Genomic DNA, 72,089 nt, shown 5'->3' on the forward strand with positions numbered 1-72,089 from the left:
ATGCAATGTGATCTCTAAATCATGCATATTTCCAACTGGTCCTACTGGAGTCTTTAGTGAGATCAAACTGAAGTTTCTTAGATGCAATTCAAAAAAATTAATATTTGCACATAACAAAAAAATTGATATTGTTATAACAATAGTACCTCATAAGTTTTTATTTCTGCATAAAATTAAACATAACATAAAGTTTGTACCAAAACATAGAACATACAAAAATGAGAAAAAAAACTCCCACTAATCAAAGGTAATCTCAAAAACAAGATCCATGTGAACAACATGCCCATGAAAAGCCTTAGGTGTCAAACCTTTGGTTAGTGGGTCAGCTAGCATTAAGTTTGTCCCTATATGTTCTATCAAAATTTGCTTCTCCTGAATTCTTTCTTTCACAATAAGATACTGAAGGTGAGAAAAACAAGAAAGGGGGGGTTTGAATTGTTTTGAAAAATAAGCGCTTTTCAAAATGAAAATCACACAAGGATTTTATACTGGTTCGCTTATAACACAAAGCTACTCCAGTCCACCCCGCCAAGGTGATTTCGCCTTCAACAAGGACTTAATCCACTAATCTTGAAAGATTACAAACAACGTCTAAGATAAAAATCTCTTAGCCCTCTCAAGTATACAGACTACACAGAGTCACTTGAGGAAATCAACAAACAATAAATGAAGGATTTATGTAATCTAGAGTGCTTCTAAGAAAGCAAATATTACAGTGTTAAGAACAAGAGTTTTTCACGTTATAAGCAAAAACTTCGTGAATATCTTAGAGAGAAAGAATGTTTTTCTTGACTTGGTGTTTCAGTATAATTTTGGCTTGTTGGCTTACTGACTTGTTAGCTAGTATGTATTTTTGAAAGTTGATTCTCAATCCTTTATATAGATCAGTGAGGTAGTAGTTGAGACTGGTGGATATTGAGATGAAGTTACGCCATCACATAAATAGCTTCTGCAGGATGACTTTTTCTTCTTGAAATGACTACTTACCACAAGTAGTATTTTCTTTATTGAAGTTGGAGATTAACGTCTCTTTCTCAATTAGGAAATCCATTTGCAAATCTTTTCTTGACTTAAACGTTACTCTTTCATGATTAGCAATTCCATGCTCAGAGTATTTGTGTTTCTGGAGATCTTGGAAACTTTCTTCTGATGTTGATCTCTTGAGAGTTCAGATGGTTTCTTCAGATACCGCTGAGAACTTCTGGAGCTTTGTTCAGAGTCAGAACTTCTAGAGCTTACTTTTTGTTCAGATGCTTCTGATACTTTGCTGTTTTGCTCAGAGTTAGACTTTCTTGAACTTGTTTCCACTTCAGATGCTTCTGATCATTTGATATTTTGTATCTGATCTTGTTTTGTATCTGATGACATCATTAGATTCCTTCCTTCTTTCTTTAGAATCCTGCACACTTAGAAACTTTTCGTTAGGGTACCATTTTTGGTTTCATCCTTTGTTATCATCAAAATCAAGGAATCTGTTGTAGAACAATTTTTGTTCTTACAATCTCCCCCTTTTTGATGATGACAAAACAATCTTAATTAGCAGATGAAACATATAAAATATCAGATCAGATAGACAAGAGCTCCCCCTGAGATAGTGCTAGGGAGTTCTGAAGTTCTTACCAGAGTTTCTTAAGTAAAGAGGTTTCTGAAGTTCTATGCAATTTCTTAAGTCCAAGTTAGATAATTTTATTTATAGAAAAAAATATGTTGCAGAATGCTTAAGGTATTAGACAATATTTTCATCAGAGCTATTAATTACTTCTCCCCCTTTTTGTCAGAATCAAAAAGACATAGTAGAAAATAAGTAAAGAGAAAAACTTGAATTCATAGATAGAAGCACAAAGGCAACAAGAAAAAAAATCAGATTCAGAGAGATAGCAAAAACAAAGACAACAGGCAAGCCAAAAAATAAATCCTAAGTGCCTAAGGGTTTGGAGGCGGAGGCATTCTCTGAAGCAACATTGCAAGCATGCTCTGGATGTTTTCGTTGACAGTATCTTGCTTGTCCATTCTGGCCCGGAGTTCATTCTGATCTTGCTTGAGTTCTTTCAGAGTCTGAAGAACCGTAGGAATCACAGAAGAGGACTCCCCCAGAGTCAGAGCCTTCTGAGCTTCAGCTTCAGCAGCAGCTTGAGCTTCTGCATCTGCCAGAGCTTTTGCTTCAGCTTCCTTTTGCCTTAGGATTTCAGCTTCCTTAGCAAGTCTTTCTTCTTCTATCCTTCTTGCTTCTTCTGCTTCTCTGGCAATTCTCTCTTCCTCAAGCCTTCTGGCTTCAGCTTCTCTGGCAAGTCTCTCCTGGAGTCTTGCTTCAGCATCTCTGATGTAGCCATTTCTGACTTGTTCAGAGATACTCTTCAGCCTAAAGGCCTCAGATGTCATCTAGCCAATGACTCTATTCCAGTGTGTCCTTACAGATTCAGGATCATCACTGACTTCAGAGTTAGTGACCAGAGAATCGACCTTTTGAACTGAAGCCTCTGCAATCATCAAGATGGCTTCCTTAAGGGTAGGCTTAGAAAGTTCAGGTTCAGGTTCTGGTTCAGAGGTGTGAGGTGGAGAGTTGGGAGGGCTGAGATTTAAAGTGAGAGGTTCAGATTCTAATTCAGGTTGGGGTTCAGATTCTGCTTCTGGTTGAGGTTCAGATGTTTGGGGTGAAGCATAAAGAGGGTTTAAATCTAAAGGTTCAGATTCTGGTTCTGGTTCAGCGGAGATGTTTGGTGGGTTGATATCAGAAGTGGGATGGTCAGAGGGTTGGTTTTCAGAAGGTATGGTGGTTGTTTGTTGTGGTGGAGGTGAAGTTGCTTCAGATTGTGTTTGTGTTTGTTGTGAAGCAAGTCTATGAGCATAAATTGTGGCTATGGTTGGGGAATCAGGATTAGAAAATTCTGGGTCAGAAGAGAGGGAAACATATGGGGGTGATTCTGGTGCTGAGGATGATGAAGATGAAGTGCTTTGGTGGGTTTGTTTAGGTTCAGAGGGAGGTATGAATGTACGGGCTATATTTAGAACTGGTGTAGGTTGGGAGGTTCTGGTGATTGAGGGTGAAATATCAGAGGTGGTATAAATAGGTTGTGAAGAGAGAGAGTTAGAAGAAGCCATCAGAGGATTAGAGGTAACAGGAGGAACAGACTTACCAGTAGAGATATTCAGAGGAGCTGAAGATTTGCTTCCAGAAGTTTCTCCGAGTCTGGCCTTCTTTGCCTGAGATGCTACCTTCTTTTCAGAAAGACCTCTCTTGTATCTGACGAAGTCTTCTTCAGAGTCCAGACAGTCGTCGAGGCTGAATTCAGAGATGTCAACACCATCATCCAGCAGACGCTGAAGATAGATAGCAACAGCGTCTCTGGGTTCATTCTTGAAGAATCTGGCAAGGCCATGAGGCATCTTCCTCTGATCTTTCAAACTATCCCAGGATGTATCCAGAGTTGGCCTGACTTGAATTTTCTTGATTATCCCCATACTCTTGAGGTTTTTGGCATTCAGAGGCTTCCCCACATCTATTGCCAGATCATCCATCAATTTGGTCTTTTCCAGATGGTCTACCAGTCCATGCTCAATGAAGACGTCAGATAGCAATCTTCCCAGAGGAATGTAGGATCTGGGCTTCATGTTGTTTCTGGTTTCTCTGACCGAATCTCTCAGATATCTGAAAAGGAGAGCAGGGAGGCAGATCTTTATACCCTTCTGAATGCAGTACAGAATGCATTTCTGGTCTGCATTGATGTAGTCAGAGGAGTTAGAGGCAGGACGGTGGTGAATGGTTCTCAGAATAATCTTCAGCCACACTCTGAGGTTTTGGTGTAGCTCTTTGTTTTTAGAAGGGTTTCCTTCAACGTTGGGTTTGAAGATTGTTGGGTTGATAACATCAGTGATGCGCTTTGACCTAGGAGGGATGTTGTAAATCCTTTTTCCTCCACTTATCTCCATGTTCAACAGAGAGGCAATAGACCCTTCAGTAATAACAATCTTCACCCCCAGAACATATGAGACGATGAAGTTGTCATCTGCATCTGCAAATCTCCAGAACTCCTTGACGAGAAGTGGGTAAATGGGACCATAAAGTCTTTGGAAATAGTTTTCCCACCCTTGTTGACGAAGTTCTCCAGTTAGATCAACGCCATTTCTTCTTAGGTTGTCGAAATCAACAAGCGATTCGCACAACACATCCAAACCTTCAAAAGGGGTTGAAAGGTTGATATGGCGTTCACGGTCAAGAACGTGAGGTTCTTTGTAAACAGGGGTGATGGTGACGCCTGTAACCGTTGGAGTTTGAGTGTTTGAGGTTTGAGCAGTAGAACTAGATTCCATTTGTTGTGAAAAGTTAAACACTTCTTGTTGTTGAGCGTCCATGGTGAAGAAGAAGATGAAGATTGCAGAACTTTCAGAGAATGCTTTGAGAGAGGTTTAGGGTTTTAGAGTGAGTGAGAGTGATAAGTGTGAAATGTGAGAAAAGTGTTTATATACTCTAAGTAAAACACATGCAAAACGACACACATTCCAGCGTTAGCACAAAAATCAAAATAGCACGTTTGGGGGGAAAAATGATTACAGCTAATTAATGAATGTCTAATCCCAACAGTACGCACACTGCTCTAGGAGATTTCAAACGTTCTGACCTTTGATTTCTTTTGACAGCTGTCTAGAAGTTCTAGGGTTAGACGCTTAGAGCTCCACGTGTTGATGTATCTGATCTTCAGGAATACCAAAGGATTGGTTTTTGAAGATTTCTAACTCAGATATCTTCTTAACTTGGTAGAAGTATCAGAGTCAGAGGCAGAAGTACATTTGTTTACATCGGAGTCACATTTTACATTTTCAGAGCCATACTTCATTCAGGACAATTTTTAATGTTCAGATGTTCTAAGATAAAAAGAAATCTATCTTCAGCTAGAGGCTTAGTAAAGATATCTGCCCATTGATGTTCTGTATCAATGAACTTCAATGTTACTATCCCTTTCTGAACATAGTCTCTGATAAAATGATGTTTTATTTCTATGTGTTTGGCTCTGGAATGTAGAATAGGATTCTTACTTAAACAAATAGCAGCAGTATTATCACAAAAGATAGGAATGTTACTCTCAAAGATTTGTAGATCTTCTAACTGATGCTTCATCCAGAGCATCTGAGTTGTGCACAGTGATGCTGAGATGTATTCTGCTTCTGCAGTTGATAGAGCAATAGTTGACTGTCTTTTGCTAGCCCAGGAGATTAGATTGTTTCCCAGAAGCTGGCAATTCCCAGATGTGCTTTTTCGTTCTATTCTATCTCCTGCATAATCTGCATCACAATAACCCGAGAGTCTATACTCTGATGTTTTCTCATACATCAGGCCCAGGTTAGGAGTTCCTTTCAGATACTTAAGAATTCTCTTAACTGCTGTTAAATGAGATTCTCTAGGATCTGATTGGAATCTGGCACAAAGACAGACACTAAAGAGAATATCAGGACGAGTAGCAGTCAGATAGAGAAGAGAGCCTATCATACCTCGATAGAGCTTCTGACAAACCTTGTTGCTTACCTCTTCCTTTTCCAGAATGCAAGTTGGGTGCATGGGAGTTTTTGCAGAGTTGCATTCAGTCATGTCAAACTTCTTCAGAACGTCTTTAATATATTTACTTTGATGGACGTACGTGACTTCTGGAGTTTGATTAATTTGAATTCCCAGAAAGAACTTTAGTTCTTGCATTAAACTCATCTCAAATTCTGCCTGCATTAACTTAGAAAATTCTTGGCAAACAGAGATATTAGCAGAACCAAAAATAATATCATCAACATAAATCTGGCATATCATGAGATCATTATTAAGGTTTTTACAGAAGAGTGTAGAATCAACTTTCCCTCTGATAAAATTTTGTTCCAGAAGAAAATTGCTTAATCGTTCATACCAAGCTCTGGGAGCTTGTTTAAGTCCATATAAAGATTTCTTAAGTTTAAAAACATGTTCTGGAAAATTTGAGTTTTCAAAACCTGGAGGTTGGTTGACATACACTTCTTCTGATATATAACCATTAAGAAATGCACTCTTGACATCCATTTGATATAATTTAATAGAATGATTAATAGCAAAAGATACAAGAAGACGAATAGATTCTAACCTCGCGACTGGAGCAAAGGTTTCATTATAGTCAATACCTTCTTGTTGACTGTAACCTTGAGCTACCAGTCGAGCTTTGTTTCTGACAACTTCTCCTTTCTCGTTCAGCTTGTTTCTGAAAACCCATCTGGTTCCAATGACATGAGTGCCTCTGGGTTTAGGAACGAGATCCCAGACATCATTCTTTGAGAATTGATCCAATTCTTCTTGCATAGCTGCCACCCAGTCGTTATCCTGAAGTGCTTCATCACAAGACGTAGGCTCAATCAGAGACACTAGTCCCAGAGGAATATCGTCAGAAGTTCTGAAGGTAGATCTGGTTCTGACAGGTTCGTCCTTGTTTCCCAGAATCAAATCTTCAGATACATTGATACGACTTTTGACTTTCTTTGGGATTTCTAGAGATTTAATTTCTTCAGAGCTTTGAGTGACAGTTGCTTCTGGAGTTTTATCAGATTCTACAAGAGTGATTTCCAAATCTGCAAACTTTTCAACTAGCTTTGACTTTTCAGGGTCAAGCTTATCATCAAATCTGACATGAATTGATTCTTCCACAATTTTGGTTTCTGTGTTGTATACTCTGTAGCCTTTAGAGCGTTCTGAGTATCCTAACATAATACCTTTCTGTGCTTTGGAATCAAACTTGTTCAGATGTTCTTTAGTATTTAATATAAAACAAGAACATCCAAAAGGATGAAAATATGAAATGTTTGGTTTTCTTCCTTTACACAGTTCATAGGGAGTCTTTTCCAGAATAGGTCTTATAGAGATTCTATTCTGAATATAACACGTTGTATTTACAGCTTCTGCCCAAAAGTGCTTTGCTACATTTGTTTCATTGATCATGGTTCTGGCCATCTCTTGGAGTGTCCTATTCTTCCTCTCTATAACTCCATTTTGTTGTGGAGTTCTAGGGCAGGAGAAATCATGGGATATTCCATTAGAATAAAATAATTCTTCAAAATCTTTGTTTTCAAATTCTCCACCATGATCACTTCTGACTCTAATAATTTTAGAGTCAAATTCTTTTTGCACTTTGGAACAGAAACTTGTGAATACAGAGTGAGACTCACTCTTGTGCTTTAGGAATTTTACCCATGTCCAGCGACTGTAATCATCAACAATGACTAGTCCATACTTCTTTCCATTAACTGATGCTGTTTTCACAAGACCAAATAAGTCAATGTGAAGAAGTTCCAGAGGCTTAGAGGTAGAAACAACATTTTTCTTTTTAAAAGATGTTTTTGAAAATTTTCCTTTCTGACAAGCTTCACACAGAGCATCTGAAGAAAACTTCAGTTTAGGTAGGCCTCTGACTAACTCAAGTTTAGTTAGCTGAGAAAGTTTCCTCATGCTAATATGGCCCAAGCGTCTATGCCATACCCATTGCTCTTCGTGAACTGACATTAGACATTTAACATTTTGATCTTTTAAATCAGAAAGATTTATTTTGTAAATGTTGTTTTTCCTCTTGCCTGTGAAAAGGACAGAACCATCGTTCTGATTAATGGCTTTACATATTTTTTGATTGAAGATTACATCATAACCGTTATCACTTAATTGACTTATGGATAACAAGTTATGCATTAATCCTTCTACATAAAGAACATCAGATATAGAGGGAAGAGTACCATTACCAATAGTTCCGGAGCCTCTGATCCTTCCTTTCTGATCTCCTCCGAAACCTACGAATCCAGCATCTTTAAGTTCCAGGCTTTGGAACATAGACTTTCTTCCCGTCATGTGTCGCGAGCATCCAGAGTCCAGGTACCATGACTGGTGTCTGAACTTTGCTGCATAGGATATCTGCAACATAGATAATCTTATCTTTCGGTACCCAGAATCTCTTGGGTCCTTTTAGATTAGTTTTCCCAGAGTTTCTTATAACTTTGGGTCTTCTAGCATTTTTAAATTTGTGTTCTTGTGTGTGTGTGTAGTGATATGAAAAAGGAGATTTAATTTGATCACTGGTAGAAGTTTTATCTTCCTTAGGATCATAACCAATTCCCCTTTTATTGTTCTGACTTACTCCATAAATCATGGATGCCATAATACTCCTATCTATCCCATTCTTCAGAAATTCTTGAAAGGCTTCTTCATATTTATAAATAATTTTATTTGAAGTTTGTGGTGCTTGAGACAACGCTTCTTCTAATTCTAAGTTATTTCTCTTAGCTCCATCTCTTTCTAATGTTAAAGATCTAATCGTATCTTCTTGTGCTAGAATTGTCATCTCAAGTTCACTACACTCTTCAAATTTTGCTTTAAGACAGCCTTTAATGTTTTTAAACTTTTGTTTTAATTTCTGATAAGAGGTAAGAGTTTCTGACAAACATGATTCTAAGTCAGATCCAGAGAGTTCAGAAAATACCTCTTCAGATTCTTCATCTGAGCTGCTGGATGTGATAGCCATAAGTGCTACGTTGGCCTGTTCATCAGAGTCAGATTCTGATGATCCAGATTCACTATCATCCCAGGTGGCCATTAATCCTTTCTTTGTTCTGAAGGTATTCTTCTTGAAGCTTTCTTTTCTAGGGTTGTCTTTCTTTAGCTTGGGGCATTCATTTCTGTAATGACCTGTTTCTTTACATTCATAACAGGTAATATCTTTGTTAGATTTACCTTTTGAAGTTGATTCAGATCGATCCCCTCTGGGTCTTGGCCTTCTGAAGTTGTTGTTCCTCTTTTTCCAGAGTTGCTTAACTCTTCTGGTTAGTAGGGACAACTCTTCTTCATCATCAGAGTCTTCAGGTTCAGAGTCGTCAGTATCTTCAGTTTCTGCCTGGAGAGCTTTGGTTCTGTCAGGTTTCCGTCTTTCAGATCTGGACTTTAGCGCTACGGACTTGTTCCTTTTCTGAGGTTCATCCTCCTCTAGTTCTATCTCATGACTTCTGAGAGAACTAACAAGTTCTTCAAGGCTGATATTGTTCAGATCCTTTGACAGCTTCAGAGCAGTAACCATAGGTCTCCATTTCTTTGGCAGACTTCTGACTATCTTCTTAACATGATCTGCAGTTGTGTATGCTTTGTCTAGCACTTTAAGACCTGCAATAAGAGTTTGAAATCTGGAAAACATAGCCTCTATAGCTTCATCATCTTCCATTTTGAAGGCTTCATATTTCTGGATAAGCGCCAGAGCCTTCGTCTCCTTGACTTGGGAGTTTCCTTCATGGGTCATCTTCAGAGAGTCAAGTATATCTTTGGCTGTCTCTCTGTTGGTGATCTTTTCATATTCGTTGTATGATATAGCATTTAGAAGTATTGTTCTGGCCTTGTGATGATTTTTGAAGATACGTTTCTGATCTTCAGACATCTTGTTTCTGGGAACTTCAGCTCCATTTTCCAAGACTGGAGGTGTATATCCATCTGTGACAATGTCCCAGAGGTCAGCATCATAACCCAGAAAGAAACTTTCGATTCTATCTTTCCAGTAATCAAATTTCTCTCCATCAAAAACAGGAGGCTTAGCATTGTAAGAATCTCTTTCATTTGAGTGGGCCATTATTTTTCTCGTACTGGATCTCTCTACACGGTTAAGTGTTTGATTAAAAAATCAATAACAGAGCCGGAGCTCTGATACCAATTGAAGGTGAGAAAAACAAGAAAGGGGGGGTTTGAATTGTTTTGAAAAATAAGCGCTTTTCAAAATGAAAATCACACAAGGATTTTATACTGGTTCGCTTATAACACAAAGCTACTCCAGTCCACCCGGCCAAGGTGATTTCGCCTTCAACAAGGACTTAATCCACTAATCTTGAAAGATTACAAACAACGTCTAAGATAAAAATCTCTTAGCCCTCTCAAGTATATAGACTACACAGAGTCACTTGAGGAAATCAACAAACAATAAATGAAGGATTTATGTAATCTAGAGTGCTTCTAAGAAAGCAAATATTACAGTGTTAAGAACAAGAGTTTTTCACGTTATAAGCAAAAACTTCGTGAATATCTTAGAGAGAAAGAATGTTTTTCTTGACTTGGTGTTTCAGTATAATTTTGGCTTGTTGGCTTACTGACTTGTTAGCTAGTATGTATTTTTGAAAGTTGATTCTCAATCCTTTATATAGATCAGTGAGGTAGTAGTTGAGACTGGTGGATATTGAGATGAAGTTACGCCATCACATAAATAGCTTCTGCAGGATGACTTTTTCTTCTTGAAATGACTACTTACCACAAGTAGTATTTTCTTTATTGAAGTTGGAGATTAACGTCTCTTTCTCAATTAGGAAATCCATTTGCAAATCTTTTCTTGACTTAAACGTTACTCTTTCATGATTAGCAATTCCATGCTCAGAGTATTTGTGTTTCTGGAGATCTTGGAAACTTTCTTCTGATGTTGATCTCTTGAGAGTTCAGATGGTTTCTTCAGATACCGCTGAGAACTTCTGGAGCTTTGTTCAGAGTCAGAACTTCTAGAGCTTACTTTTTGTTCAGATGCTTCTGATACTTTGCTGTTTTGCTCAGAGTTAGACTTTCTTGAACTTGTTTCCACTTCAGATGCTTCTGATCATTTGATATTTTGTATCTGATCTTGTTTTGTATCTGATGACATCATTAGATTCCTTCCTTCTTTCTTTAGAATCCTGCACACTTAGAAACTTTTCGTTAGGGTACCATTTTTGGTTTCATCCTTTGTTATCATCAAAATCAAGGAATCTGTTGTAGAACAATTTTTGTTCTTACAGATACTTGATATCAATAAATTTTGATTTTGTAGAACTCATATTGTTGTTGAAGTAGAACACAGTTGCATTATTGTCACAATAAACCTTTAAGGGCCTTTCAATGCTCCTAACAATATGTAGGCTTGTGACAAAGTTCCACAACCAGATTGCATGATTTGATGCCTCAAAGCAAGCCACAAACTCCGCTTCCATGGTGGAGGGAGCCACTAAAGTTTGTTTGGAAGACTTCCAGGAGATGGCTCCTCCAGCCAAGAGAAAGATGTAACCAGATGTGGAACGTCTGCTATCCAGGCATCCTGCAAAGTCTGAGTTAGAATATCCAATGATCTCCAAGTCATCTGACTTTCGATAAGTGAGAACGAAGTCTCTTGTTCTCTTCAGGTAGCGCATTACATGTTTTACTGATATCCAGTGTTGCATACCAGGGTTGCTTAGATATCTGCCAAGTGTCATACCCCGATTTTGGCCCTGAAAATTTTTCCCCCCATCAATTACTCGTTTGCATTCTTTCTTCATTCACCTTCATATCCTTCACTCATGTTCATGTTTACTATTTCATATTTTTCAAATCTACATTCATATTTTCTTCATTCACATTGAAAAAAAATTCCATTCATATTCAAGAATTTCCACATACTCATTCATAGTTTGATTCCTTCGTTCATTCATTCAATCATAATCATCAATGTACATGGCATATGAATAACTTATAATAAAAAAAACATCTCATCACATGAATACATGAAGTTTCTAAGATGCAAAGAGAGATCCTTGTCTTGCTACAAGAAACACCAATTTTCATTCATTGCAAATCATAGGTTATCCAAAAAATACATAATTTACAAAGAGCAGCACGTAGCATTATCTGATCACGTGAAATTCACAACTGAGTCCTTTATCGGCCTTGATGTTGTGAACTATATTCAGCTTCTCGGTCCTGAATATGAACTCTTGAAGAAGAAGTATCTGGATGAATCACTACGCCAAATAAGGGAAAAGAGTGCGCTTTTTTTGGTCTATAACAGCGCTTTAAAGCGCCCTCTAATCTGGCACTGGCATAGGTAAAGACAGTGCTTTTTTTCCTGGTGAAAGCGCTCTCTAAAGTGGCTCTTTAAGCCCTTTAAGGGCCACTTTAGAGGGCGCTTTTTAAAGAAAGCGCCCTCTAAAGTGGAAACTTTTAAGGGTTTAGAGGGCGCTTTTACTGGAAAGTGCCCTCTAAAGTGGAAACCTTTAAGGGTTTAGAGGGTGCTTTTACTGGAAAGCGCCCTCTAAAGTGGAAATTTAAAGGGTTTATAGGGCGCTTATTTTGGAAAGCGCCCTCTAAAGTGGGTGGTTATTTAACATTTACATGCATCACATGTCTCTGTGACCATATTCTCATTTCAGGTTATGTTGCAGCCACAAGAGGTAACCAGAAGAAAATGACATACAGCTGCTTGTTATAATTCACAAGAGCAACTAAAGGTTCTTTTTATGCTTTTATAATATTAAAATACAAATACTGATATATGCTTATTGTTTATATGATCCTCTTGCTATTTGAAATGTCATGAACCGAAACCACTGCTACTCTAATTGAAATGTATAATAACCACTCTCTTTCATTTATTTGTTTATAATCAATCAATTACAACAAAAATGCAAGTATGCTGCTAGATTAGAAAATCACACTGTTTTGGTATTTTTCATATTTAACAAGACCAAAGAGCACAAAAATGAATTGAGTTGATTCAGAAAAAAAATATGAATGTGAATACATGAGTGAACACTAGCTGAAGTGCTACTCGAAAGGAAACTTCATCTGAAAAACTGTTGTATTTCTTCAAGAGTTTTTCCCTTTGTCTCGGGGACCCAAATGGCAACAAATCCTGCTGTGAAAACACACACTGCAGTATATATTGTGAAGGTTCCTGATAAAAACATAGGAAGCTTCTGGTTAGAAACAATAGATATTTATAGAAAATTAACATAGGCAATGCACACAAACCTCCCGAACTCCAATCCAAGAGCAAATTTGCTGTTAATGTAACCAACCAGGAAAAGAACCAATTGGCAAGTGTTGCAAAACTTCCAGCTAGGCCTTTGATGTTAATCGGAAGAATCTATTATGTAAAATATATTCAACACATCAACTATCACATTATATTACAACAAAGGTTTGTTCATATAGGGTTGTCATGCATATTATTATTGAAGAAAATTGTACCTCAGACATTATAATCCATGGCATTGCTCCTAATCCCAGAGAGAATGCAATAACCATGACCTGAAAGAAATTGAAAGTTTATAATAATGAAGTTAGGGAAACAAACAATAGAAACCATCATTTGTGTAATAAAGTTGTATTTACACACCACAACTCCAGCCACCGATACGAGGCTCAATGTCGCATATAAATTAGAATCTGGTGATATATATTCCTGAGAGCAAATTCAACATAAAATATATTATCCATATAAAAAACCAAAAATATAAAGAAGAATTTACTGATATATAATCCTGTGAATCTGTGTTACAAATTTTTGAACATTTATGCATGAATGCATGTGTAATATCTAGTTAATGTATTATGTATATATAAAAATAAACAAAAAAAAAAATGTTCAAAAAATATAACAAACAAAAAAATTATTATCACCTTCAAGTAGAATGATATTGAAACAACCAAAAGACTCAAAGCCATTGCAGATGAAGAAACCTGCAATAGGAGATTTTGATTAATCTCTTATTACCCTCCAAACAAATAGTAATGTGAATGCAAAAATTATCGAAAAAGCTCAGACTCACAATAAGTAAAAGTCGGCGACCAGATTTGTCTGCTAACCACAAAGTTAAAATCGTAGCAAGAACCTAAATGACATGTAAATATTATTCAGATTATGGTCTGGTAAATATTGTTCAGTTGATGAAATTTAACCCATAATGCCTAGTCTCCATTGCTAGCATTGCAACACAATAATTATTGTTGAGAATACTCAATAAATGTATGAACCACGAAAAATGAAACCAAAAATGAACAATAGCGAACGTCAGAAGAGAAACCAAGTAATATGAAGATTAGAAAAATACCTATGGTGTCAAAATCGAACAGCTAACAACGAATTAATAGAAGGAGGAAACGTCGTAGATCTAACAGAGGTGGAAGGAGAACGCCTTAGAAGTAGCGAAAATCGTAGCAGTGAGAACCCTAACGTGAAAAAGAACGAAAATAACAGAGAGTGAAATAACAAAACGCGCAGTATGTTATAATTTTAATGTTTACTAAAGGGGACCTTAGAGGGCGCTTGTGGAAAAAAAGCGTCCTCTAAAGGGGGCCTAAGAGGGCGCTTATGAAAACGCTCTCTAAGGCTTTCCAAAAGCGCTTTATAAACTGGAAATGCACATGGACTTATAGAGCGCTTTTTTAAAAGCGCCCTCTAAGGGTAACCTTAGAGGGCGCTTTCTAAAAAGCGCTCTGTATTGTTGTCCCTCTATCTCCTCCTTATTTTTTCGCTTCACCTTAGAGGGCGCTTTATTACAAAAGCGCCCTCTAAAGTGCGCTGTCTATTCCAGTTGTTCGCTACTTATTTTTTCGCTTCACTTTAGAGTGCGCTTTTGTAATAAAGCGCCCTCTAAGGTGCGTTGTCTATTCCAGTTTTTGGCGTAGTGAATCTTCTGAGCGAAAACGACTTCACAAGTGCAATACGATTGTCTTCACGATGTTTCATATCCACATGGCTACGTTCACGCTTCATCTTCTACTACCTGCTGATTCATCTGCTGCTGAAGGTCCATACAAGGTGCTTCGTTTACTAAATGAACAAACTGGAGAAGAGCGAGCTATAAACTTGTGGGATGAATGGTCTTACAGTGTAATTGCACCTGGAGATACCGTGAACGTAATTGGTCAATTTGATGAAGGGGGAAATTGTGATATTAATCATGATAATAATTTTTTGATTGTACACCCAGATATTCTTGTGTCTGGAACACGGGTTGCTGCCAGTTTTAGTTGCCCAAGAAGAACCGTCTTAGATGAGAGGCTAAAAAGCAGTGAGTACTCAACTGCAGCTTTATGTGGAACGTTGCTTCACCAAATATTTCAGGCTGGACTTACAAATGACAATCCTACAATAAACGTTTTGGGATGTTATACAGAAGTGGTTTTAAAAAAAATGTTGAAAGCTTGTTTGCATGTGGAGTAAATGAAAAGGATGTTCGCAAAACCATGATTGATGGTATCCCTAGAATATACAATTGGATCATGCTGTTCAGAAATATGGAGGCATTACTTGAACTTTTAGATCAAGTTGAAGATGCAATTGGTGTTGATAATGATACAGTTTGTGATAAAACCACTCATTCCTTTAAATCACAAGATGTCATTGCTAACGAGCTCCCTGTCAGAGTCAACCATCTAGTTGAAAGTACTAAATCACATATACCTAAAGAGGTTGTTGGTGATTTCTCCAATTCTAATTATTTGGTTTTGGAGGCATCTAAAAAATCGCAACCTGCTGATTCATCTGCTACTGTCCCTAATGCCAAGGAATTTGTTGATTGGGTGGCAAAGGTGCACCAACAGCCTTGTCATATTGTTTATACAGATTACCGACCAAACTAATGTCTTTATTTATATTGGGATATGCTCCATAATTGGATCATTGACTGTCATGATTGTAAAAGCGATTGGCATAGCCATTAAACTTACATTCGATGGTTCAAATCAAAATATTTACTTTCAAACATGGATTTTTACAATGGTCGGCATTTCCTGCATCATTACTAGTTTAAATCACCTTAATATGGCATTGGATACTTTGAACACAACAGTGGTTTCTCCAATCTATTATGCAATGTTCACTTTGTTTACAATATTAGCCGGTGCAATCATGTCTAAGGATTATTCAGGACAAAGTATGAGCAGTTGCATCAGAGCTATGTGGTTTCATCACTGATTTATCTGGGACAACTGTATTGCACTGCACTAGAATACCAGATCTTCCCGCCAGTACCGATGTGTACAGTCCCCTGTCACCAAAACTTTATCAGCATTACAAACATAATGAAGAATAGTTTTGGAGAATACAACAAAAACACAAAAATCAAATGCAAAACCTGTTTCATGAAGGCCTCTATTCCGTGTTTCTGTTGAAGGATTAAGAATGGAATCTTTGGTGTCGGATTGTCGTGTTCAGTTGGAACAGGTAACTCCGTGGCAGTGGTCGAGTTGCGACAGAGATGATGCGAGGCGATCAAGGCTGCTGGATAGTACACACAAGCATTCTCCCTGTGTCTACTGTATTCCTCCACACCGACTGGCTGAAATAAGAAGATTATGTGAAGACTACAAAAAGAAAGAGAACAACAACAAAATACAGTATCGCTTCAATTTCGTAGTTTCATAGTAATTCTCGCCGAAAAATCCAAACTTTCACCTCAAAACTTTTGCATACTCTTCTCAATTTCACACTTCCAGGAACGGCATGTGTCTCAGTTGCTTGGTACAGAATCTTTTGAATGCGTGTGCATCAATATTCCGAAGAGGCGAAGCACTTTCAATTTCTTCATCTCTTTATGGAACAACATCCATGACATCTGCAGCATCACTTGATAATTCTCTATTGGACATGTACCATTCTCCTCCAAGGCCCTTACCATATGATGCAGAGCCTCTGAACTCAGCAGATAAATGGAATGAATGTACCCGAGAAGATGAATTGAAGATATACCGTTCTAAGTCTGCATCAAGAACTTTCATCATCAAAATACACACTTGGAGTTGGGCTTATTTACACGTCATCATCAGAAGAAGAGGATATCTGTCCAACTTGCCTCGAAGAATACACTAAAGAGAATCCCAAGATAATGACAAAATGCTCTTATCATTTTCACCTTAGCTGCATCTATGAGTGGATGGAGAGAAGTGACAACTGTCCAGTTTGTGGAAAGGAGATGGAATTCGATGAGACAATATACTCTTGATAATCTGGAGGTGGATAAAGGCAACATCTAAAGATAGTAGTCAGGCTGCAGTGAAAAGAAAAATCACTAAGAATCAGAGAGAATTTGAATTTGAAGTCAGTATTCTAGGAATAATTCAACACACAAAAATACCCTGTATCCCGTGCTTGGGATGGATCTACTGATTTGGAAACTATTAACACGCAGCAAGTTCATTCAAGCACTTCTGAAAATGCCATGAATTTGTCTTCGGATGTTCATGGTTTACCCAAAGCTTCGGTATCGGATGCTGAGATCAAGCCAAATGATTTACCTTATCATAATGGTGTTGAACATGTCCACGCTTCATACCTCAAACCTGCGGGTTTTGTCTCCAAACAAGAAAAATAAAGTGCACATCAGTTCAATAATAATAATAATTAGATCATGCTACGAAACCGTTACTATCATGTCAAGTTTGGAACATAAGAAAGCAAGCTACTGATAGAAAATTCTTTGAATAAAACAAAGACAGAAGGAAAGGTTCTAAAACTTACAATCTCCTACACACACTTCAGTGTGTCTGCTGTTGGGAGGATGGTGACCAATTGTTCAAGGAAGTAGAAGGGATTATCAGAAGGCATATTAATATTTCGGTTCTCCCTAGTGTCCAGCCATTCCATGAAATAGCATATCCACTGTGGTTGACATCAGCTATCTGTGAGATTTGGTTCGCGTTATCCGGGATTTTGGATCAGTTTCCAAAGTGGTCGCCCATTAACCGTGAGATTTATCTTGACAGGCTTGCTATAAGATATGATCGTGACGGAGAACCATCACAGTTGGCCCTTATTGGCGTTTTCGTCAGTACAGAGAACCCTCTCAAGGAGCCGCCTCTTATCATTGCAAATACTGTTTTGTCTATACTCTCCATTGATTACCCTACCAACAAGGTTTTCTGCTATGTATCAGATGATGGTTCAGCTATGCTGACTTTTGAAGCCTTATCAGAAACAGTTTCCTGGAAACTTCAAGAAGCTATTGCTCCAAAATTTGAAGAAGAATGTTGCTTCTGGAAAGCTTGCTAAGGTTAAAGGTTCGTTCAAGCTTTCTGCAGCAGCTAAGAAGCCAGCAGTTGCCAAGCCAAAGTCAAAACCAGGTTAATGCTAACATGACACCAACAGAATGGGCGACATTGCAGAGATGCATTATCAGGCTCATGTTGTGAAGCGAACCGTCACGCTTATGGCAGCTCACCAAACTGCGCCATGACACAAGACCCTGCACAACATCAAACAACACGGTCATGAACTAATACAATCCCATTCCAATATTTCAAATAGCACATATCCCATTCTTGTTCAAGTGTGTCGAGTAAACTTGTAAGTAGTGGTTAATTTCTTACCAAGCAGTAAAAGGGTAAATGAAGAGTAGAGAAGGGGGGACCACCAACTGGGGATGAGGACAAAATTTCCCCAACATCCTTCGTACGAGAGCTTCTGCTGCGAATCAGAGGAAAGAGATTAGTGGCATATAAAAGAAGAACCACTATTCACAAAAACCCTAGAGAGGCGCGTCCACTATTCACAAAAAACCCTAGAGAGGAGAGCGGCCGCTGTGATAAAAAAGGCATGAAATAAAAGAAACCCTATTTTTGATCGGAGAAGAAAAGGCGAACCCTCACGAAGCCCAATTCGCGAACCATCCAGAAGAGGGAGAAAGGAGAACGAAGCATGGAGAAAAGAAACGAGTCAGACGAGGTGTTACCTTCTCAAATCACCGTTTCCATTTAGCGATAACAGGTAAGCTTTCTTAGCGAATCGTGTGTGTTGGTTCTCGTTTGCATGTGACCGGGAATGATCCATTCTTGACCTTGGGTCGAATGAGGAACGGTTATCGTTATGCTGGTTGTGTCTCTTTGTTGATTGAGAAGTTGCCCTTTTTACTTATTTTCTGTTCATTTCTAGGATGAAAGATTTGTTTTCTCTGTGAAAAGTGTGGATTTTGGAAGTAGGAGAAGATTACTTTTCGTTTTTTTTTCTGGTCCTGTGAGTTTGACCCTTTATTTTGATTGTTTTGAGGGACATCTAGGGCCCATTTAACCCTTTTTTTATTTATTTGGTCATTTATTTATTTTTTTGTTTATGTATTTGAGCGGCTGTTACAGTAACAGTTGGTTGTCTATGGCCAAGTGGAGGAAGGTTTACCTTGCCTTCCTTGAGGTAGTGGGTTCAATACCCATGTATAGTATTTTGTTTCTTTTAGCATTCAATTTTTTTTCATGTTTATGTTTTGTTATGATTTCTCCTACACTCATAGTTTCATTATCACTTGATAACACAAATTTGGTTTCCTTTAATTTCATCATCCATTCAAAACCGCTTTAAAAACGTAAATCACCTAATTCTCGATTCAACGTCGAGCCCATTTCCATACCCTTGTAATTTATTATTTGAGACATTTTCTAAATAAAACGTGAAGAAAAAGATTATCCTGGATGGAATATCCAGTTATAATCCCGAATATTAGGCTCAAGCTGTAAGAGCTTGTAAGCCATAAATATTCGTCTTCTCTCTAAAATAGTTATGAATATCTAAACCATTTTCTTAATAAAGTTGGAAGAAAAAGATTACCTGGATGGAATGTCCAGTCGTAATCCCGAATATTAGGCTCAAGCTGTAAGAGCTTGCAAGCCGTAAATATTCGTCTTCTCTTTAACACTCCAAATATTCAAATCTTTTTCTTAATAAAGTTGAAAGAAAAAGATTATCCTGGATGGAATATCCAGTTATAATCCCGAATATTAGGCTCAAGCTGTAAGAGCTTGCAAGCCATAAATATTCGTCTTCTCTTCCACACTCTAATATTCAAACAGTTTTCTAAATAAAACGTGAAGAAAAAGATTATCCTGGAGGGAATATCCAGTTATAATCCCGAATATTAGGCTCAAGCTGTAAGAGCTTGCAAGCCATAAATATTCGTCTTCCCTCCAAAACATTCGTAAAAATCCGAATCATTTTCTTAGCAATTTTGGAAAGAAACAGACTGCCTGGGTGGAATGTCCAGACGTAGTCCCGAGTACTAGACCCAAGCTGTAAGAGCTTGCAAGTCATAAGTGCTCGTCTTTCAAACTCCAAAACACCTAATCTTTATTAAACACTTTTTTCAAATAAGATGGAAATGGAACGTGGTGTATACCGCGCACTCCTGAGACTAGGATTCGAGATGTATATCTCGCTCATCCAAGTTCTCGCCATTATTTAAAACACCTCAAACCAATCAATTCTTTTTCTCGCCGTCGTGCGATTGACTCTTAAACCTTTTCTCAAAACGAAAGGTACTTTGTTTCAAAATAATGCAAGGCAATGTTTTTCCACCTGTTTTGGGTAGTCCAACAATGTTTTCGTCGATTTGACACAAAGCAGTTTTCGCTAAAATCGACCAACAAACAAACATTTTCTACCCAGAACTACGTAAGCCTTGACTTCTCTATTGAGATACGTAGGAGCAGGATTTGTAAATCTTGTCAGGCCCACTAATAAAAAACTTAGGTTTAGTCCTTCGTCAAAAATCCAAAAAGATTCTCTTCTCATCCTTTCTTTCTTTCCCACCTAATAATTCGAAAAGCCTAATATTTCAACTAAAACTAACGCACACAACTAACCTAATGGTTCCCGTTGAGTACAACGGACGTGAGGGGTGCTAATACCTTCCCCTTGCGTAATCGACTCCCGAACCCTAATATTGGTTGCGATGACCATATCTTATCCTTTCTTTTAGGGGTTTTATCGATATTTTCCCTTTCCCATTTTGGGAATAAATAAAGTTCGGTGGTGACTCTGTTCAGTCCATCATTGTGAGCGTGCGATTGCGCTTCGCTTTGAAGTCGTATCCCCATTTTTTCGAGGTGCAACAGATGGCGACTCTGCTGGGGACATGATAGTTTCCCTAAGTGAGTCAAGCCTAGTTAGGTCGTTTGTGTGCCTTTGTTTGTTTACCTATGTGGCTTTTCTTTATTTGTTTTTACTATCTCTATTGTCATATTGATATGAATCTGTTGTATTGGTTCGATTATGGTTTGGTACTTGGATACTCTGATTGCAAACCTTGTGTGAAAGACTTTTACCCGAGTCTCGAGTAAAAACATAAGATAGGACGAGGTTGAGTAGTGCGGGTCCGCGAGATGTATTTCTCGTTGGGTCGGTACGAGAACCTTACTTAGAGTAGATTCTTGAGAGGATGTTGTCGCTCGGCAAGTAAGTTGTCGTAAGCTTCAATATTTTCTTTAGGATCCATGACTCTGAGAACCATTTGTAGAACCTTAGTTCTTTGCCTAACTAGGAAAGATGGTTGCGTAGTGTGGGTCTGCAAGATGTATTTCTCGTTGGATCGATGCGAGAACCTCACTTAGAGCAGATTCTTTAGATAGAGTTGATGCCCGGCAAGTAAGTTGCCGCAGGTAGCAAACAGTCTAATGGATCCATGACTCTAGGAACTTTTTCAAAAAACCTTAAATCATACCTGGTGAGAACCATGTTCTATACAAAGCAATCAGACTTATCCATGCCTTAAGCCTATTGAACCTATACAAAAAAATGCATTACATTCATACATTGCATCAACATCATAAAAAAGGCAAGCTCTTAGTTGTCTCTTATTTGTTTCAGGAATTGAGAACTTGAAAATGACAACTTCAATGAGACACACTTTCACGCTTAAGTACAAGGAACCTAAGTTGGACAGTCTGAAGGGTTTGACCTCTGATTTGTCTCTCAGCAGACGTGATGAGTTCGGAAAAAACTATGGGAAAATTTTGAGCCTTCTAAATAAGAAAGTTGACTATGGAATTATCGGCTCTCTGGCACAATATTATGATCCACCTCTGCGTTGTTTCACATTCGCTGATTTCCAGCTAGCTCCTACTTTGGAAGAAGTTAAGAGAATCGTGGGTCTCAAATTGAAAGATTTTAATCCATTTCCAAAGCTCGAAGAAGATATGGGCCCAAAGAAGATAGCTTCAGCCTTAAGTATCAATGTCCCGACTGTTCGAGACAATTGGGTTGAAAAAGGGGGTTGCGAAGGTTTTGCCGCGAGGTTTTTGGAAGATTTAGCTCTAAAGTTCAAGAAAAGTGGAAATTGGAATGCATTCTATGATGTGTTGGCTTTATTGATCCATGGGATTGTGCTCTTCCCAAATGTTGAAAAATTTGTGGATCAAGTAGCCATAGAAGTCTTTCTCTCTGGCAATCCAGTACCATTTCTCTTAGCTGACATTTACTATGCCCTTCACACTCGACACGAAAAGAGGGGTGGAACTTTGTTGTGCTGTGCTCCTTTGCTTTACACTTGGTTCACGCAACACATGCCCGAAGAAGGTCCTTTTGTGGCAAAAGAACTTAAGTCTCCTCAAAAACTAGCTTCTCTCACCGCAAGTTCCATCAGATGGTATATCCGAGAGTGGGAAACCCCAGACATTATAGTCAGCTGTGGGGAATTTCCTAATGTACTGTTGTTGGGTACCAAGGGTTGCATCAACTATAACCCTATGTTATCTCGATTGCAACACGGTTACTCTATGGATGGTCCTCCTGACGCAAAGGATTTACAGCCATTTGTGCTCTCTGACATCCAAGCAAGCAATCCTGATGTAAGAGCAGTACGAAAGGCTTGGTTAAGGGTTGTAAGAAAAGGTAAAGAGTTTGGAAAAAGAAACATTCTCGCCAAAGAACCTTACACTCAATGGGTGAAAGAAAGAGTTGAGGAAATCCAGTTGCCATTTATCTTAAAGGTTCCAGCTTTTCCTAAAACTCATGAGCCCAAGCCCATACTCCCTGAGGACATGGAGAAACTCGCTACTAAGGTTAAGGAGCTCGAAATGGAGAATACTGAATTACGAATTCAGATGAACCGAGTTATCTTGGAAAATCAGAATTTGAAAGAGGAACGTAAGGGAAAGGCCCAAGAACTTGAGGACAGTAACAAGAGAGCCAGGCTATTGGAAGACCAGAAAGATGATCTTGATCATATCCTATTAGGTTCCACATCAGTGATCCGAACCAGGAAGGAAGAGCTCAAGAAAGCTGAGTATATGATCTGTGAGTTAGGGAGAATGTTGGATAAATCTCTTATGGATAAAAAAGAAATTAAGCTCGACTTTGAGGCACAGATCCGTGACTTGAGAGACGCTCTGAAGAAATGCGAGGAAAAGTTGTCTCGCGAGATACTCCAAAAGGAAGAAGCCGAAAGGAATTGTCACCATCTCAGGTACCAATTGGAAGAAGCTACTAGGAGGTTTGCAGTTTTGGAGAGCCAAGAAGGTGATGCAGCCTACTTACTTCTAAAAAATGATTGTGTGTACTGGAAGAGGTTGTATAGAGAGACTAGAGCAACCTTAGATGAAGATCAAATGGTCATCCAGAAACTCCAAGAGCTCTATGTTGAATGGAATGGCAAGTTCCGCAACTTAGCTAGGTTTGTTAACCTCAACATGTTGGAACTCCCGGAAAAACTCCAGGAAGCGGATTGGTGTATGTGTCCAGAAAACACGCCTCCTCAAGTTTTCAACTTCGTCAAGTTTATCAAGAAAATGATGAATGAGCTCACCACAGATCTGGCTACGATCATAAGAGCTGAGACAGAACTTAAGTTTACTTGTACTTGAATTTGAATTGTTGGTGTTTAAATCTTTTTGTATTCGAATCATGTGTACTTGAAGTTAAATCCTTTTGTATTCGAATTTGATTTTGATTAATGGAAGTTGTCATTTTGGGTCTCAATTATTACATGTTGTGCTTATATTCTAACATTGCTGGAATAAATAATAAAGATAACTAAGAGTTTTGCAAACAAATGCATCCATACATGCATTCATACATTTTCAAAAAAAAAGAGTCTCACTCCGCCCTTTCTTCCACCAGTTTCACGCTGAATTTTCAACACCAGTATAATACTCGCGCCAGAGCAAGACAGAGAATGGCTGAACAAGAACAAGAGAGCGCCCGAGTTAGAGCTGAACTAGACGAAATCAAATGAGGCATGTCCCAGATGCGAGAGATGTTGCAAGCTTTAACCTTCAGGTTTGAGGTTCCACAAGTGACCGTGATTTCAGAGACCACGGGCCCAGCAGTGGAAGTCCCACCTCAGAGGACGTTACCCTCAACCCTTCCTCCATATGGGCTACCCTATGATTTCGTCCCCCGAGCGGAGGTGGTGCACGAAATGGGGAAATCTGTCCAACAAGCTGTGCCATTACCAGTTTACACCGACGCACGTCCAGTCATCCATACTGTGGTTCCACCAGCCGCCTATGCTAGGCATGTTCCTCATTATAAAGATCAAAACCACATGTATCAGACTGTTGACTCAACTGTTGCTGGTGACGAAGTAAGGTTTGAGGACTTCAGGGAGGTAAAGGAGAACATGCAGCTCCTTGAGAAGAAATTCCGAGATCTAGAAGGAGACCACGTCTTTGGATCTGCTGCCAAAGAAATGTGCCTTGTATCCGGGTTGGTGATTCCAGCAAAATTCAAAACTCCAGACTTCGACAAATACAAGGGGCACACTTGTCCAAAAAGCCATCTCATCATGTATTACCGCAAAATGACTGCACACGTGGAGGACGACAAGCTAATGATCCATTGTTTTCAGGACAGCTTAAGTGGGGCTCCTTCCAAATGGTATCTAAGTCTGGATCAGAATAGGATCAGGTGTTTCCAGGACCTGTCAGACGCGTTCATAAAACATTACAAATATGGATATGGATATGGCGCCTGACAGAAGACAGCTGCAAAGCATGTTCCAACATGACAAGGAGTCCTTCAAGGAGTATGCTCAAAGATGGAGGGAACTGGCTTCTCAGGTTGAACCACCTCTTGCTGAGAAAGAATTGGCCGAACTGTTTATCGACACTGTCCAGCCTCAATTCTATGAGAAGATGGTTGGAAGTGCTTCTTTGGGATTCTTCGAGCTTGTTGCTATAGGAGCTCGCGTGGAATATGGTGTAAGGAATGGCAAACTGGCGGCTGTAGCTGGAACTTCAAGTGCTATTCCAAAGAAGTTCTCTGGAGGGTTTCCCAGGAAGAAAGAGGGGGAAACAAATGCCGTGACTGGTGGTCAAGGAAGAGTTCCTCCAAGAAAGAGACCACAACAATACTCACCACAACAATATATTCAACAACCAATTCCCTATCAACCACCCATGTATTCCATCTAGTATGCTCCGCAACCATACGTAGCTGCTGTGACGCCTGCGTTCAATCAACAACCTGCTCAGGCTTATCAAGCGCCTCCAGTCTATCGACCAGCTCCAGTTCAACAACGTGTTGCGGCTCCTCCAGCTTATCAACAAGCACCAGCAGCTCCTGTTTATCAACAACCGAGAGCTCAAGCGCCGAGACAAAATGCTCAGAACCAGAATAGAAGGCAAGGGGAGAGGGCGACCTTCAATCCAATCCTAATGTCGTACACTGAGCTTTATCCCTCCTTGTTGCAAAAGGGTTTGGTGGTTCCCAGACCTATGGGACCTCCACCTGATCGTCTGCCTCCGTGGTACAACCCTAATGCACACTGCCTTTTTCATGAAGTTGCCCCCGGGCATGACTTAGAGGGTTGTTACACTCTGAAGCATAGGGTTCAGGAATTGATTGAGAGCAAGATCTTGTCTTTTAAGGACATGGGACCGAATGTGAAGAACAATCCCCTTCCTCCCCATGAAAATCCTGGAGTCAACGCCATTGAAGACGCTTCTGTTGGTGTTACGGTTGATAAGGTGGAGGATGTTAAGACTCCTTTGGCAGCATTCCATGCCCGATTGGTGCAAGCTGGCCTGGTTAATGTTGATCATGACAACTGTGAAGAGTGTGCCACACACCCAAGAGGATGTCAGGTGGTACGAGACAATATCCAAAACTTGATGGATAAAGGAGTGCTTCAAATATCCAGTGCTGTGAAGAACGAGGATGTGTTGGTGATTGAACCTTGTTTCAATTTACCTGAACCAGTTGAAATCCCATATGATAGTGGTGGAGTAATCCCGGTGAACAGTAAGTTGTCGCCTGTCGAGATATGTATGCCCACGCCTTTTCCATACGAGAGCACTAAGGCTGTACCTTGGAAATATGAGATTACCGTTGTAGACAAGGTAGTTGATGGAAGTTCAGACGCTGAAGTGACAGAAGCTGTAAATGAAGACGTCACCAATATTGCAGGAATGAGCAGAATGACCCGTAGTGGTCGAATCTATACGCCTGAATTCAACGTGACTCCTCAAGGGCCGACCAAGGAATCAACAGTTGTAGCTCCCACTAAAGAACCCGAAGTGTTTCAATCCGAAGATATTGTCGAATTCTTGAAGTTTATCAAGAAAAGTGACTACAAGGTTGTGGACCAGTTGCATTAGACACCATCTAAAATCTCTATTCTATCTCTGTTATTGAACTCCCAAGCCCATAGGGAAGCTTTGTTGAAGGTGCTTGCTCAAGCTCATGTAACGCAAAGCATAACAATTGACCAATTCGATGGAGTAGTTGCAAACATCACAGCTTGTAATACTTTGAGCTTCAGTGGAGAGGAATTACCTGAGGATGGACAAAATCACAATCGTGCCCTCCATATCTCGGTAAAATGCAAAGATGATGCTTTGGCAAGAGTGTTGGTTGATACTGGATCTTCTTTGAATGTTATGCCAAAGAGAACACTCGCCAAATTATCTTATCAAGGACCAGCTATGAAGCCTAGTGCCTTGGTAGTGAAAGCTTTTGATGGTTCCAGGAGAACAGTGATTGGAGAGGTTGAATTGCCCATATTGATTGGCCCTCATGTATTCCCGATTAATTTCCAAGTTATGGATATTAATCCAGCATATAGTTGCTTATTGGGGCGTCCCTGGATTCATGCTGCAGGGGCAGTTACCTCCACCTTACATCAGAAAATGAAGTTTGTAGTGGACAATCAATTAATCATCATTTCTGGAGAGGAGGACTGTGTGGTCAGTCACCTTTCATCCTTCAGATACATTGAGGCTGATGAGGACGCTTTGGAAACTTCTTTCCAAGCTCTTGAAATAGCCAATGCCACTTTTGTGGAAATGAAGGACCCTGTTGGGAAAGCTTGTTCATCTTTCGCGTCTCTGAAAAGCGCAAAGTCTAGTATTGAAGGAGGAAACCCTGAAGGTTGGGGTCAACTTATTGATATTCGTGAGAAGCATGATCGCTTTGGTCTGGGATATGTGCCTTCCGCTGCGAAAGGAGCTCGAGTCCCTACAAAGGACAACACCCGAAGCATCCAGGAAGTATTCCTCAGCACAAGATTCATCCATGGAGATCAAGTCAATGCAATTGAAGATAGCACCGCGAATGAAGATGAGCCATGTTTGGTTTACCAGTGTGAGACAACTTTGAACAACTAGAAGGCGGTTGAGATCCCCGAAATTTTTCCTTTGTCAAAGTAATAATTGTTGTATTTTCCTTTCAAATCCTTAGCTCTGCCCAAGGCTAATGGGTCATGTTGTAGGGCCCCTTTTCATTTTCAAATAATCATTATCAATGAATGAAAGACATTTTGTTAAAATCTTTTTTCATTTACTGGATTTTCTCATAAGAAAATGGCAATCTTTTCAAAAACAAAAAAAATAATATTTCATTTATGCATTTTCTATTTTTACTTTTCTAAAAGAAATCAATCATTCAAACATGCAGAATAAACGATAACCCCGTTGAATCCAATGACTTTACTACCTCTCATAACTTTGACTCCCCTATCTACCAAGCGGAAGAGGAGGGTGAAGAAGATTGTTACATCCCCGACGAACTGGCAAGGCTACTCGAGCACGAGTCTAAAGCCCTTCAGCCACATGAAGAACCGGTGGAAACAATCAACCTTGGCACAGAGGAAGAGAAGAAAGAAGTCAAAATTGGCACCACGCTTGAAGCAAGCATCAGAGAGAGATTGGTCAAGCTGCTACAAGAATATGTGGATGTATTTGCATGGTCATACCAGGATATGCCAGGTCTAGACACCGACATCGTTGAGCACAAGCTCCCGCTTCAGCCAGAATGCCCGCCAGTAAAACAAAAGCTCCGAAGAACAAGACCAGATATGGCTCTTAAGATTCGTGAAGAAGTCAAACGATAATTTGACGCTGGTTTTCTCGCAGTGGCGAAGTACCCACAATGGGTAGCTAATATTGTACCTGTGCCCAAAAAGGATGGAAAGGTGAGAATGTGTGTTGACTATAGGGATCTGAACAGAGCTAGCCCAAAGGACGATTTCCCTCTACCACACATTGATACTCTAGTAGACAACACTGCAAGTTTTGTTGTATTCTCCTTTATGGATGGTTTTTCTGGATACAATCAAATCAAGATGGCTCCAGATGACATGGAGAAGACCACTTTTATTACCCCTTGGGGCACTTTTTGCTATAAGGTAATGCCTTTCGGTCTCAAAAATGCTGGGGCAACTTACCAAAGAGCTATGGTCACTCTTTTCCATGATATGATGCACAAGGAGATAGAGGTCTACGCTGACGACATGATCGCTAAATCTCAGAATGAAGAAGATCATATGAACCATCTTAAGAAGCTATTTGAACGCCTCAGAAAGTTTAGATTACGATTAAACCCTGCAAAATGCACATTTGGTGTCCGTTCAGGGAAGTTGCTTGGTTTCATCGTTAGTCAACGAGGAATTGAGGTGGACCCTGACAAAGTCCGAGCTATACAAGAAATGCCTGCTCCACGCACCGAGCGAGAAGTCAGAGGTTTCCTTGGACGTTTGAATTACATCTCAAGGTTTATCTCACACATGACGGCCACGTGTGAGCCTATCTTCAAGTTGCTTCGAAAAGATCAGGCTGTTGAATGGAATTCTGATTGTCAAAGTGCTTTTGAGAAGATTCGTCAATACTTGCAAGAGCCTCCTATTCTGATTCCACCTGTCCCAGGAAAGCCATTAATCATGTACATGGCTGTACTTGAAGGGTCAATGGGATGCGTGTTGGGGCAACACGACGAAACTGGTCGGAAAGAACATGTTATTTACTATCTGAGTAAAAAGTTTACCGATTGTGAAAGTCGATATTCGCTTTTGGAGAAAACTTGTTGCGCGCTAGCATGGGCCGCTCGTCGTTTGAGGCAGTACATGATTTGCCATACTACTTTGTTGATCTCAAAGATGGATCCAATAAAGTATATCTTTGAGAAACCTGCCTTGACTGGAAGACTTGCCCGTTGGCAGATGCTTTTGTCAGAGTACGACATCCAGTACGTAACCCAAAAAGCAATCAAGGGAAGTGTGTTAGCTGAGTATCTTGCTCATCAACCAGTTGAAGACTATCAGCCATTGAAGTTTGATTTCCCCGATGAGGATATAATGGTGATAAAAGATTATGAGACCCCCGACCCAGATGAAGGACCAGAACCAGGATCTCGATGGAAGCTCGCGTTCGATGGTTCTTCCAATTACAGTGGTCATGGTGTGGGGGCTGTTTTGATGAATCCAAATGGTGTCTTTACCCCATTCACAGCAAGGTTGTGCTTTGATTGTACGAATAATGTCGCTGAATATGAAGCTTGTATCCTTGGTCTTGAAGCCGCAATTGATCTCCGAATCAAGATCCTTGAGGTGTATGGAGATTCAGCCTTGGTGATCTATCAAGTCAAAGGTGAATGGGAGACCCGTGATGCGAAGCTGATCCCGTATCGTGCTCATGTTGTGAAGATGATAGAATACTTTGATGATATCACTTTCCATCACATCCCAAGAGTAGAGAATCAAGTGGCTGACGCTTTGGCAACATTAGCATCAATGTACCAAGTCAGATTCCATAATGAAGCTCCACTTATTCGAATCGAACGAAGAGATGAGCCTGCCTACTGTCAACTGATTGAAGAAGAAACTGATGGTAAACCATGGTTTCATGACATCAAGCGGTATCTTTTAAGTCAAGAGTATCCAGAAGATGCTACATTGTTGGATAAGAAAACTCTGAGGAGGTTATCGTCCAAATTCTTTTTGAGCAATGATGTGCTTTACAAGAGAAACCATGACATGGTTTTGCTCAGATGCGTGGATAGACACGAAGCAGACATGTTAATCAAGGAAATTCATGAAGGATCCTTTGGGACCCATGCCAATGGACATGCCATGGCCAAGAAGATTTTGAGAGTTGGCTATTACTGGTTGACCATGGAGTCCGATTGTTTCAGTTATGCAAGAAAATGTCATAAATGCCAAATTTATGTTGATAAGGTGCATGTGCCGCCAACACTATTGAATGTTTTGACATCACCTTGGCCTTTCTCAATGTGGGGCATCGACATGATTGGTGCTATAGAGCCTAAAGCTTCCAATGGTCACCGCTTCATCCTGGTCGCCATCGATTACTTTACTAAATGGGTAGAGGCTGCTTCCTACACCAATGTGACGAGACATGTGGTTGCTCGCTTTATCAAGAAGGAGATTATCTGTCGCTATGGAATCCCAAGCAAGATCATCATCGACAACAGTTCAAACTTGAACAATAAGACAATGACAGAATTATGTGAGAGTTTCAAGATTGACCACCATAATTCTTCTCCATACCGTCCAAAGATGAACGGTGTTGTTGAAGCTGCCAACAAAAATATCAAGAAGATCCTGCAAAAGATGGTGAAAACTTATAAGGATTGGCACGAGATGCTACCATTTGCTTTGCATGGATACCGGACCTCAGTCCGCACTTCAACAGGGGCAACCCCATTCTCCTTAGTATATGGGATGGACGCAGTCCTCCCAATCGAAGTAGAGATACCTTCCACGAGAATATTGATGGAAGCCAAGCTGGATGAAGCTGAATGGATCCAGAATAACTATGATCAACTTAATCTCATTGATGAGAAGCGGATGACCGCTCTGTGCCATGGACAATTGTACCAACAACGAATCAAGAAGGCATTTGACAAGAAGGTCCGTCCTCGAGAGTTCAAGGAAGGAGATCTCGTGCTCAAGAAGATCTTGCCAGTACACAAAGATTCACGTGGGAAGTGGACTCCCAACTATGAAGGCCCATACGTTGTAAAGAGAACATACTCTGGAGGTGCTCTATTTCTCACAACTATGGATGGCGAAGAGCTCATTCACCCTGTGAACTCTGATGCAGTCAAAAGATACTATGCCTGACAAATCCCGGTGGACTGAAAACCCGAAAGGGCGGTCCAGGCAAAAGTTAGGGATAAAAAAAATGGTAGCTCGCTAAGTTGAAAACCTGAAAGGGCGACTTAGGCAAAAAGGAGTGTCCCGGTGGATTGAAAACCCGAAAGGGCGATCCAGGCAAAAATTAGGGACAAAAGGCATAGACTGCATCGGTTCGTCACTAATCAATATAGAAGAGCTAAAAATGGAAGATCAATCTAGTTACTCCCTTCAGAAGCAAGGTCTCGTGGAGTCATTGTTATTAGGGATAGTAGTAGTCATTGTGATTCAATGTAAACCTTTCCCTATTGCCATTTTCAAATTTGTAACATTTCATGGAGCTACGCCATTTGTGTGCTACCATTCTTGAATAAATACAAGTTTGCCCATCAAATTCTATCATTTGCTGTTTTTCTCTGATTTTCTTTGTTATGCAAAATGTCATTTATTTGTTAATAATGAAATTTCGAACTCAAAAAAGAATTTTTCAACATATTGAGAAACACAATTTTACTTTGACATGTGGAAATATTAAAAGGAAATCTTTCGTCTTTCCCCGCAAGTCTCAAGTTGCAAGACTTCCCCTGGATGATCAACATCTATCTCCAGAGAGCACAAATTTATCATTCTCTGGAAGGATTATTGGGCCATTTGTAACTGTTCAGCTTGATAGATCCTCCTTTGATGCATTTACTCACTTCTTCGATTGAGTTATTGGTGTTGAGGATTCAGTACCTCCATAAAGCTTTCCCTAATTTCTAGTATGTATATTGTCAGCATTTGCATTTCATGATCATTCATACATCATGCATATAAGTAAAATCCAAACCATGCATAGCCCGAAGTGCTTCGCGCTCATTTGCATAATCTCAGGTCTCGTTGTTGATTGTATCCCTTGACCTCTGAGACCAGTTATTACTGGCCTAGTCTGTTAAGTTTGGTTGTCACCAGTGTCTTTGACCAAATCCAGTTGTAACTGGTATCCTTTAAGGTCTGGTTGTAACCAACACTTATTTTAAACCCAATTGTCGTTGGCATCACTGTCAGTCTGTTTGTAAATACATTTGTGATTGATATCTGAAGTTTGGTTGTCGCCAACATCATTTCAAAGTCCAATTGTTGTTGGAAAACTCCATTAAAAGTTGTTTGTAGTCCATTACTTACGGTTAAAAGTCCAATTGTTGTTGGCACGAACAGAGAGTTTAATTACCCTGTCTTTTCTGATGGTTCCGTGAAAGTCATGTATGACTTATCATCTTGAGGAATTTCCAGAAGCTTGGAGGTTCTTTGTGTTAGAAAACTCCAATGATGTTCCTTTGTATGTTTTCCAATATTCTCAGGTCATGTATGAACCTATTGATAAAACTCCCTTTGATTTTTTCCAAATTTTGTCAGGTCATGTATGAACCTGTTAATTGAAAATTCTTTGAATAGTCATGTGTTGTCAGGTCATGTATGAACCTGTTGTTGAAAATTCTCTGAATGTTCCTGTTTTGTCAGGTCATGTATGAACCTGTTGTTGAAAATTCTTGGTATGTTCCAGCATTGTCAGGTCATGTATGAACCCGTTGTTGTTGAGCTTTTATTCCAATATTCCCAGGTCATGTCTGAACCTGTTTTTGAAGAATCTTTCCAATGTTGTCAAGTCATGTATGAACTTGTGGAAATTTTCTCAAAGTATTCAAGTTTGTCATCAGGTCATGTATGAACCTGTTGCTGAACCTTTTGTTCCAATGTTGTCAAGTCATGTATGAACTTGTCGTGGAAATTTTCTCAAAGTATTTAAGTTTGTCATCAGGTCATGTATGAACCTGTTGATATAATCTTTTTGAATTTTTCTGAGTTTGTTAGGTCATGTATGAACCTGCTGTCAGAACTTCTTGGTATTCCCCAGCATTGTCAGGTCATGTATGAACCCGTTGTTGTTGAGCCTTTGTACCAGTATTACCAGGTCATGTATGAACCTGTTTTGAAGAATCTTTCTCTATGATTATTTCAGTGTTGACAGGTCATGTATGAACTTGTTGATACACTCTCTTTGTTTTTTCTGATGTTGTTAGGTCATGTATGAACCTGTTGTTGAGCTTTCATTTCAATGTTATCAGGTCATGTATGAACCTGTTGTAGAAATTTTTCTTATTCGAATTTAGTAAGTCATGTGTGAACTTACTGTCGAAATCTCTTGTATTCTAAGTGTCGTCCATCGAGTTTCACTTTGAGTACTCTTTAGTGTGTGTCTGATTCTCCAGCAGGATTGTTTTCCCCAGCGAGTTTGGCTTTTACCATTTGTATGTCTCCCTGTGGACGATCAACATTCCCCACAAATCAGTCCGTCCAGTAGCATCTCCTGTTAAGGATTCACTGTGTCCCTAACAGATAAATTCAAAAATAATAATAATAATAAAGAGTCTTGCATCCATGCATATCATATCATAGCATTTTCATTTTTTTTCAGGTTCAAAATCTGGGTCTCCATGGTATTTAACCATCCCCCACTGCGATCCGATGAAAAATGCTGTTTCATTTTCCTCTGGTGGAGGATGTTTAAATAGGGGCAACTGTCATACCCCGATTTTGGCCCTGAAAATTTTTCCCCCCATCAATTACTCGTTTGCATTCTTTCTTCATTCACCTTCATATCCTTCACTCATGTTCATGTTTACTATTTCATATTTTTCAAATCTACATTCATATTTTCTTCATTCACATTGAAAAAAAATTCCATTCATATTCAAGAATTTCCACATACTCATTCATAGTTCGATTCCTTCGTTCATTCATTCAATCATAATCATCAATGTACATGGCATATGAATAACTTATAATAAAAAAAAACATCTCATCACATGAATACATGAAGTTTCTAAGATGCAAAGAGAGATCCTTGTCTTGCTACAAGAAACACCAATTTTCATTCATTGCAAATCATAGGTTATCCAAAAAATACATAATTTACAAAGAGCAGCACGTAGCATTATCTGATCACGTGAAATTCACAACTGAGTCCTTTATCGGCCTTGATTTTGTGAACTATATTCAGCTTCTCGGTCCTGAATATGAACTCTTGAAGAAGAAGTATCTGGATGAATCTTCTGAGCGAAAACGACTTCACAAGTGCAATACGATTGTCTTCACGACGTTTCATATCCACATGGCTACGTTCACGCTTCATCTTCTACTACCTGCTGATTCATCTGCTGCTGAAGGTCCATACAAGGTGCTTCGTTTACTAAATGAACAAACTGGAGAAGAGCGAGCTATAAACTTGTGGGATAAATGGTCTTACAGTGTAATTGCACCTGGAGATACCGTGAACGTAATTGGTCAATTTGATGAAGGGGGAAATTGTGATATTAATCATGATAATAATTTTTTGATTGTACACCCAGATATTCTTGTGTCTGGAACACGGGTTGCTGCCAGTTTTAGTTGCCCAAGAAGAACCGTCTTAGATGAGAGGCTAAAAAGCAGTGAGTACTCAACTGCAGCTTTATGTGGAACGTTGCTTCACCAAATATTTCAGGCTGGACTTACAAATGACAATCCTACAATAAACTTTTTGGGATGTTATACAGAAGTGGTTTTAAAAAAAATGTTGAAAGCTTGTTTGCATGTGGAGTAAATGAAAAGGATGTTCGCAAAACCATGATTGATGGTATCCCTAGAATATACAATTGGATCATGTTGTTCAGAAATATGGAGGCATGACTTGAACTTTTAGATCAAGTTGAAGATGCAATTGGTGTTGATAATGATACAGTTTGTGATAAAACCACTCATTCCTTTAAATCACAAGATGGCATTGCTAACGAGCTCCCTGTCAGAGTCAACCATCTAGTTGAAAGTACTAAATCACATATACCTAAAGAGGTTGTTGGTGATTTCTCCAATTCTAATTATTTGATTTTGGAGGCATCTAAAAAATCGCAACCTGCTGATTCATCTGCTACTGTCCCTAATGCCAAGGAATTTGCTGATTGGGTGGCAAAGGTGCACCAACAGCCTTGTCATATTGTTTATACAGATTACCGACCAAACTAATGTCTTTGTTTATATTGGGATATGCTCCATAATTGGATCATTGACTGTCATGATTGTAAAAGCGATTGGCATAGCCATTAAACTTACATTCGATGGTTCAAATCAAAATATTTACTTTCAAACATGGATTTTTACAATGGTCGGCATTTCCTGCATCATTACTAGTTTAAATCACCTTAATATGGCATTGGATACTTTGAACACAACAGTGGTTTCTCCAATCTATTATGCACTGTTCACTTTGTTTACAATATTAGCCGGTGCAATCATGTCTAAGGATTATTCAGGACAAAGTATGAGCAGTTGCATCAGAGCTATATGGTTTCATCACTGATTTATCTGGGACAACTGTATTGCACTGCACTAGAATACCAGATCCTCCCGCCAGTACCGATGTGTACAGTCCCCTGTCACCAAAACTTTATCAGCATTACAAACATAATGAAGAATAGTTTTGGAGAATACAACAAAAACACAAAAATCAAATGCAAAACCTGTTTCATGAAGGCCTCTATTCCGTGTTTCTGTTGAAGGATTAAGAATGGAATCTTTGGTGTCGGACTGTCGTGTTCAGTTGGAACAGGTAACTCCGTGGCAGTGGTCGAGTTGCGACAGAGATGATGCGAGGCGATCAAGGCTGCTGGATAGTACACACAAGCATTCTCCCTGTGTCTACTGTATTCCTCCACACCAACTGGCTGAAATAAGAAGATTATGTGAAGACTACAAAAAGAAAGAGAACAACAACAAAATACAGTATCGCTTCAATTTCGTAGTTTCATAGCAATTCTCGCCGAAAAATCCAAACTTTCACCTCAAAACTTTTGCATACTCTTCTCAATTTCACACTTCCAGGAACGGCATGTGTCTCAGTTGCTTGGTACAGAATCTTTTGAATGCGTGTGCATCAATATTCCGAAGAGGCGAAGCACTTTCAATTTCTTCATCTCTTTACGGAACAACATCCATGACATCTGCAGCATCACTTGATAATTCTCTATTGGACATGTACCGTTCTCCTCCAAGGCCCTTACCATATGATGCAGAGCCTCTGAACTCAGCAGACAAATGGAATGAATGTGCCCGAGAAGATGAATTGAAGATATACCGTTCTAAGTCTGCATCAAGAACTTTCATCATCAAAATACACACTTGGAGTTGGGCTTATTTACACGTCATCATCAGAAGAAGAGGATATCTGTCCAACTTGCCTCGAAGAATACACTAAAGAGAATCCCAAGATAATGACAAAATGCTCTCATCATTTTCACCTTAGCTGCATCTATGAGTGGATGGAGAGAAGTGACAACTGTCCAGTTTGTGGAAAGGAGATAGAATTTGATGAGACAATATACTCTTGATAATCTGGAGGTGGATAAAGGCAACATCTAAAGATAGTAGTCAGGCTGCAGTGAAAAGAAAAATCACTAAGAATCAGAGAGAATTTGAATTTGAAGTCAGTATTCTAGGAATAATTCAACACATAAAAATACCGTGTATCCCGTGCTTGGGATGGATCTACTGATTTGGAAACTATTAACACGCAGCAAGTTCATTCAAGCACTTCTGAAAATGCCATGAATTTGTCTTCGGATGTTCATGGTTTACCCAAAGCTTCGGTATCGGATGCTGAGATCAAGCCAAATGATTTACCTTATCATAATGGTGTTGAACATGTCCACGCTTCATACCTCAAACCTGCGGGTTTTGTCTCCAAACAAGAAAAATAAAATGCGCATTAGTTCAATAATAATAATTAGATCATGCTACGAAACCGTTACTATCATGTCAAGTTTGGAACATAAGAAAGCAAGCTACTGATAGAAAATTCTTTGAATAAAACAAAGACAGAAGGAAAGGTTCTAAAACTTACAATCTCCTACACACACTTCAGTGTGTCTGCTGTTGGGAGGATGGTGACCAATTGTTCAAGGAAGTAGAAGGGATTATCAGAAGGCATATTAATATGTCGGTTCTCCCTAGTGTCCAGCCATTCCATGAAATAGCATATCCATTGTGGTTGACATCAGCTATCTGTGAGATTTGGTTCGCGTTATCCGGGATTTTGGATCAGTTTCCAAAGTGGTCGCCCATTAACCGTGAGATTTATCTTGACAGGCTTGCTATAAGATATGATCGTGACGGAGAACCATCACAGTTGGCCCTTATTGACGTTTTCGTCAGTACAGAGAACCCTCTCAAGGAGCCGCCTCTTATCATTGCAAATATTGTTTTGTCTATACTCTCCATTGATTACCCTACCAACAAGGTTTTCTGCTATGTATCAGATGATGGTTCAGCTATGCTGACTTTTGAAGCCTTATCAGAAACAGTTTCCTGGAAACTTCAAGAAGCTATTGCTCCAAAATTTGAAGAAGAATGTTGCTTCTGGAAAGCTTGCTAAGGTTAAAGGTTCGTTCAAGCTTTCTGCAGCAGCTAAGAAGCCAGCAGTTGCCAAGCCAAAGTCAAAACCAGGTTAATGCTAACATGATACCAACATAATGGGCGACATTGCAGAGATGCATTATCAGGCTCATGTTGTGAAGCGAACCGTCACGCTTATGGCAGCTCACCAAACTGCGCCATGACACAAGACCCTGCACAACATCAAACAACACGGTCATGAACTAATACAATCCCATTCCAATATTTCAAATAGCACATATCCCATTCTTGTTCAAGTGTGTCGAGTAAACTTGTAAGTAGTGGTTAATTTCTTACCAAGCAGTAAAAGGGTAAATGAAGAGTAGAGAAGGGGGGACCACCAACTGGGGATGAGGACAAAATTTCCCCAACATCCTTCGTACGAGAGCTTCTGCTGCGAATCAGAGGAAAGAGATTAGTGGCATATAAAAGAAGAACCACTATTCACAAAAACCCTAGAGAGGCGCGTCCACTATTCACAAAAAACCCTAGAGAGGAGAGCGGCCGCTGTGATAAAAAAGGCAAGAAACAAAAGAAACCCTATTTTTGATCGGAGAAGAAAAGGCGAACCCTCACGAAGCCCAATTCGCGAACCATCCAGAAGAGGGAGAAAGGAGAACGAAGCACGGAGAAAAGAAACGAGTCAGACGAGGTGTTACCTTCTCAAATCACCGTTTCCATTTAGAGATAACAGGTAAGCTTTCTTAGAGAATTGTGTGTGTTGGTTCTCGTTTGCATGTGACCGGGAATGATCCATTCTTGACCTTGGGTCGAATGAGGAACGGTTATCGTTATGCTGGTTGTGTCTCTCTGTTGATTAAGAAGTTGCCCTTTTTACTTATTTTCTGTTCATTTCTAGGATGAAAGATTTGTTTTCTCTGTGAAAAGTGTGGATTTTGGAAGTAGGAGAAGATTACTTTTTGTTTTTTTTTCTGGTCCTGTGAGTTTGACCCTTTATTTTGATTATTTTGAGGGACATCCAGGGCCCATTTAACCCTTTTTTTATTTATTTGGTCTTTTTTTTTATGTATTTGAGCGGCTGTTACAGTAACAGTTGGTTGTCTATGGCCAAGTGGAGGAAGGTTTACCTTGCCTTCCTTGAGGTAGTGGGTTCAATACCCATGTATAGTATTTTGTTTCTTTTAGCATTCAATTTTTTTTCATGTTTATGTTTTGTTATGATTTCTCCTACACTCATAGTTTCATTATCACTTGATAACACAAATTTGGTTTCCTTTAATTTCATCATCCATTCAAAACCGCTTTAAAAACATAAATTACCTAATTCTCGATTCAACGTCGAGCCCATTTCCATACCCTTGTAAGTCGATTGCTTTTAAGCATCGCCATCAACCTCACATGGCTTACTCTTGGGCCTTCTTACAATGAACTCTTAAACAACATCAACTTAACTTTAAATAATTTCAAACCTCTGTACTTTGGTTATTTTAATTTATTATTTGAGACATTTTCTAAATAAAACGTGAAGAAAAAGATTATCCTGGATGGAATATCCAGTTATAATCCCGAATATTAGGCTCAAGCTGTAAGAGCTTGTAAGCCATAAATATTCGTCTTCTCTCCAAAATAGTTATGAATATCTAAACCATTTTCTTAATAAAGTTGGAAGAAAAAGATTACCTGGATGGAATGTCCAGTCGTAATCCCGAATATTAGGCTCAAGCTGTAAGAGCTTGCAAGCCGTAAATATTCGTCTTCTCTTTAACACTCCAAATATTCAAATCTTTTTCTTAATAAAGTTGGAAGAAAAAGATTATCCTGGATGGAATATCCAGTTATAATCCCGAATATTAGGCTCAAGCTGTAAGAGCTTGCAAGCCATAAATATTCGTCTTCTCTTCCACACTCTAATATTCAAACCGTTTTCTAAATAAAACGTGAAGAAAAAGATTATCCTGGAGGGAATATCCAGTTATAATCCTGAATATTAGGCTCAAGCTGTAAGAGCTTGCAAGCCATAAATATTCGTCTTCCCTCCAAAACATTCGTAAAAATCCGAATCATTTTCTTAGCAATATTGGAAAGAAACAGACTGCCTGGGTGGAATGTCCAGACGTAGTCCCGAGTACTAGACTCAAGCTGTAAGAGCTTGCAAGTCATAAGTGCTCGTCTTTCAAACTCCAAAACACCTAATCTTTATTAAACACTTTTTTCAAATAAGATGGAAATGGAACGTGGTGTATACCGCGCACTCCTGAGACTAGGATTCGAGATGTATATCTCGCTCATCCAAGTTCTCGCCATTATTTAAAACACCTCAAACCAATCAATTCTTTTTCTCGCCGCCGTGCGATTGACTCTTAAACCTTTTCTCAAAACGAAAGGTACTTTGTTTCAAAACAATGCAAGGCAATGTTTTTCCACCTGTTTTGGGTAGTCCAACAATGTTTTCGTCGATTTGACACAAAGCAGCTTTCGCTAAAATCGACCAACAAACAAACATTTTCTACCCAGAACTACGTAAGCCTTGACTTCTCTATTGAGATACGTAGGAGCAGGATTTGTAAATCTTGTCAGGCCCACTAATAAAAAACTTAGGTTTAGTCCTTCGTCAAAAATCCAAAAACATTCTCTTCTCATCCTTTCTTTCTTTCCCACCTAATAATTCGAAAAGCCTAATACTTCAACTAACACTATCGCACACCACTAACCTAATGGTTCCCGTTGAGTACAACGGGCGTGAGGGGTGCTAATACCTTCCCCTTGCGTAATCGACTCCCGAACCCTGATATTGGTTGCGATGACCATATCTTATCCTTTCTTTTAGGGGTTTTATTGATATTTTCCCTTTCCCATTTTGGGAATAAATAAAGTTTGGTGGTGACTCTGTTCAGTCCATCATTGCGAGCGTGCGATTGCGCTTCGCTTTGAAGTCGTATCCCCATTTTTTCGAGGTGCGACACCAAGAACTCCTACAATGAATGCTAAGTCGGGACGGGTGCAAGCTTGATCATACATAAGACTTCTCACAACTGAAGCATATGGAACCTTATGCATCTCTTCCTTTTCAAGATCCGTATCGGGGCACTGTTTGAGACAAAACTTGTCTTCTTTAGTAATAGTTGTGTCTCCTGGTTACTATCTTTCATGGATAATTTATCCAGAACTATATCAATATAGCTCATTTATGACAATCCTAAAATACCTCGAGAACGGTCTCTAAGTATTTGAATTCCTAAGACAAAGGAGGTGTCCCCAAGATCTTTCATCTCAAATTTATTTGTGAGAAATCCCTTGGTTTCGTGCAATGAGCCTATATTGTTGCTTTCCAAAAAAATATCATTTACATATAGTACCAAGAAAACAAATTTACTCCCACTAAACTTTTGGTATACACAATTATCAACCGGATTAGCCTTAAAACCAAATATGGATATTACTTGATGAAATTTGTAATACCATTGACAGTAAGCCTGTTTAAGGCCATAGATAGATTTCTTAAGTTTGCAAACCATAGACTTTGGGTCTCCTGATACAAAATTTTCTGGTTGCACCATATATATTGTCTCTTCAATGTTTCCATTTAGAAATTCGGTCTTTACATCCATCTGATGCAACTCTAAACCAAAATGAGCTACCAATTCCATCATGATTCTAAGAGAGTCTTTCGAAGAAACTGGAGAAAAAGTCTCTTTATAATTAATTCCTTTCTTTTGAGTAAATCCTTTTACGACAAGACAGGTTTTATATCTCTCAATGTTACACTTTGAATCCCTTTTGGTTTTAAATATCCATTTGCAACCAATGGGTTTCTTTCCTTCAGGTAATTTAACAAGATCCCAAACATCATTGTTAGCCATCGACTTCATTTCATCCTTCATAGCATCAACGCACTTAAGAGAGTTTGGACTCTGCATAGCTTGACTAAATTTGATAGGATCTTCCTCATTCAAACTAATTACATCCTCACGTTCCTCAAGAAATACAACATAATCATCTGAAATTGCACTCTTTCTCTCTCTAGTGGATCTTCTTAATGGTGGCTCTTGAGGTTGTTGAGTTTGAACTATATGTGGTGCTTGAGGAGAAAATCGGTGTTGTCTTGTTCTTGAGGGATGTTAGGAATAACATCATTATTTATTTCAGGATCTATTTCTAGTACAAATATAGGTACAAAGACTTGATCATTGTGAGAAATAGTTTCTTCATCAAAGACAACACTCCTTATGCTTCCTTCCCCTCCAAACTCTACATCCTCAAGGAATCTTGCATTTCCCGTTTCAAAAATTGTTCTAGTGATGGGATTGTAAAACTTGTACCGGTAAGAGCGTTCGACGTATCCAATAAAATAACAGCTAATTATCTTTGCATCCAACTTACCTTCATGAGGCATATAAGGCCTCGCTTCAGCTGAACATCCCCAAATGTGTAAGTGTCTAATGCTAGGTTTTTTCACAGTCCAAAGCTCATAAGGAGTTTTAGCTACTACTCTACTAGGTACTCTATTAAGGATATAAATTGCGGTCTTTAATGCTTCTCCCCAAAATGACTTTGGAAGTGAAGAATGACTAATCATACTCCTTACCATGTCCTTAAGAGTCTAGTTTCTTTATTCTGCAACTCTATTCATGTTGGGTTTTCCCGACATTGTGTATTGTGGAACAATTCCACACTCATTGAGGAAAAGCGCAAAGGGCCCTGAATGTTGTTCCCTTGATCCATCATATCGACCATAGTATTCACCATCACGCTTGGATTTGACAGCTTTTATTTTCTTTCCAAGTTGAAGTTCAACTTCAGGTTTGAATGACTTGAACACGTCCAAAGATTGAGATTTCTCATGAATCAAATACAAGTATCCATACCTCGAGTAATCAACTATGTGTAGCACCTCAAATTTGCACCCTACCTTTTGTATATGCATTTCATATTAGGTCATTAACATAACATAGGCCACTGCATAACATTGCATTGTCCATTTGCCCAAGTGCAAGCCCACTGACAAATTAGGTCAAACTGGTCAGGAGAATCAGTCAATCCAGCAAGCATGTGCTATTTTCATTGGAACAAAGCCCTATGGTTGATTTATCAAGTTCATATGGTCTAAGGATCATTTTGAAGTGGTTTGGCCAAAGATTGGATGCTCAGAAGTCATCAGTCAAGCTGAATTTCAGCTGGAACCATAGAAAGTCAATTGTGGTCAACTGTGGTCAACTGTGCCTGATTTTATGGATTGGAAGGTGTGAGATGGTTTGAAAGGCCTCATTCATGTCCATACAAGTCTTATTTGACATATCAAAGACCAAGGTTGAAGATTTGGAGGTCAGACAAGAAGTTTCCTAAAATGGCAGGTGACCTGTAATTTCAGCTGCCCAAAATGGAAAGTTTTTCTCCTCAAAATTACTTCATCATACAAGCTTCAAATGGAATTTTTTCCAACATGAAAGTTGAAGATCTTGATCTCACCATTCCAAAAAGTCCAAGAACTTGAAATCCCCATGTGTGGTTGGCAAGATATGGTCCAATCATTTTCAGAAAATGCCTGAATTCAAAGTGGCATAACTTGCACATGGAATGGCCAAATTGGATGGTTTTTCTTTGAGCAAATCGCATTTGATGTGTACTTTCATAATCCATCATCAAATTTTGCCAAAAGTCTTCACATAAAAAGGTCATTTTTCAAGTGCACTAATTAAAATCCAAGGGCAAAATGGTCCAAAACTCAAATTACATGGAATTTTGGCATGGGACTTTTTGCAACACCTTCCAAATGTCATTTTTGACTTGTTTGAACCAAGGTTGGACAGAAAAATCAGCTGGTTTAAGAAAGGGCATTTTGGCCAAAGCTTGAAAATGGCACTTAACACTAATCTTTTCCATTTGCTTAATCTTAATTAATTTTGGGATTAAGCCGTGGTATATATTGATAATTATAACTGTTTTGCTAATCACTAATCACAATTTTTAGATCCATCCAAAAAATCTCCAAATTCTCTCACTTTTTCTCCATTTTCACATAAGCATTTTTGATCAATTCTCCAAGAATTCACCATTGTTTTTGCTAGCTCTTTGTGTGTTCATCACTTGCAGGTAATTAGCAAGTTCTGTTGAAGCATTTAGAGGCAAAAATCGAGCAAATTCGCACTGTCCAAGTCTTGAGTTCATCCATGGCAACAGCGAAAATCCATTGATTCGTGCACCTGTGAGCTGGAAATTCTTCACCAATCACCTTCCTAATCATCATCCTTCATCTGTTTTCAAGATTTGGATCAAAACAAGCAAGGATTCCACACTGTACTTCAAGAAGGTGAGATTTTCGAACCTCCTAATTGTTGCAATTGTTGTATGCGTCTTGTAGTGCGTTGAACATAGATCATTTTGGCGTTTGAACCACGCAATTTCATCCACTGTGCATCAAGATATTGTAGATCTAAGTTTATGCATCAAAACTTCTTTCGATTAGATCTTTTTGCATGTTAACTTATAGACGTTTTCGTTGCCATAACTGTAATCTACACTGAGAGACGGAGAGAACGGTATATTGTTTGCGTATTTTCGTTGAAAAAAGTTCATGACCGGAGCTGGTATTGATGAAGATGACGAACGCGCGAAGAACAGTAGAAAATCTGGAAAAGTTTTCGCGATTTGATCCGTTCCATTCGCACGGCAATTTGAAATTCTGTTTCCCTCCAAAGTCGCCCATTCGCGTGGCGCCAGCACATTAAAATGCTGCTGTGTCGTTTTGGCCAAGACTGGATTATTACGGTTGTGTCATCCGTGTTATAATTAATCAATTAATCCATTAATTCACTTAAATAATATTTCATAAAACTTCAAAAAATCCAAACAAATTCAATATTAATCCAAATTCAGTGGGAGTTTTTTTGTTAGATTCATAATTTAATCTAGTTTTTTATAGGTATGATAACTCAAGTCGTGCTTGGAGAATTTTTGACTTTGCCTATTGATCTTTGACTTGTGTGCATTTTGTGTATGTTTCACCATTTTTAACATGAAATACTCATACATTATCCAAATTGAATGAAATTTCACATGCTAATTCTTGACTCCTTGCTGGTTATTTTGATGTATAGTTTGTGAATTTTGGATCTCTGGTTTGGTAGATATGATTTGTGCAATTTGAGTGTGACAATTTGTGTCACACTAGGTTAGGTCAATTTCATGATTTTATTTGACATGCCTAGGCTTCTCCAATTGACTTCAAATTTTGCATGCTGTGTCTTGTATATGTCTAGTTTCACCGTGAATTTTTGTATGAATTGTTGATTCATTTTCCATTAAATTGAGATTTTTTTATTGCTGTTTAGCATTTTTTGGTCTTTGTTTGAGTGTTTGTCTTCCATGTCTCATAAAATGCTCATACCATATCATATTAATGTGAAATCTGATGGAGTGATTCATAACATGTTTAGATGTAGTTTGGCTTTGGTCCCATTCATTTCTTAATTGTTTTCACTGTTTGGCATTTGATTGAAGTTGATGCTCATTTTGCTACCATGTGTTGACTTGTTTGGATTTCTGCTGACTTTATGATTTTCATTGACCTATTTCCTGTTGTCCAAATGGCATGAAATTTGATATGTAGTTCATTGAATGTGTCCTGTTTAGGATGGAATTTTTGTGGAATTTATTGAGTTGTTTAGGTATTTGTTTGAGTGATATCATTCTGTTTGCTCCTATATGGTTCATAATTGCCTAGCTTGATCTAATTTGTGCATAAAATTAATTTGGTGCATAGTTTAGACATGAGACCAATTGGATTCTCTTTGTATGTGATTAATCTTGATTTTGATCATGTTTCACTTGCTGTTTTGACTTTTTCACTTCCTTTTGACCCTAGGCTTGTCCTAGTGGTCTTGTATCTCATGTTTGAATGTGATTTTCAGGTTAAGAAGCAAAATACCTTAAGGAGGTGGATTCACATTTGATTGAGATATCATTTGACAATTGTACACTAACTTGTTTTGTTTTGTAGGATGTTTGGCTCCTTTGAGTTGCTTGCACTTTGGTGCATTGGATTGTGTTTGTCTGTACATAGCTAGTTGTGAACCATTTGCTGTTTAGTTCTGTGATTGGTGTACTGATGATATTTGATTGATTTCAGGTACATTAGTTGCTAATATTGCTTTGCTTTGCTTGATAAGCAATTTGCATTGAGGTATAACTCCCTTACTCCATGTAGTCTGGAAGACCTGGCCTGTTACTTGGTCAGGCACCTGTCTGAAGTCCTCCTTAAGAGGCAATGTTTGTGATTGTTTACTTTTGTGCCAAGCAGGTAAAGACCTCTATGAGGCAATTGGCGGAACCCAAGGGATATGCAATCTATCCCCCGCTATTCTGTTGAGTCGTCCCTCTGCTCACACCACTGTGTTGATGCATTGGGACACAAACCCAAGATCTTGTACAATGTACAGTTGTGTCAGAGTCTTGAGTGTAGAAGGGTTCCCACTTTCTGAACCCACACTCCTTTGTCTGAAGCTCTCCCTGACCAGGGATAAGAGCTGTGAAGTCTTATCTTCACTCTCCTTCCATCAGCTTCACCTTAGCCCCTCAATGGCAAGGTTAAGAGCTAACCATACCTCTGTACAGATGACTTGCTCTTGCAGTCTTACCCTTTGATTGAGCCCTTTTGTGTGCATATAGTGTGTGCTACCTGTGAATGCTTGATTTGCTGTTTGCTTGTGCTAAATAGGATAGGCTTGCTTCCTGTGCAAGTTAGCTAGAAAGCTTGACTTAGGGACAATCTTGCATGATAACATCTAGGCTCGAGTTAGTCTCCCTAGGTGTGTTTCCCTCTGTCTTCTGGATAGGCTAGTCCTGTGTCCCTTCGTAGGGGAACTACGTCGCCCTGATCCTCATACCAGATGAGGTACGTAGGCAGGAGATGAGCAGATCTCTCCGGGCGCCTGTGTCTTTGTTTCGTGTTGTTGTGTGCTTGGAAGCTGATGTAAGTCCATCGAGTGGCGTTCGGGTTCCAGTGTGGGTTTGATTGGTTCGGATGCTGATGTAAGCCCAGTGATTGGCATTCAGGCTCCATGTTTGCCTTTGCCTGTGTTTGTTTGTGTGCGTGTTAGCCGAGCTACGAATGCTCTGATTCTCCTTCGTCCAAAGGAGATACGTATGCATAGGGTGCGACATCCTAGCGAGCATGTGTCGTTGCCCCAGTCCGAACTACTTTGACTCTGATGTTTATGCCTGATAGACTAAGTAGGCCCAGGACGCGATGTCCTGCCGAGTCAGTTTCAGTCTGTTTTCTTGTGTCTCTTTCAGCCAGTGTGTGTGTGTGAGCAGTGTTTTAGCAACCACTTTCCTTCCTATTGTGCGTGGATCCCGTCGAGTACGACGGATGCGTAGGGGTGCTAATACCTTCCCTTCGCATAACCGACTCCCGATCCCATTCTCTTTGGTCGCGAGACCATGCTTTTTTCCAAGTTTACTCTGAGCGTTTCCTTTCCCTCTTTTGGGATAAATAACGCACGGTGGCGGCTCTGTTGTTCTTGTTTCCCGCCGGTTTTTCGCGTAATGCGACAGCTGGCGACTCTGCTGGGGAATAGAGAAGTTGACCTGTGCTGGTCCATCTTCCCTAAGCGAGTCTCTCCTAGCGTTCTCTAGGTTAGGGTTTTGGTTGCTATTTGCTGTTAATTATTGTATGCATGATTATTATGTTGTATATATGTGCATATCTGTTTGCATGCATCATACTGCCATTAAGCTGTCCTCTGTGCAGGTGGTTCCTCTGTTTAGGGTGGGTGTTCTGAGTGGGGCTAAAACCCAGGCCCGAGTATACACCTAGGATTAGTGTGGTCTCACGTCCCTCACATGCCGGTTGGGCATGCTGTTGCGACGTGTCACCACAACTGGACGAGGTTCATTTGAGGGAGTCCTTCCGTTTGGAGTTATTCCACTCAGGTTGGATGATCTCATCTGAGCTGTTGACTTCGGTGACCGTTCTTTCCCGGATCTTTGATTGAGACGATCTTAAGAGAGCTACAACGGCACACCCGAAAGGGCAAACCCGTTGAGTATCTTTGCCCGATTGTCGAGATCATTGTCCGCCTTAGGATAACCTGATTAGAATTTACCTGTGAGGGGAGGGTTGATTCTTACAGATGCATGTTCTGATGGTGACTTTGTTGGTGACTACTGGTTGATCAGAGTCCTATTTATGAGTCGGATTTATGGATCTATCTCTGGACGCCGGAGGTTTGATCCTGGCATTGATCGGCAGGTTCCGTTTATTTCGGATCCCCAGGTTGAATTTGAGAGTACCTGTTCAGAGGATCTGGTTGTCATCCGTTCAGTGGATGTTCCTGTGATAATGATGTAATCTCCGGTTCTGTTTATTTCGGAACTCCCCCAAGTCGGATTTACGGTGACTCAGTTGACTGTGACTGGTTCAGAGAATGGGTCTTCAGATGACTTGGTGGCCCAGTGACCTGCATTCATGCATTTGCATTGGTCTCATTTCGCATTCATCTGCATTCAACTCATGTCTGTCCGTACTCAGGGTCCATTATTTTTAACAGAGACTCAGGTTGAGAGACATCCAGATGTCAGAATGTTGTTGATAAAATTTTATCTATCTCGATGAAACCGGAATCAAAGGACAAAATATTCCTAGTACGGACAGACATTGCATGTGTGAGTCATACTAACCTGTTTACTGTTTTGTAGGTTTCAGTATTCAACCGGTGCGCATAGCTCGTCTGCTCAGGCATCTTGCTAGGGGCAATAAATCCGAACCGATGGATCCTCCCAACACCGACATCCTCGAACTGAAAGAGATGGTGAGAGATTTGTTCAGTGTTGTGCAAGGGCTTGCCTTGGGGCAGAAAGCCATGGCCGAGAGATTGGAAAGGATTGAGGGTTGGATGATCAAGGAGAAAGTTCAGGGAAAAGCTCCATCATCCGAAGTGACAAATCCCTCTGACTTTGTAGCAAAGAAAATCTCTGGTGGTGGTCCGCTCAAAAAAGAGGTTGAGTCAAGCGGTGTGCCAGCAAAGAAAGAACGCAGTAAGGATCGTTATCATCCTTATGTTGCTGCTGTAACCGCTCCTGTTGGTAATCCACTTGTACCACCGCAACAACTACCACCTCAACAGAAGGCACCGAGAGCTAGGAGCCAGGTGAAGAAGAAAAAGGAGGAGCGTCAGTTCGAGGAACCGCCTGTGACCTACACCCTTTTGTTCAGGAGATTGAGGGATTTGGGGTTAGTCCGGCCAAGGATTTTGATTCCCGTAGCACAACAGAAGAGGCCTGCACACTATGATGAGAATGCCAGGTGCGAGTTCCATTCTGGGGCACCCGGGCACAGTGTTGAGGGTTGTAGGGCTTTCAAGCATGTCATCCAGGACATGGTGGACTCCAAGATCATCAGCTTGGCACAGATCATGGATGGGGATGTCAACCCTGTACCCAGGAAGGGTCCTGTAAAGATGAAGATGGTGAAAAAGGTCAAGAAAGGAATGGGGGTGACTGAGGAAGATCGGTTAAAAGTTCCAATGTCTGTGGTCCCAAAACCCCTGATGCAGGAGGGAGCTTTCCCTGTTGTTGATAATGGTTGTGCGGCCGTTGCCACAGAGGGGTGTGCATTGATGAGAGATACAACCCAGAAGACGATGGAAGTGGAAATGGATAGTGAAAAAGTTGAAACACCCAGTCAAGCAATTGAAACCATCAAGGTAGAGAATGATGTTGTTATTGGGAAAGAGAAGACGTTGTCCATTTCTTCTTATAAGCAAGCTCTAGAGGTGGTGAAGAACAAAGAGGCCCGAGGTTGGGGAAGGATCATTGACATAGTGGTGAAGGCAGACATGTTTGGGATCGGTTATCCAGATCAAGAGTCGTCTAGACCAAACAGAGGACGTCGTCCACCGTACATCTTCGTCAGTGCAGGAATGCTGAATTCTAATCATGCTTGTTCAGTGAGTGAAGAGATCGACCGCGACCGCGAGCTAGAGCTATGGATAAAGTCGTGCGTACCAGGCAACTGGAAGGCCTCCAAAAGCATCATTATCGCTCATCCGGAAGAGTAGTTTTTCTGTGTTAATTTTGTTTGCATGAAAGCCATACGTTTTGCCCGAAACGTACTGGTTCATTGTAAGGGCCACCTCATGTGTTTCATTTTTGCAACGTTTTGCATCAGTAATAAATGGATGTTTTTGTGATTAAAAAGCGGTGTTCCCTGTTTTTCATTTTTTGCAGTTTTAAAAAATAAAAATGGCAATGTTTTTCGTTTTTCTTTTGAACTTGTCTCGTTCCAACCACAAAAGTGACCACCCTCCTGATCTCATCGATAACAATTTGGTTACCCCTCTGTATGACTTCGACGATCCGATCTATCATGCCGAAGAATAAGGCGAAGAAGATTGTGATCTGCTGGAATTAGCCAGGTTGTTGAAACAAGAGGAGAAGGTGATTCAACCACACGAGGAGCGAGTCAAGATGGTAATCCCGAGTACTGCCGAGTTCAGAAGGGAAATGAAAGTTGAGGCCGCTTCAGAGGCAAGTCGAGAGCAGAATGGTAGCCCTGTTGAAAGGGCAGGTTGATATCTTCACCTGGTTGCATCAAGGTACACCAGGGTGGAATACCCATGTTGTGGGGCACGAGCTACCATCGAGAGAAGACTATCCTCTAGTGAAGAAGAAGGCCGGTGCCACGGATCAAAGGGCTACGGTGACTTCGTTTCATGATATGACTCATCGTGAAAGCGAATGCCATGTTGATGACATGATGACAAAGTCCCAAGTAGAAGAGGGGCATCCGTTGGACTTGATCCAGTGGTTTGGCAGGTAGAGATAACTCATACCGTTGAGTTCGAATCAGTGCACTTATGAAGTGCTGTCCGGTAAGCTGCCGAGGCTTATTATGAGCGGACAAGAGGAATCGAGGTCGATCCTGCAAAAAAAAAAAAAAAAAAAAAAAAAAGAAAAGAAAAAGAAAAATAATGCAAGGAATGCCTGAACCGAAAACAAAAGAGATCAAACGGTCAGGTAGGATGATGATTGCCAAGGGGCATTAGAAAAAGAATAAGTTGCAGGAACCTCTGATTCTGTTAATCTGGTGCTTGACAGCCCTCAAGGGGTCTATGAGGTGTATTGGGTCAGCATGACGAGTCTCGTCGAAAAGAGCATGCAATTTACCTAAGCAAAAAGTTTATCGACTGTGAAACAATACACTCACTGCTCGAGAAAACTTGATGTACTTTGGCATAGGCTGCTCGCCGACTGAGACAGTATGCTGATTCATACCACTTTGTGGATGTCCAAAATGGATCTGATCAAGTATGTGCTTGAGAAGTCAGCATGGACCGGACGGGTTGCGAGAGGGCAAATGGCGTCAACTGAATACGATGTTCGGTATACCTCCCGGAAAGCAATCAAGAGGAGTACTGTATGATTATCCCAGCAACCCATTGATGATTCTCGACCCAGGAAGTTTGAAGTCCCTGATGAGGACGTCTCGAGGTACTCAAATCAAAAGATTGAGAGTGACCGATCCCGGAGGAGGGGCCTGACCCTGAATCCGAACGGATTCTGATGTCTGATGGGGAGAGTTTAAAGTGAATGAGCTAGTGCTTCCCCGATAACAGTTGAAAGCACCAACGATGGTGGCTGAGTACGAAGTTGGTATCCTGAGTGTCGTGCTTCGACACGTACATCTACTGGGGCAACACCTTCCTCATTCAGTATGGGATGGAAGTGATATTGCCTGCTGGAGGCTAGATCTCATTGTGAGAGTCCAGATGGATGAGAAGTTAGAAAAGGGCGAGTGGATGAGGACTCGGTATGACGCGTTGAGCCTGATTGAGAAAAGAGTTTGACAGTTACTTGTCATGGGGCAGTTGCACCCAATAAATGAAGCGTGTTGTTAACCGAGAAGTGGGACCCCGTGGGTAGCATGGAAGAGATGTGGTGTTGAAAAGGATCCTTCCTCCTCAAGACGATCGTGGGGCAAGTGGATAAACAGTTATGAATGTCCATTCGGGGTCAAAAAGGTCTCCTCTGACAGAGCCTTGTGATCGATGACCACGAATGATGAAGATTTTCCATTCCCTGTGAATGCGGACGCAGTTAGAAGATACTTCGTGAAAAAAAGAAAGACCCGCTGGACAAAAAGAATAAAAGAGTCCAGGCAAAAAAGGGGCATCCCGGCGAACCAAGAAAAAAGAGAAAAGGTTCGGGCAAAAGTTAGGGATAATAAAAAGTTGTACACCCGGCAAGTCGAAAACCCCACAAGGGCGACTTGGGCAAAAAAGGGTATCCCGGGGGACTGAAACCCGAAAGGGCGGTCCAGGCAAAAGAGGGATTGAAACGAACAACTGCGTCTAGCATGATCGTTTGTGCTTTCGTTAAGACATCGCAGCTAGTCTCCGACAGAGGTCGATTGGAAGCGTCTTGTTCAGAAGGCCGAAAGTGCGGAAAGTCTTGAGGACATGTGAGGTGTAACCGAGTTGGAACCCGATGAGATCACGGTTCCGCATTGCCAATAGGATAGATTTTTTCCTTTATGCGCAATCACCTCTTTTCAGGGTTTGCTTCCTGTGTTTTGCTCAGTTCTGAGCCACCTTTTTGTGTCAGTCAATAAAATGCGTGTTCAGTTAAATAATTTTGTTTTTGTTTTCATTACCGCTTTGATTACGAAAACATCCGTTTATTTTGATAAAGAATATTTGCATTCTGAAACATAGAGGTCCCTTCCGATGCATGCTGATAAGATTGAAATCTGGAAATCTTATTCGGAAGTTTGAGTGACCTAGATGTTGAAGTGTTGGCACACCTGGGGCACGCTTTTATCTAACAATCTCTTGTGCAAGTACTGTGAGATATCTTCATTCACTGGCAAGTAGTGATATGAAATCTTTTGACAAAAGAGATCCCCACAGAGTCCAACCAGGGGCAAGGGATAGACGAACAGTGAAAGGACGGTGAAGGATTACGACGACGATCCTGGAAAGTTAACCAAGAAGACTCTTCAAAGTCTAAGGACTGGAAAGTTTGTATGAATCCCAGGAGTTCGATCCCCGTGGAGTACGGAGGAGCCGGGAATACAAGGTGATGAATCAGAAGGGTTCAGATAAGTCTGAGAGTTCTCAAAAGTGGAAAGTCAACACTGCGGTAGGATGGTGAACACCAGTGTTCGGCGAATCGAAGGGCGGACCGTGTCCGATAGGCCGTATTTCTCCAATGGGTTTGAGAGTGTCATCTCCCTAGCAGATTCGAGATCGGTGCCTCCCCAGCAAGCCTGAAGGTTACTGTATCCCCAGCGGAGTTGTGATTGTTTTCCAAGTCTGAAGCTGTCTTCCCAGCAGAGTTTGTGATGATGGTCTTCCCTCAGCGAAGTCCCCCAAGCAGGCCGGGTTCGGAGGATCATCCCCAGTAGAGACAAGCATGGGTTGCCTCCCCTAGCAGGGTAATCGCCAAGCAGTTCGGGTTCGATGGAGTTCATCCCCAGCAAGGATTGTCTTTCCCCAGCAGGGTGGAAATTGACGTGGCAAGGAGATCCTCAGCACAGTTCCTGGAGTTCCCCGGTGTTGTCTATGGAGGGGACGTATTTTTATGCATCCATCATTTAGACAAGCATAGCATATTGCATCATTAGTGCATAGCATTTCCATGATCATGGGGCACTGTGTAAAACAAAAAAAAACTCATGCATCAACATTGCAAACATGTCCATTAGCCCTAGGCAGTGGTGACCGGCCGAGAATGGATTGTTGGAAAGAGTTTAGCATCGTTTGGATCGGCTTCAGAGTTGGGTTCCCCAGCATGGTGGAGAGGAGGGTGTTTCCCCAACAAGCGACTCCTTAGTTGGGTGGGTATCCCCAGCAGTGTTACTCCCCAGAATTGGTAGCATCTTGCCAGCTTGGATCTTTTTCCCTAGCAGATGGGGGTGTGTCCGATCTCTCCATGTAGAGTCTACCCCTTAAGCAGAACGTGTCTACCATTCCTTCTGCGCTCCCCACTGAGATACACCCTCGTGGATGACGGTTGCTTCCGTTCCCTCCCTAACGGGATGGGTTTTCCCTATTGAGTTCTTTCCTCATTAGGATGAGCCTTGATTCAGTTTGCCTTTTTGGATCGATCCTAAATTGGCTTCCTATTGACTGTTTCTTGTGCTTCCCTGGGGCATGAATGAATAGTGGCTCACTAACCGGCACTCATTCATCTTATCCTCAGCGGGATTTTTCGGTCTTCTACCTACAAACTGGTAGCTGTAAGTCCTGTCGTCGTGGTTTTCTACCTACAAGCCGGTAGTTGTAAAATCCCACTTTCATCCCCTAGCAGAGGTAGCCTTTGTGGTTCATTCTGTTTGTTGGCTTCTACCTACAAACCGGTAGCTGTAAGTCCTGTCGTTGTGGTTTTCTACCTACAAGCTGGTAGTTGTAAAATCCCACGTTCTCCCCTTGGTGGAGTTAACCCTTTGTGCTTATCCTAGTTGATGACGGTTACTGTTTTCCGTGGTTTTCTGCCTACAAACCGGTAGATGTAATCCCCTCTTTGCAGTTATCAGTACCCAGTTTGCGGTATTGATAGTCTTGTCCCCTCTGGATACTTGCCTTGATCAAGCAGTATTGTCCCCAGTGGGTCTTCCCCTTCCTTTCGGATATTTGCTCTGAGTAAGCAACTTTATCCTCTTTTGATTGGTCATCTTTGCATACCTATTCCTGGTACCCCGATGCCTTTCTCTTCGGTCGATTTATCCATTTTACAACCCACCCGGTTATGGATAACCTTCCATGCGAGTATGTTATCTACGTTTTGACGGCTATAGATAATATATCTCATGCGCTCTTGGGTCGAAGTCGTCCTCCCCAGTTGAGTAAGATTCGTATTCCTTTGTTCGGAATCGAATGTCCATCCTTTAACAAGTTTGCCTTTGCTCTCTTCAGGATGATGTCGGTCGATCTATCCATCTAACAACCTCCAATCCGGTTATGGATAATCTTCCATGCGAGTAGGTTATCTACGTTTCGACGGCTATAGATAATATATCTCATGCACTCTCTGGTCAGTCTTTTGATTGCTTTCTCCAGCAGAGTAAGATTCGTATTCCCTGTGGAATCGAATGTCCATCCTTTAACAAGATCGCTTTTCTAGCCCTCTTCAGGATGTTGAGTGTTTTGGAACACAAACCAATTCACGTTTGGTCGGTCATCCGTTTCATACCTACAACCCGGTATCCGTGGTGTTCCTTCCTGTTTGCTCACTGTCGTGACCTTGTTCCCCAATGAGATCCCCTGCAAGTGTGTAGCCTTGCCCAGGCATGTAGATATCAGTATCCTGTCAGCACCCGCGTGTGTTGTTTCTTTGGTGTCGGTAAACACCATCTTTCGGTGATTTCCAGTCATGCATAGTGTCTGGTCTTCTTTGGTGTCGGTAAACACCATCTTTCGGTGCTTTCCCAGTCATGCGTAGTGTCTGGTATTCTTTGGTGTCGGTAAACATCATCTTTCGATGTGCGTAACGTCGTCCCTTCCCTAGTGAAGATTCCTCCTCTCCGTTGGTGTCGATAAACGTCGAGTTTTTCCCAATTATCCGTTGATGATTTGGTTGTGTTCTCTCTCCCCAGAAGAGTTTCCTCCTCTCCGTTGGTGTCGATAAACGTCGAGTTTTTCCTATACGTTTGTTGGCGTATAGTTGATATCTTTCCCCACAGGGTCGTCCCCAGTCGAACCTCCTCTCCGTTGGTGTCGATAAACGTCGAGTTTTTCCTAGTCGTCCGATGACGTCTGGTTGCTTATTCCCTACAGATCATTTGGTAATACCATATGGTTCCCCTCAGAGTTTCCTCCTCTCCGATGGTGTCGATAAACGTCGAGTTTTTCCTATTCGTCCTATGACGTCTAGTTGTACCCTTCCCCATGTGGATTTACCTCCCCGTTGGTTTCGATAAACGTTGCGTTTTTCTCATTCGTCCGATGACGTCTGATTGTGTACCCCATTCCCAGTCATTCATTAATGTCTGGTTGATTTCCCAGCCAGAATCCCCAGTAGACGTCCTATTTGGTGTCCGGTTGTGGTCTCCCTTTCGTCCGATGACGTCTGGTTGAGTTTTCTCCTTCTCCGTTGGTGTCGATAAACGTCGAGCTTCTCCCTTTCGTCCGATGACGTCTGGTCGAGTATTCCCAGTTCATCCGTCGTCCGTTGATGTCTGGGCTCCTTCTCCGTTGGTGTCGATAAACGTCGAGCGTCTCCCTTTCGTCCGATGACATCTGGTCGAGTCTTCCCATTCATCCGATGATGTCTAGCTGTACCTTTCCCCATGCGGATTTACCTCTCCGTTGGTCTTGGTAAACGTTGAGTTTTTCCTAGTTGTCCGCTGGCATCTAGTTGAGATTTCTGTTCCCATTCATCGTGTTGAGATGTCTGGATGTGGTTGTGCTTTTGAAAGAAGAAAAACAGAAAAAAGAGACAAATCCCAGCAGTGTGCAAATTGTAAGACCCCAATTTTGGCCCTAAGATCCCTCATGGCCCATATCATATCATACCATGGCCTCAAGGATCATTGCATGCCCTAGCTTCCCTCCTAGTGGGTGGGTCACCTTGCGAGTGTGGTTCTTGATCACCAAGCATGTTTTGCATTTGTATATCATTGCTTTTCATTTGTTTACTAACCAAAAGTACAAAAATATTGTCATCTAACCATGTTACTTGCAGCTGAAGCAATCTACAGTCAAACAGTCAAATCAGTCATTAAACAGTGGATGGTGGCCATTCTTGAAGAATTTGGGCACCATGATCAATCATCAAGAGTTCATATGAGTTGTGACATCATTTGGAATCAAGATCTCAAGGGATTAGGGTTTGGAATTCATCAGAACATGGTTCAGTCAAGCAAAACCCTAGCAAAGTCAACTGAAGTCAACCTTGGTCAACTGTCCATTTAATCAGTGATTTGATGGTGGGATTTGGTCTGAGAGGTCTCATTCATGTCTATACAAGCCTCATATAACATGTCAAGCATCCACAGTGAAGAAAATAAAATCAGACAAGAAATTTCCAAAAATAGAAAGTTGACTTGTAATTGGAATTTGCCAAAAATGGAAACTTCTTGATCCTAAAATTACATCATCATACAAGCTTCAAATGAATTTTTTCCCAACATGAAAGTTAAATATCTTGTTCTCCCATTTTCAAAAAGTCCAAGAACACTCAATTCCCATGTATGGTTGGCAAGTTATGATCAAATCATTCTCAAAACTTTTTGAACTTCAAAGGGCCATAACTTCCAAACCATTTGGCCAAATTGGGTGGGGTTTTTTGCTACAAGTCACATTTGATGCCCTCTATCCAAATATGTCATCATAATTCACCAAAAGTTCACCAATCAAAATGGTATTTTTGAACTAGCATGAATTATTTCAAGTGAGGTGGAAAAATGACTTTGCAAAATAGCTATTTCCAACCATTTCTACCAATTGAAAGAGTTATGAAATGATGTTTGGAAGTTGTCTAGGGCCCAATTTCATGCAGCCTCATGCACCTCCTTGCAATTTGGTTGATTTTTAGCAAAATGTCAAAATACACTCATTAACCAAATTTCCAACTAACATTTCATTAACCATGATTAACCAACACTAAACAGAGCATATATATCACATTTTCTGCTGAACAAAGCCCTAGCAGCCAAAACATTCTAAACAGAAAAAATTCCATTTCTCTCAATTTCTCATGTTCTTCATTTTAAGACTTTTCTGAAAAACTCCAAAGAACACGAGTTTGTGTGGTTTGCTTCATCATTCATCATCATTTTGGAGCTCATTGCAAGCCTTATTCCACGACTGTAAAGCCATTACAACTCTGCTTTCATTAAAGCTCCATCAATGGCAGATTCGGTTTTGAGCTGCTCCCAAGGTTGATGAGCCAAAATCCTTCCACCATTCATCTCTTGGAAGCTTACAGTGCAACTGTTTTTGCCATTTACAACCAAACAACAACTGCAGCTCAACTGCACTTCAGATTTGGTGAGTTTTCGAATTTCTTTATTTACAAAACCATGCTATGCATTAGATAGATCTCCTTGCCATGAACACGATGAACTTTGAATCCATGAAAATGGTTGAGTAATTAGGAAGTTATGCTGAAATGAAATTTGTTGTTCATTGTTGTTTCTGCTCGATTCGTTCTGGATAGCTTGATTCCATGAAAATGGTTGTTGGATTTGTGCTATTTATGCTTGGCTGGTTCTATTTGTGTATTTGATTTCCATTTCTGGGCACAAAAAAATTTCGCGATTGGTTGATGATGATGAATGTTGCTACTGTCACGAACCCTAGTTCTTCATGTTGCCCAGAATTTGTTTCAGTCGTTTTGCATGGGAAGGACACTATTCCATTGCCTGAGCCAATCACGTTGCAGCATTATTCTTTCCAAAGCGCAGCGTTTCACTAATGTTTCCCCATATTTACGCTTCTGCCACTCCGTGTCACATTAATCCATTAATTCATTTATTTTCTCAATTATTATTTCATTTTGTGACCAATCTTTGAAAAATCATAAGTCAACCATTTTTGATCCAAAATTAATGAGACTTTTTGCATAATGTTCATCTTGACCTCTAGTTTTTAATCATGATTTTTCCAGATTTTTTTCATGTATGATTTTTAATTGTGCTAGAGTTTTGTTCATGTACTCACTTTATGTACACTTTGCCAAATCAATTGTGAAATGATGATGCCTTATCCAATGACTCTCAAATTTTTTGTGCTTAAACTAGACACATTCATGGCGATTTTGGTATAGAGTTTGTGAATTTATCATTGCTGGTTTGTGAGTTATGATTTTTTGAATTAGGGTGTGACAATTTGTGTCACACCATTGATGTGCAACTTCATGATTTTCATTACCATGCTTCTTGACCTCAAATTGCTTTGAACTTTTGCATGAATGTACTTATGAATGTCTAGTTTACATGTGAATTTTCTTGGAATTATTTGTGGCATTTCCTAATTGTTTGAGATTTTCTCCCCTGTTTGGTCATATGTTGACTTTTTGTGAAACATGTTCCCATTTCATTTGTGAAATTCTCATACTTAATTGGATGGACTTGAAATTTGACATGTGATTAGTAGACATCTTAAGCTTTGCCATGGTTTTGATCCCATTCATTTCTCATATGTTATCACTGATTTATGGTTTTTTGAAGTTGATACATGTTTGGTTGACTTCTTTGAGCATGCTTAAACTTGCCTTGCCTTTCTGATTTTCATTGACCATCTTCCCATGATTCAAATGAGCTGAAATTTTATATGCATATCATGTTATGGATTATGATTGATCATGAATTATTTGATGATTTATTGAATTATTTATGATTGGTTTTGAGTTGAGTCTTGCTGTTGACTTCTATGAGCTTCTATATGCCATGCTTTGACCTAATTTGTTTATGAAATCATGATGGTGAATGATATGAACATGAAACCAATTGAGTTTGTTTCTTGATTGTTTGAACTTGATTTTGGTTGGATTTCATTTGCTGTTTTGACTTTCTCATCCCTTTTTGACCCTAGGCTTGTCCTAGTGGTCTTGTTGCTCATGTTTGAGTTCATGTTTTCAGGTTAAGCAACAAATGTTTCAAAAAGACCAATACAAATTGATTGAGCTTGATTTGATTATCATGAACTAACTCATTTGTTTTGTAGGTTGCTTGGTTCACATGCCTTGAGCCTTGTGCATTGCACATTTAACAGATTGTGTTGACTGTTGATCATTATCTCATTTTGCTTTAACTTTGAGTTGTGTACTGATTCTTTTTGACTGGTTTCAGGTACCATTAGTTGCTTAGTTCTTTAAGAACTTGCTTTGCTTTGCTTTAATAAGCAATTTGCATTGAGGTATAATCCCTTTTCTTCATGTAGTCTGGAAGACCTGGCCTGTTACTTGGCCAGGCAACTGTCTGAAGTCCTCCTTAAGAGGCAATGCTTATGTATGTTTACATTTGTCCCAAGCAGAAAAAGTCCTTCAAATAAGGCAATTGGTGGATATAAGAGATATGTAGTCTATCTCCCACTATTCTGTGAGTCTTCTCCTTGCTCCCATTACATGGTTGTAGCATTGAGATCCAAACCCAAGATCTATTGAGTCAATAATCTGTGGAGAGAGTTCCTACTTTCTGAACTCCCACACCTTCTGATATTCAAATGCTCTCCCTGACCAGGGATAAGAACAATGAGGCACACCCCTCATATCCTTTCATCTGCTTCACCTTAGCCCCTCAATGGCAAGGTTAAGAGCACCATTAGCCTATTCCAGTTGGCTTCAATGCCTAACCCTTTGTGTGAGCCTGATTGTTTGGTTATAGTGTGTGCTGATTGACTTCATTAATTGATCACTTACTTCATATACACATGTTTGCCTGCATGCTTTGTGCACTCATCATCATTTATTGCTCATTAATGCATAACCATCTCATTTGTCTTTATGACTTATCACTGTTGTTTACCCATTGAGGACAATTGTAAGACCATTCATTGGCAATTGTTCCTATGATATGGAAGTGAGTATAAGACCATTTCATTGGCCACTCATCTTATCTTTGCTTGATGCATTTGTTTGTTGTATGTGAGGATGCAACTGTAAGTCCCTGCAAGTTGGCATTTGCTTTCCTATGACCATAATGATGCATTTGTTTGTTGTATGTGAGGATGCAACTGTAAGTCCCTGCAAGTTGGCATTTGCTTTCCTATGATCATATGTTGGATATTGGTATAAGTCCAGACAGATTGGCATCCGGTATCCAAGTTTCATTTTGTTAGGAGATTAGTATAAGTCCATTGAGTGGCCTCTGATATCCAGTTCTATTTTAGGAGATTGGTGTAAATCCATCTAGTGGTATCCGGTATCCGCTTTTGTTTGTGAGATTGGAGTAAGACCATTGAGTGGCATCCGGTATCATTTGTTTGCTTACATTATTATTATCCATTGCTTATTCCAAAGGACACACTTGAATCATCTTCTATATGATCTCAAGAGGTGAACCTTCTAAGAAGTTTTACAATCCATCCTCATTCATTCATTCCCATTATGTCCTAAACCTTTTCACACATTACTTTCAAACTTGAGATAGATATTGTGCAAACATCTTCATGCTTTTAAATTAAAAACCTGGACCCCAAGTCCTTGACTTTTTTCAAACTCCATTTCATAACACTTCTTTTGAATCAATCTTAATCATACTTTGACTCTACTTTCATAATCACAATCAATTAACTTCACACATTCATTTGTTTTTGGCTTTGTCCATTGTTAATCTTTTCACACATTAGCCATAGGTTTCAATTATCATTGTGGTTGATGTAAACCTCACCTTATCCTTAGTGAGTCGACTATAAGACTTCCGTACTGAAAACAGGGTTAACCCCTCTAGTACGTCGAAGCTATCCTCGCATGGTGGATGTTGGTCTTGGTCGAGTTTTCTCCCATTGATAATGAAAAGCCTCAGTGCTATTGTTTAAAATTGAACTCACAAACCTTTTGGAAATCTTTTAGCCGAACTATGGCGTTTTGATCCTTACCTTTGATGGAAGGTACGTAGGCAACGGGTTCATCCGTTCGAACACAAAAACAATAAAAATTGTATATTCTTTTCTCATCATCCCAATCATGTTTGCACAATACTTATGTCATAACAAATAACAATCTTATACAACAAGTGTGAAAAGGGCTCCCTAGGAGTACCTAGGACGTAGTGGGTGCCTAACACCTTCCCATTGCGTAATTTACCCCTTACCCAGACTCTCTGATCTTTTTATTAGTTTTCTACGTGTAAAACTTCTTAGGCTTTTGTTCGCTTTTTAGCCAGTCCTTTGGATAAATAAAAGTGTGGTGGCGACTCGAAATTCATTGTATGCTTTGCTTATGGTTTAATCGATAAATCATATAGCGACGAATACACCGCTACAGAAAAGTGGCGACTCTGCTGGGGAACAAATCGATCCTTGGTTGTATTGCCTACTTTTCACCCTTGTTGTGCTATATTATTATTTGTTATATGACATATTTTTGTACCATTTGGGATAACTGTATTGATTGTAATGTTTGAATTGTTTGATATACAATTGTTGTTTGCTTTGGTGATCTGTGAGATGAGTTCTATACCCGAACTCGAGTGCACTCTAGGATAGGAGAATGGCATAGTCTTGTTGACTGGTGTGGAGTATTCCTTAGCCAGTTGACTTGCGAGTCCATTCACTTGGTGGAGGTCATGTTGAATTAATAATGTCACACAAGTTATTTGTGGTTAGGCATTATTCTTTCAATCATGTGCCGCAGAAGCCAAGGACCATAGTTTACCAAACCCATCTTGGCCTATTTTTAGGAACGTAGTGCGGAGGTCGTTCAGATGTAAGTTCTGATGCGATTGTTACGCGATACTACACTCATAAGAGTTTCTCTTGAGAATATTCTTGGAATACGAGTATTCATTCCTCCGATAATATTCGAAAGATGGAACGATGATTATGGGAACCTCTGATAGAACATGTCTGGCAGGTTTAAACCCTAGTACACTCCCTTTGGGTGGTTCTTAACTGAAACTCCATGCTCGTGACTCTCAACAAACCTGTGATTCGTGGTTGAGTCGTTCAAACATTGTTAATATCAATGGAACCCGGATCAGGTGTAAAACCTAAAATCCACCAAAGCGGCTGGTTGATATTAAGGATGTCCGAACCGGTTCATGTACCGTTAATATCAATGGAACTTGGGTGTCGATAAGGTGAAAACCTAAATCCACCAAAATGGATGATTGATATTAGGGATACAATGAGCTTTCCCACGACCTTTGTTTGGTGTGCTTTGCTTGATCCTTGAGTGTGATTGTTGCATTCATGCATTCACGCATTCATCCGCATTCATGTCATCAAAAAAAAAAGAGAAAATTCTCAAGGAACTTAAAGGGTTTGTTTGCAAAATTTTCAGACATGGAAAGACCAAAAAGGCATACAAAGAAGTACAGCTTTAAACAGCCCGATGTAAAAGAGTTAAGGAATCTGACATCGTATGTATTAGATCCCTTGGGTTTCAAAGCTCGCTATGGGAAGCTTCTACCTCTGCTTACCACTCAGGTTGACGAAGGTTTGATGAGTACTCTAGCTCAGTTCTATGACCCCCTGTATCACTGCTTCTTATTTCCGGACTTCCAGCTATTGCCAACTTTGGAGGAGTATTCTCATCTCATTGGGATTCCGATTCTGGATCAAGTGCCGTTCAGTGGCCTAGAGAGTATTCCGACTGCTCGAGAGATTGCCAGCTTGTTGCACATAGATGAAGATCTGATTAGGGCTAATCTGACTACCAAAGGCGGAATTCAGGGTTTTCCTTCCGAATTCCTCATTGCCCAAGCTACCTTTTATGGGAAGGCCATGAGTGAGGATGCCTTTGAGGCTCTGTTTGTGCTGCTCATCTATGGATTGGTGTTGTTTCCCAACTTTGACAAGTTCGTGGACATGAACGCTATTAGGATCTTCTCAGTTCTTAATCCAGTTCCGACTTTGTTGGGCGATGCTTATGTCTCTTTGCACCTAAGGAATATGAAGGGTGGAGGAGTTATTGTCTGCTGTCTACCCCTGCTGTACAAGTGGTTTATTTCGCACTTGTCGCAGACAGTTGCTTTCAAGGAGAACAAGGGATGTCTACGGTGGTCTCAGAGACTCATGTCTCTCACCAATGATGATATCACCTGGTATGATCGTGTGTATGATACCGTCCAGATCATCGACTTTTGTGGTGAATTCCCGAATGTGCCCCTTCTTGGCACATGTGGTGGGGTTACCTACAATCCTATTCTCACACGACGTCAGCTTGGGTTCCCCCTGAAGGATAAACCTAATAGCATTCTGTTAGAAGGTGTGTTCTTCCAGGAGGGTAAAGATCCCCAAGGCCTGAAAGCCAGATTTGTCCGTGCATGGCGCAGTATTCACAAGAAGAGTAGAAACGAGTTGGGTCCAAAGAACTGCATCGCTTTGGAACCATATACCTCGTGGGTCAGACAGAGAGCTGCCACCTACTTGATGCCGTATGATCATCCAAGACCTACACCGTTGGATGTGGCTGGGCCTTCAACCCTCCCTACCCAACGTGTAGAGGAGTTGAGAGAAGAAGACCTTTCACGTGCTTGGATCCGCGAAAGAGAGGAATTGTTGCAGCAGCTCAAGGAGAAGGACGCTATGATTGAGTTTCTCGAGCACCGAGTGATCGACGACCCGAACGACACTTGGACTTCTCTGCTTCCTCAGTCATCCAAATTCTGGAAGAGGAGGTATGATCGACTTGCAAAGGAGAAAGCAGACATGGAAGCGGCCTATGAGAGAGAGATCAAGAAGTTGTGCACTTCTCGTCTTCCAGCATCCCGAGCTTCTAGGGATCCATAGGATGTCATTTACCTTTTCTCTTTGTAATGATTCAAAAACGCTGTACTTCTTTGTCTCAATATATTGAATGAAATATTTTCCATGAGAAATTAAAATGGTTTAACTATTCAAAATATTGCAAATAGTACCCTAAGGGTTCCTTGAAAACAAAGCATTTGCACAAGCATTTCATGCATCATTTTTGCATAAGCAGGTACCCTTTGTTTCTGGTCTTCTTGTCCTAACCCTGTGTTCTTCATTTATTTTGAAGACAAGCTGACTCACCGGTATTATACGCGAGTCAACTCTGCGAGAGTCATGGAGCAACTTGAACAAGAGAACAGAGAATTGAAGGAAGAAGTCGCCAGACTTGGCGCTTTGATGGAGCAACTCCTCGCTGCTCAGAATCAGCCTGCTCAACAGCCCGCAACTCCTGCTCAGAGGACAGTCATCTCAGAAGTCTCCACTTCGACTGTGCCAGTCAGCGCCCAAATGCCCAATGTTATGCCACCCGGTTTCCCTTGGGGAATGCCTCCAGGTTTTATGCCTGATCTGCCAGCTCCAACCTTTGCTCATATGCCGACATCTAGCCCGGTCCCTGTTCCCGCTCCTCCTGTCGTGCATACCATGCCCAGGGTAGACGACACCATCTATCACTCTGAGCCATCTGAGGGCTCAGACGTTCATGAAAAGATGGATGCCATGAACGACCAATTCCTCGAGCTGAGAAAGGAATTGAGGACTCTTCGAGGTAAAGATCTCTTCGGCAAGTCTGCTGCCGAGTTGTGCTTAGTTCCCGGTGTGAAGATACCGATCAAATTCAAAGTGCCTGACTTTGAAAAGTACAAGGGGAACACCTGTCCACTTGCTCACCTGGTCATGTACGCCAGGAAGATGTCGACTCAGACAGATAATGATCAACTCCTGATTCATTATTTTCAAGACAGTCTGTCTGGTGCGGCGCTCAGATGGTACATGAGCTTAGACAGCGCCAATATCAGATCCTTCAACGACCTTGGCGAAGCCTTCGTCAAGCAGTACAAGTATAACGTCGATATGGCGCCTGACCGAGATCAACTCAGGTCCATGTCGCAGAAGGACAAGGAAACGTTCAAGGAGTACGCCCAGAGGTGGCGAGAGCTGGCAGCTCAAATCACTCCACCGATAGAAGAGAAGGAAATGACCAAGATCTTTCTGAAGACTCTTGGCTCATTCTATTATGAGCGGATGGTAGCAAGCGCTCCCTCTGATTTCACCGAGATGGTGAACATGGGGATGCGTCTCGAAGAAGGTGTCCGTGAAGGACGGTTGGCAAAAGATGATGGTTCTTCCTCTAAACGATATGGAGCGTTTAAGAGGAAAGAAGGGGAAGCGCATGCTGTTCAATCTCAGCCTAAACATAGAAGACCCTCTGTTCAGAGGAAGCCTGCACGACATGCCAGTCATCAGCACCAGGTTGCTCACATAGCACCTGTTTTCAAGGACAATACTCCTCAACGTCAGCAATATCAACATCAATAGTATCAGCATCAGCAACAATATCAACAACCGCAGTACCAACAGCAACAGGCTCGTCCACAGCAACAGGCTTACCAGCCTCGTGGGAGTACGAGTAATCAAGCGAACATGGGTTATGATAGGAAGAAGATCAGTTTTGATCCGATTCCTATGTCGTATGCGGAGTTATATCCCTCTCTAATAGAGCGGAAGTTGGTTTCTCCAAGAGATCCTCCGGCCATACCGGTCAACCCTCAGTGGTGGTATAAGCCTGATCTGCACTGTGTCTATCATTCTGGCGCTCCGGGCCATGATGTAGAAAATTGCTTCCAGCTGAAGACTAAGGTGCAAGACCTTATGAGAAGTGGAATCCTGAGTTTTAAGGACTCAAGCCCAAACGTCACCAAGAACCCATTGCCTGCGCATGGGAAATCTGTCAACATGATTCAGGAATGCCTTGGGAAGTACAAGATCAAGTATGTGAGCCATATCAGGCAGTCGTTGGTTGAATTACATCGGATGCTGTGTCAGTACAGCTACTTGGAGCATAACCACGACAAGTGCCGCGTCTGCTCGGTTAATCGCTTGGGTTGCGACCAGGTCCGCCGAGAACTTCAGAAGTTGTTGAATGAGGGTACCATTGAGATTCTGCAGAATCGCAATGTTGACAAAGTCGAGCCTGAAGTGAATGTCATTTCACCAGTGTTCAAGTTACCTGAGCCCGTTGTTATTCGTTACAATAGCAACAAGCCGAAGGCTTCCCCTTCCTTGGTCATTAAGCCTGCAGGCCCTGTGCCCTACTCATCTGATAAAGCTGTGCCATTCAGATACAATCCTGTTGCTGTGCAAGATGGGGTCGAAGTACCTTTGCCTTCAACTTCCGTAACCACTGTCGCTGATGTAAGTGGGTTGACCCGAAGTGGTCGTGTGTTTTCTGCACCTGCTAAGGCTGTGGCTTCTGATACTGTTGAGCATCCGGTTGGGACCGCTGTGAATGTTCAGAATCCGACACTTGATGTTGCCAAACCATCCTCCTCCGTACAAAAGACTCTTGTTTCTTCAGTTGGCCCAAGTGGCATTGTAGATGAAGAATCTGATGAGATGCTGAGGCTCATCAGAAAGAGTGAGTACAACATCGTAGACCAGCTTCTACAAACGCCATCCAAGATTTCCATTCTTTCCCTATTGCTGAATTCAGAACCCCATAGGGAGTCTCTGCAGAAAGTCTTGGATCTGGCATATGTCGATTACGACGTCACCCTTGAGCAGTTTGATAGTATTGTTGCAAACATTACCGCTTGCAACACTTTGAACTTTTGTGACGCTGATCTCCCTGAGGAGGGAAGAGGCCACAACATGGCTTTACATATCTCCATGAATTGCAAATCTGATGCAATGTCCAATGTGCTGGTGGACACTGGATCTTCTTTAAATGTATTGCCAAAGACCACACTCTCCAGATTGTCATATCAAGGTCCTCCTATGAGGCAGAGTGGGGTTGTTGTGAAAGCATTCGATGGGTCGCGCAAGACCGTGATTGGGGAAGTTGATCTCCCAATCAAGATAGGACCAAGTGATTTCCAGGTTACTTTCCAAGTAATGGATATCCACCCATCTTATAGCTGTCTCTTAGGCAGACCATGGATTCACGAGGCTGGCGCCGTGACATCCACCCTACACCAGAAGCTGAAATTCGTCAAGAACAAGAAATTGGTTGTAGTAGGGGGAGAAAAAGCTCTCCTGGTTAGCCATCTGTCTTCTTTCTCGTACATTGACGCAGAGGATGAAGTTGGAACCCAGTTCCAAGCTTTATCTATTGATGAACCAATCGAGAAGAAGTCTCCTTCATTCACTTCCTACCGAGATGCTAAGCTGGCCATTGAATGTGGTGCAGTTGCTGGATTAGGGAAGGTGCTCGAACTTGAAGACAATAGATCCCGGGCTGGCATTGGCTACTGTTCTGGGGCATGTAACGAGCAAGGTTTGTTCACAAGTGGAGGATTCATCCATGCTGATCAACCTGAAGAGGAAGCTGCTGCTATCTTGGAAGAAGACGCAGAGGACGTGAACAATTTTGTTATTCCTGGTGGTGTCTGCCACAATTGGGTCGCTGTAGATGTTCCTACAGTCATCCATAGATCAGAGTAATGGTTCACTTTGTTTAAAACCCTTCTCCCATGCCAAAAGGAGAAGTGATGACATTGTTGGCAAAGCATATATACAATGATGTTTTCATTCAATTAATGCATTGTTTAACATTTGTTTTTCCTTTGTTTTCACTTTTCGCTTTTTTGCATGAAATCAGTGATCACAAAAAACCATCAAAACAAGAATAAAAGCAAACATTTTTCATCTGCATAATGATTTGCTTGTTTAAATTCTAAAGTTTTTTTCATTAACCAAAATCATTATGCAGGTTGATCCTAAAACCCATTGAACATAATGATCCAACGCCATCTCCCAATTTTGAATTCCCTGTATTTGAGGCAGAGGAAGATGATGTTGAAGGGATTCCTGATGAGATTACCCGTCTCCTTGAGCACGAAGAGAAGATCATTCAGCCGCATCTCGAAGACTTGGAAACAGTCAACTTGGGGTCTGAGGATTGTGTTCGCCTGGTGAAGATTGGGGCACTTCTTGAAGGGTCTGTCAAGGAAGATTTGATCAGCCTGCTACGAGAATATTCAGATATCTTTGCTTGGTCCTATGAGGACATGCCGGGTTTAGATACAGATATTGTGCAACATTTCCTGCCTTTGAAGCCTGAGTGCGTGCCTGTGAAGCAGAAGCTCAGAAGAACTCATCCAGATATGGCAGTGAAGATCAAAGAGGAAGTTCAGAAGCAAATTGATGCGGGGTTTCTGGTGACTTCTACATATCCTCAATGGGTGGCCAATATTGTGCCTGTTCCTAAGAAGGATGGAAAAGTCCGTATGTGCGTTGATTATAGAGATTTGAATAAGGCTAGCCCGAAAGATGATTTTCCTCTACCACACATTGATATGTTGGTAGACAATACAGCCAAATTCAAAGTCTTTTCCTTTATGGACGGATTTTCCGGATATAATCAAATCAAGATGGCACCAGAGGATATGGAGAAGACAACATTCATCACACCTTGGGGAACATTCTGTTATCGAGTGATGCCCTTCGGTTTGAAGAACGCCGGAGCCACGTATCAACGAGCTATGACTACCTTGTTTCATGATATGATGCACAAGGAGATAGAAGTCTATGTTGATGATATGATTGCCAAGTCCCGAACGGAAGTTGAGCATATTGAGCATTTGTTGAAGCTTTTTCAGCGTTTGAGAAAGTTCAAACTTCGCCTGAATCCGAACAAATGTACTTTTGGAGTCCGTTCCGGCAAGTTGTTGGGTTTTGTGGTAAGCGAAAGAGGTATTGAGGTTGATCCTGCAAAGGTCAAAGCAATACAAGAGATGCCTGCACCCAAAACTGAGAAGCAAGTCCGAGGTTTTCTTGGCCGCTTGAACTACATTTCCAGATTTATATCCCACATGACTGCCACATGTGCGCCGATATTCAAGCTCCTCTAGAAAGATCAGTCTCATGATTGGACCGAGGATTGCCAGAAAGCTTTCGACAGTATCAAAGATTATCTGTCCGAACCTCCGATTTTGTCTCCGCCTGTGGAAGGAAAACCTCTGATCATGTATTTGACAGTTCTTGAAGACTCGATGGGTTGTGTACTCGGTCAACAAGACGAATCAGGGAAGAAAGATTTTGCTATATACTACCTCAGCAAGAAGTTTACTGATTGTGAGTCTCGGTACTCTATGCTTGAGAAGACGTGCTGTGCCTTGGCTTGGGCTGCTAAGCGTTTGCGCCAGTACATGATAAATCATACAACTTGGTTGATATCCAGAATGGATCCGATTAAGTATATCTTCGAGAAGCCTGCTTTAACTGGGAGGATTGCCCGTTGGCAGATGTTACTGTCTGAGTATGATATTGAGTATCGAGCTCAAAAAGCTATCAAAGGTAGTATCTTGGCTGACCATTTAGCGCACCAGCCGATCGAAGATCATCAGCCTGTTCAGTACGACTTCCCTGATGAGGAGATTCTGTATTTGAAGATGAAAGATTGTGATGAGCCTACACTTGATGAAGGTCCGGAACCTGGTTCCAGATGGACGATGGTGTTTGATGGCGCTGTTAATCAATATGGAAATGGAATTGGGGCAGTGATCATTACTCCTCAAGGTTCACACATTCCGTTTACAGCAAGGCTAACTTTCAAATGCACGAATAATATAGCGGAGTATGAAGCCTGTATTGTGGGACTTGAAGAATGCATTGATTTGAGAATCAAGTATCTTGATGTCTATGGTGATTCGGCCCTGGTTGTCAATCAGATCAAGGGTGAATGGGAGACGAATCAACCTGGTCTCATCCCATACAGAGATTATGCAAGGAGAATTTCAACATTCTTCACAGAAGTTGAATTTTATCACATTCCTCGAGAGGATAATCGGATGGCAGATGCTCTTGCTACGCTTGCCTCCATGATTGTGGTCAGATGGTGGAATGATGTCCCCAATATTACTGTGATGCGCTTGGACAGACCAGCTCACATATTTGCGATCGAAGAAGTGAAAGATGACAAGCCTTGGTATTTTGATATCAAGAATTTCCTCCAGAACCAGGTCTACCCGCCTGGGGCATCTGTGAAAGATAGGAAAACTTTGAGAAGGTTGTCAGGCAGTTTCTACCTCAGTGGTGAAGTGCTGTATAAAAGAAATTTCGATATGGTTTTTCTCAGATGCGTGGATAGACACGAAGCAAACCTATTGATGACTGAGGTCCATGAGGGTTCATTTGGTACTCATTCCAATGGACATGCCATGGCTAAGAAAATGTTGAGAGCAGGCTACTATTGGCTGACAATGGAGTCTGACTGTTGCAAATATGTGAAGAAATGTCACAAGTGTCAAATTTATGCGGATAAGATTCATATTCCTCCGACACTTCTGAACGTGATTTCATCACCATGGCCTTTCTCCATGTGGGGAATCGACATGATTGGCATGGTTGAGCCGAAAGCGTCCAACGGACATCGGTTTATTCTCGTAGCAATTGATTACTTCACCAAATGGGTTGAAGCCGCTTCGTACGCGAATGTAACCAGGCAGGTGGTTGTGAAGTTTATCAAGAACCAACTGATTTGCCGTTATGGTGTGCCAGAGAGGATCATTACTGATAATGGATCCAATCTGAATAATAAGATGATGGATGAGTTGTGCGCTGAATTCAAGATTGCACACCATAATTCCTCTCCCTACAGACCTAAGATGAATGGGGCTGTTGAAGCTGCTAATAAAAATATCAAGAGGATCATCCAGAAGATGACTGTCACGTACAAAGATTGGCATGAGATGCTGCCATTTGCTTTGCATGGATATCGTACGTCTGTACGCACTTCAACAGGGGCAACCCCTTTCTCTCTTGTTTATGGCATGGAAGCTGTTCTCCCAGTAGAGGTGGAGATCCCATCAATGAGAGTCTTGATGGAAGCCAAGTTAACTGATGCTGAATGGATTCAGAGTCGTTACGACCAACTGAATTTGATTGAAGAGAAGCGATTGACTGCCATGTGTCACGGTCAGTTATATCAGCAGAGAATGAAGAAAGCATTCGATAAGAAGGTCAAGCCTCGTGTGTTCCGAGAAGGCGACCTCGTGCTCAAGAAAGTTTTATCTTTCGCGCCCGATTCCAGGGGCAAGTGGACTCCAAACTACGAGGGTCCATATGTTGTTAAGAGAGCCTTTTCAGGCGGAGCTTTGATGCTTACAACAATGGATGGGGAGGATTTCACTCGTCCCGTGAATTCAGATGTAGTCAAGAGATACTTTGCCTAAAAAAAAAAGAAATATATGCAAATGAAAAATAGAATAGCTCGCTAAGTTGAAAACCCGAAAGGGCGGCTTAGGCAAAAATGAGCGTCTCGGTGGAAAACCCGCAAGGGTAATCCAGGCAAAAATTAGAGACTTGGAAAAAAAAGAATATTTGCATCCCGCTAGATTGAGTACCTCACCCTGGGGCAATCTAGGCAAAAATTAGGGATTTGGCAAATGACTGCATCCTGACAAGACTTTCTGTTCCACAGTCGTCATTTCGTCAGAAGATTCTCGATTCGTCGTCAACTGAAGCTTCGAATACATCGAGATTCAAATTGGTAGAGAAAGGATCATTATGTTCAATGTAGCCCTCTTCCAATATATATCACTGATTTCAAATTTGTACAGATCTATGGAGTCTTGCCATTTGCAGGCTACCATTCCATCAAATCAATTTGAGCTTTTTATCCAATTATTTGCACTCTTATTTATTTCAATTCAACAAATGTTTTGCATGTTTTAAATTGATAAAATGTCATTGTTTTAAACAAATAGATTTTTTCAAAAATATTGTTTAAACAAAGTGAACATTCACAAGATTGAAAGGATACTCAAGAATATCTCAGTGCTTTCTTGAGGGTGGCATGATTTCCAACAGGTAAGACATTTGTTCATATTCCTGGTTTGGTTGTATCTTCTTTCTTCAGATCTTTGTTGGGGTTGTTCCTCAAACAAAAGTTGTTGTTGGGGTTGTTCCCCAGTATAGTCGCAAGCAGAGTGTTGTTGAAGACTTCGTTTTCTCCAGCAGCAGTTTTCCCCAGCATGGGTGTTTCCTTGTGAGTTTCGGCGGTTGATGGTTTGTCATCCTGGTGCCTCGTCACTTTCTCCAGTGGGTCGTCTGCCCCAGACTTTATTTGTCTCCTCAGCACAGTCACGAGTAGAGCTGTTATTGATATCCCCATCAGAGTCGCGAGCAGAGTTGTTGTCACTCTTACCAGTGCAGGTGCCAGCAGAATTGTCTGTTTCCTCAGCACGATCGCTTTCTTTTTAAAGACTCGGTAAGTCA

The 72,089-nt window shown here is 40.7% G+C and overlaps 1 protein-coding gene and 2 pseudogenes across 1 annotated transcript; all 3 read left to right on the forward strand.

Moving 5' to 3' along the window:
• The first annotated feature begins 15,563 nt into the window (after positions 1–15,563).
• LOC127095650 (E3 ubiquitin-protein ligase At3g02290-like) lies at positions 15,564–16,743 on the forward strand (annotated as a pseudogene).
• Positions 16,744–35,092: 18,349 nt separating this feature from the next.
• Positions 35,093–36,272, forward strand: LOC127095651 (E3 ubiquitin-protein ligase At3g02290-like; annotated as a pseudogene).
• Positions 36,273–36,877: 605 nt separating this feature from the next.
• Positions 36,878–37,315, forward strand: LOC127095652 (cellulose synthase A catalytic subunit 1 [UDP-forming]-like). Its single transcript, XM_051034310.1, has one exon. The coding sequence runs from the start codon at positions 36,878–36,880 to the stop codon at positions 37,313–37,315; it is 438 nt and encodes a 145-aa protein (XP_050890267.1).
• The last annotated feature ends 34,774 nt before the right edge of the window (positions 37,316–72,089 follow it).

Source organism: Lathyrus oleraceus, chromosome 6 (genome assembly GCF_024323335.1).
Source record: "Lathyrus oleraceus cultivar Zhongwan6 chromosome 6, CAAS_Psat_ZW6_1.0, whole genome shotgun sequence".
In the NCBI taxonomy this organism is placed as follows: Eukaryota; Viridiplantae; Streptophyta; class Magnoliopsida; order Fabales; family Fabaceae; genus Lathyrus; species Lathyrus oleraceus.

Coding starts and splice junctions, on each gene's coding strand:
- LOC127095652 (XM_051034310.1), top strand. CDS start 36,878: ATGTCGGTTCTCCCTAGTGTCCAGCCATTCCATGAAATAGCATATCCA.